Source organism: Erythrolamprus reginae, chromosome 2, assembly GCF_031021105.1.
Source record: "Erythrolamprus reginae isolate rEryReg1 chromosome 2, rEryReg1.hap1, whole genome shotgun sequence".
Taxonomy (NCBI): Eukaryota; Metazoa; Chordata; class Lepidosauria; order Squamata; family Dipsadidae; genus Erythrolamprus; species Erythrolamprus reginae.
In genome coordinates, this window is record NC_091951.1 from 295,126,410 (window position 1) to 295,183,931 (window position 57,522).

The 57,522-nt window shown below is 41.1% G+C and overlaps 2 protein-coding genes across 2 annotated transcripts; one reads left to right on the top strand and one right to left on the bottom strand.

The window, feature by feature from the left end:
* Positions 1-15,722: 15,722 nt before the first annotated feature.
* AP3S1 (adaptor related protein complex 3 subunit sigma 1) lies at positions 15,723-44,794 on the bottom strand. The gene is made up of 6 exons (XM_070742884.1): positions 44,521-44,794; positions 38,432-38,523; positions 37,367-37,478; positions 30,554-30,625; positions 26,882-26,989; positions 15,723-16,259 (listed from the first exon to the last, which is right to left on the bottom strand). Exons 1-6 carry the CDS (start codon positions 44,587-44,589, stop codon positions 16,131-16,133), a joined length of 582 nt encoding a protein of 193 aa, XP_070598985.1. The 5' UTR covers positions 44,590-44,794; the 3' UTR covers positions 15,723-16,130.
* On the top strand, positions 44,744-54,385 carry ATG12 (autophagy related 12). The gene is made up of 4 exons (XM_070742883.1): positions 44,744-45,154; positions 47,273-47,409; positions 51,800-51,862; positions 52,331-54,385. Exons 1-4 carry the CDS (start codon positions 44,944-44,946, stop codon positions 52,388-52,390), a joined length of 471 nt encoding a protein of 156 aa, XP_070598984.1. The 5' UTR covers positions 44,744-44,943; the 3' UTR covers positions 52,391-54,385.
* The last annotated feature ends 3,137 nt before the right edge of the window (positions 54,386-57,522 follow it).

Consider the following 57,522-nt stretch of genomic DNA (forward strand, 5'->3'; position numbering starts at 1 on the left):
CCCTAGATAAAGTTGTTGCCATCACTTTTTGCCCTTTCTGCTATAGCAGGGGTCAGCAACCTTAAACACTCAAAACTCCTTTGGGCCCAAAACAAAACACTGGGGGCCACAAAATTTGGGTAGGTGTGACCAACTTGATGTCACTGCCCACCATGACTACCCAGGCTCCGTGTTTTCTATGAGAAATAGGTAACTCCCTTTCTGTCCCCCTACCCTCTCATCTTTCTCCCTCTCATCTTTCTCTGTCATCTTTCTTTTTCTCTATCTCCATCTACCTCCATTCCTTTCTCTTATCTTTCTCTTTCCCCATTTCTGTCTTTCTCTTGCCCCCATTCTGTATCTGTGTGTGTGTGTGTGTTGCTCTTTCTCACTCCCTGCCTCTGTGCCTCTTCTCACTGTCAGAAAGCCCTGCATCCCCTCTTTGGGGATTTTCGACAGCTTTCCCCCCCCCCCTCCTTTTGGAAAGCCAGGCTGGCGGAGCAATGAGCACAACCTGTGGTAAAGGCTTCTCTCCTCCCGCACCCCTCCTTCTCATGCGCACTCTCCCTACCCCACCATAACCAGTCAGGGGGGCAGGAAATGGGGAGGAAAGCCTGCGCTGCAGGTTGTGCTCATTGCTCCGTCAGCCCAGCTTTCCAAAAGGAAGAGACAGAAAAACAGCTGGCAAAAAGCCCCAAAGAGAGCATGCAGGGCAGCAGGGCTTTCCAACAATGAAAAGAGGCAGAGAGAAAGGGAGAGCGAGACACAGACACAGTCTCTCTCTCTTTCCCCCCATCTCCCTAACTCCTCCTCTGTGTATCATTGTGTATCTCTTCCCTCTCTCTCACCCCATCTGTATATCAGTTTGTCTCTCTCTGTCTCTCTCTGCCCCCTCCCTCTCTCTCTCCGACAACTGAGCCAAGCCAGGAAGCTCTTCACTTCATCTTTTCTTTCTTTTTTGGAAATCTGGGCTGGCAGAGGATTTTGGAAATCCGGGTGGGGAAGGCTTCCCTTCGACTGACCGTTCTCCCCCCTCTTTCTCCTCTCACAACCCTTGCCTGTTTGTTGGTGAGCCAGGCACGTGTGAGCACATGTGGAAAAACCCTCCCTAAGCGAGCACCCGCCCATCCCACATGTATCTTTCCTGCACTTTCGTGCTTACTCGAGGAGGGTCTCCCTGTACATGCTCCTGGCTCAGCCACAACTGGCCAGAGGGTTATGAGGGGAGCAAGGGGGTTACCTGAAGGGAAGCCTCTTCTGCGGGTGGCGATCATACTTCAACCCAGATTTCCAAAAAACCCTAAAAGCAGCGAGGGGCGGGACCAACTAGTGATGGGACAGGGAGCACAGCAGAGGGTCCAAAGATCCGTGTGTGGCTTCGGAGCCACAGGTTGCTGACCCCTGTGCTACACTTTAAAAAAACTGTTTTAAATATCCCTGGCTGCAATTGGTTGAACTTTTTAAAAACATTTTTATTATTTGCCCCAAATCTCTCACGGAACTCCAAATTTCCATGCTATGTGGAGAAAGAACTGCAGTTTAGGCACCCACGATAACTAAACTCACAGAGGGAAAAGAGGCTTGGGAAGTTCTTAGAATTCTCTCATTTTCTGAGAAGTAAAGGGGGTGGGAAATGCTTTCAGAATCACAAGACTGATGGCAGTCCTTTGAGATAGTCCAAAGAAACAGAAGGCACGAAACTAATATTAAGTTTATTCTAAGGATATAGTAAAAGAATCTCACCTGTTGATTGCCATACCCCCTTCCCCAGCCTCTACCTCACAAGCATCTAAGTAGCTCCTTTAGCCTTGCTTTACCTCACCTTTAAAAAGATCAAATTTCAGCCTTCAGTTCCAATGTAGCCAATTGTTGCTCATCCGTCAAGCCGTGCGATCAGCTGATTCGGTACACAGCCAGAGGGAGGTAGGAAAGAAGATAGGGATACAACTCTATTTTCCCTTGCACCACCCAACCCTCAGGTTTTTGGAAGTGTAGACCCACAACTTCCCCAAATTTGTCCCAGCATTCTCGTTAGCCCTTTTAAATGATGTTGCTTCAGATACTGTTTCCCTGTACAGTATCTTTTGCCCAACTGAAAATCACAAACACAGGCTCTGAACTGGCCAACTCCTTCCCCTCTGCTACCCACATTCCCTCACACTAAACAACTTCTTTGAGATTATTTTATTAAAGTAAGACTGGATTCATACCTCTAAAGAATGTCAAGGAAAGTATGTAGCGCCCCAATTTCATCTCTACACCCCTCCCCTGAAAAATAGATTGGAAGGAGCAGAGGGGCCCAAATCCACTTTAGTCAGCCTCTAATTGATTCTGGATTGAAATCTGATTCCGCGACTGACTTAATACTGAAACTTTACATTATGCTAGTTTCACAGAAACAGTTTTTAAATACATAGACTAAATGCGTTCTGAGATTATTTAAAACCTAGTTTGATGGTTTCCTCATTGATGCTTATTCCTGGTGTAGTGATGCAACAGTAAAAATAAAAATATGTCCTTTTATTCTAAAGTGTAACCTTGGGGATGGAAACTCCAGCGGAAAATGCCTCATATTTACACATGCCGCCAAATATTTAATATACATTGCTCAATAACACTGAACTGGACATTTTCTGGTACTGAGAACAATGCCTATATTTCATAAGGATATGAAAAGGAAAATACAAGTTCTGCTGGGGCTGTATTATGCAGAATATTTCAGCAAGGAATCTTGATTTGAAACAGATTTTGGCTATGAAATTTAAGAAATATTTCCTGTTCAGTACATAGGAAGTTTCAGCTGCTATAAAAACTATTCAGTACTTTGTATACTTTTTTCCCTTTTAAGTTTATGATATAGTTTTTTTAATCCAGATTTTTTTCAAGTCCTTAAAAGGCAGTTGAAAATGTTATATGACCCTATTAATTTGCAACTGAGATTGTTGCTAACAGTATTTCACAGGGCAATCAATTACTGAATAGCAGATTTGGAACTATTTTAAAACAATTGTTATGGTTGAAAAGTAGCATATGCCAAATCCAGTATCCTTTTCTATAGTAATGCAGAAGGAATTTGTAAATTACAAAATGTGCATTACTAAGGAATTTTTTTTCTTTTTGTCTCATGAGTTTTATAAGCAATAGACAGAAATCCCTTGGAGGAGGCATGATTAAATCCTTCCAGATGGTTTAAACTCCAACCCCCTTTATTTATTTATTACTTGGATTTGTATGCCGCCCCTCTCCGAAGACTCGGGGCGGCTCACAGCATGTAAAACAAATCATAGTAATCAGACAGATTTAAGATATTTAAATATTTTAAAAAAACCCAGATACTAACAGACACACACACAGACACACCATGCATAAGTTAAACGTGCCCGGGGGAGATGTTTCAGTTCCCCCATGCCTGACGGCAGAGGTGGGTTTTAAGGAGTTTACGGAAGGCAGGAAGAGTAGGGGCAGTTCTAATCTCCGGGGGGAGTTGGTTCCAGAGGGCCGGTGCCGCCACAGAGAAGGCTCTTCCCCTGGGGCCCGCCAACCGACATTGTTTAGTTGACGGGACCCGGAGTAGGCCCACTCTGTGGGACCTAATCGGTCGCTGGGATTCGTGCGGCAGGAGGCGGTCTCGGAGATATTCTGGTCCAATGCCATGAAGGGCTTTAAAGGTCATAACCAACACTTTGAATTGTGACCGGAAACTGATCGGCAGCCAATGCAGACTGCGGAGTGATGGTGAAACATGGGCATACCTAGGTAAGCCCATGACTGCTCTCGCAGCTGCATTTTGCACGATCTGAAGTTTCCGAACACTTTTCAAAGGTAGCCCCATGTAGAGAGCATTACAGTAGTCGAACCTCGAGGTGATGAGGGCATGAGTGACTGTGAGTAGTGAGTCCCGGTCCAAATAGGGCCGCAACTGGTGCACCAGGCGAACCTGGGCAAACGCCCCCCTCGACACAGCTGAGAGATGTTGTTCTAATGTGAGCTGTGGATCGAGGAGGACGCACAAGTTGCGGACCCCCTCTGAGGGGGTCAATAACTCCCCCCCCAGGGTAATGGACGGACAGATGGGATTGTCCTTGGGAGGCAAAACCCACAGCCACTCCGTCTTATCCGGGTTGAGCTTGAGTCTGTTGACACCCATCCAGGCCCCAACAGCGTCCAGGCACCAGCACATCACTTCCACCGCTTCGTTGACTGGGCATGGGGTGGAGATGTAAAGCTGGGTATCATCCGCATATTGATGATACCTCACCCCATGTCCTTGGATGATCTCGCCCAGCGGTTTCATGTAGATATTAAATAGCAGGGGGGAGAGGACCGACCCCTGAGGCACCCCACAAGGGAGAAACCTAGGAGTCGACCTCTGACCCCCCCACCAACACCGACTGCGACCGGCCAGAGAGGTAGGAGGAGAACCACTGAAGGACAGTGCCTCCCACCCCCAACCCCTCCAGCCGGCGCAGAAGGATACCATGGTCGATGGTATCGAAAGCCGCTGAGAGGTCAAGGAGCACCAGGACAGAGGATAAACCCCTGTCCCGGGCCCGCCAGAGATCATCCATCAACGCGACCAAAGCGGTTTCCGTGCTGTAACCGGGCCTGAAACCCGACTGCTGGGGACCTAGATAATCGGCTTCTTCCAAGGACCGCTGGAGCTGGAGTGCCACCACCTTCTCAACAACCTTCCCCATAAAGGGAAGGTTGGAGACTGGACGATAGTTGTTAAGCACAGCTGGGTCCAGGGAGGGCTTCTTGAGGAGGGGGCGCACAAGCGCTTCTTTATAGAGTGATGGAAAAACTCCCCTCCCCAAGGAAGCGTTGGTAATCTCCTGGGCCCAGCTCCGTGTCACCTCCCTGCTGGCCGAAACCAACCAGGAGGGACACGGATCCAGTAAACAGGTGGCGGAACTCACAGCTCCAATGGCCTTGTCCACTTCATCAGGTGTCACCAGATCAAACTCTCCCCAGACAGGTGGACAAGTACGTGCCCCAGCCACCTCGACTGACTCGTTGTCAGTCGACTCTGTTTTACAATTGGAGTCGAGGTCGGCTCGAATCCGAGCGACTTTATCAGCGAAAAACGTGTTAAAGTCCTCGGCACTACTCTGCAAGGGCTCCCCAACTCCCCCCTGATTAAGAAGGGAGCGGGTCACCCTAAACAGAGCGGCCGGGCGGGATTCCGCTGATGCAATCAAGGCGGCATGGTACGCGCATCTTGCCGCCTTGAGCGCCACTTTGTAAGTCTTAATAAAAGCTCTTACAAGTGTTCGGTCGGATTCAGACCTACTCTTCCTCCATCGCTTCTCTAGACGTCTCTTTTGGCGCTTCAACTCCCGGAGCTCCTCGTTGAACCATGGGGCTCTACGGGGTCTAACGCCTCGGAGAGGTCGCAAAGGCGCAATCCGGTCTAGAGCCTCCGCAGCAGCCGTATTCCAGGCCTCCGCGAGAGACTCTGCCGAACTGTGGACGAGTGCCTCTGGAATAACCCCAAGCGCCGTCTGAAAGCCCTCTGGGTCCATCAGGCGTCTGGGGCGGAACATCTTCATTGGTTCCGCCTCCCTGCGGGGGAGGATTGGAGCCAGGAAGTCAAGCCGTAGTAGAAAATGGTCTGACCATGACAAAGGCAATGCTTCTAAGCCCCTTAGTCTCAGACCATTACTCAATTGCTCGGAAAGGAATACCATGTCAGGTGCGTGCCCTCTCTCATGAGTCGGACCCTGTACTACTTGAGTCAGGTTCACGGCTGTCATGGTGGCCATGAACTCCTGTGCCAACCCAGAGGTTTCGCCGAGCGACGGCAGGTTGAAGTCCCTCAGGACTATAAGTCCGGGGAACTCCACCGCCAGCCCGGCTACCTCCTCGAGTAGCACAGCCAGGGCTTTAGACACGCAGCTGGGAGGCAGGTACGTGAGAAATAAGCCCACCTGAACCCCTAAGTCCAATTTCATCAAGAGAGACTCGCAACCCGCAATTTCCGGAGCAATGAGTCTACGCAGGCAAAGGCTCTCCCTGGCTACAATAGCCACTCCTCCCCCCCTTCCCTGGGGTCGAGGTTGTTGCCATATCTGAAACCCGGCTGGGCAAATTTCGGAGAGAGGGACACCTCCCTCCGGGCCCAGCCAGGTTTCAGTAATACATGCCAGGTCGGCCTCCTCATCCAGGATCAAATCCCGGATGAGGAGAGCTTTATTTACCACCGACCTGGCATTAAGCAGCAGCAACCTGAGTCCAGGGCCAGAGTTACACCCATCATCAGTACCCAAGATTGGGCTCACAGAGCCGGAACAGGGGACTGTTAATAAGCAACGGTCCCTCGTTCCCCTGGAACGGCTAGCTCTGTGGCCCCCGCCATATCTGCCTCTCCCCAGCAACACAGGGATATTCCGACCCTCTGCCACCCCAGAGATCGGTGCCCCCTCCTCTCCTGTCTCCCGAGCGTCAGGTGGGCCAAATCTATCATTCACACCACTATCAGCCAACTCATCCATACCATAACCCCCTCCCCCAACCCAGTTATACCAATCATTCCATTCATACCCACAAGCATATTTATCCCAGTCATCCATTACTTAGCCCACCCAATATTTTAAAAAACAATTAAATCAATAACAGTATAAAATAGCAGTAATAAAGATTAAAACACTAAAACATTAAAATTATCCTTATAAATAAGTTAATAAGATAAAAAATTAGAAAGTTAATAAAATAGTATAAAAATATAGAATACGAAATAAGATCTTAATTAATAGCAATCATCAGCCAATCAACCAGTCCAGGTCCGAGTCCTCTATAGATCTTCCATATAGTTAGTCTTAAAGTTTGCTGTTTTTACTATAGTCTATGGTCTTGCCACTAGGGGCGCAGTTCTTCTATGATCTTAATAGTACAGTACTGTAGTTGAGGAAATGGGGAAAAAAGTGAGAAGAAATGGTGGTGGGGGGGTGACAGTTTATGACAATTGATGACAAAAGCAGGGATTAAAACGATACACAATAACCCCGGTCTCATTGGCCATGATGTTTCTGCCAGTAATTCATAGTTCTCGCCCCCTCTCAAGTTCTTCAGGTCTCTGTAAGCACCCATACTGGGCGTCTGTCTCCTTCGTTTCTCTCGTCGTCCCCCCCTCTTGGCACCAGCAGCTCTCACCCACCGGTGCCATACAGGGGGGGGGTTGTTTCTGGATATTCCTCGCCCATTAGATCTTCTCAGGTGCTCTCCACCACCGACTGCAGGTCGCTCCCACCGGCCCGAATCGTCAGCGGCTTCAGTCTCACGAGCAGGCAGGGTCGCCCCAGTTCCAGTGCTGGTCTCTGCTCCATTCAGCTCCGTTCTCTCCGCTCCCCTCCTTTCCGTCGACCCTCGAACCTCGCCTCCACCGCCTCGGCACTGGTCACTCTCACTCACCAGTGCCACGCCAGGAAGCTTGGCTCGGTCCAGCTCTCCACCTTCACAGCTTCTCTCCTCTCTCCCCTCCTTCGGCATTTTCGCTCAGCGTTCAGGCGCGGCTGCTATCTTCCGCGCCTCAGCTGATCGGCACTACAGCCTGCAGCCTCCAACGTTCCCCAGCGTCCCCAGCAGCAGCGAGAACGCTCAGTCTCTGGCTGCTTCAATGGGGGGCAAGACAACAGACCAACCTCGGGACATTTCGAAGCTGGACTGGCCCATCTCCGACGATTTTTGCCGTAGTCTCAGGAGAGCGATAGACCCACCATCTCCATACCGCTCAACCCGGAACCGGAACCCCTTACACTTCTTTTCATGATGTGTCCCTTTATAATTTAATAACCAGTAAAAGGTTGTGGTCTAACTATTGTAGTGCAGCATCCCTACTTCTCATCATCACCTGACCCTATCAGATTACAAAGATCCTTCAGTATGTGACTGCTTCAAAACTCATCAAATTTTGTATTCAGTGGATTTTGATACAAGAATGTTATCCAAGACTCATTGTTTTGGTACTCAACACACTGTGATAGGAAAAGAGGGAAAGCTGCAGAGAATGAATAGGAAGTTGACCATGCTGGGAAGGTCGACAAAGTCCAGTTGTCTTTGGGACAACCATGACCTGGATGATTGAGAATCTCCATAGACAATCAGAGAACCAAGATGTACCCAAGAATGAACACAGATTGCAAAATGAATTGGCATTCACAAGTAGTAACCAGAGCCCAATATCATCAAGGATTTGGTCACTGATACCAGTGGTAAGAATTGATGGCTGGTTATTGAGATCACTATCAAACAGTAATCCCACCATTTTTTGAGAGTGGCCTACCATCTGTTTCCCACTATAGCCATCTCTACCCATTACAACCTGCCTGCTCTCTTTCCTTACCAATCCCCAGTTCCTGCATTCAGGTCGGAACACTGATATGCTTTCTTAATCACCATCTGTCACACAAACACAAAACGTTTAAACTCCCAAACTGCCTCCCCGCCTCTTCCAAGGTTCTAGCCATGCTCAACCTTCCTTTTCTAGGTAGTAAGGCAATTACATACCCAGACAGGAAGATCTCCTACCAGAGAGGCTCCAACAGAGAGACACTCAGTTCCCAGTCCACTGAATAGTAAGTTAGGATTTTTAGAGGCTTCTGAAATACAATACAGTGGCTTCCAACAGAATGGGAACTGGTTTATAATGATACGCCCTATCTCAAGGGATAGAGCTAGCCTCAAGTATGTGTTAAGACTGCCTTATGACCAATGATGACTGAATCTGTAGTTTTTAAAAATTGTTCCATTTCCTGTAATTCCTCTCTTTAGATGAGCGACATGAACAGATTCTGCGTGCAACATTCTCCTGTATATCACCAATGATCCTTCCATCCCTTAGTTACATGCTCCTCAAGCAGACTAGTAGCTTGGGTGGGCCTTGGAGGCTAGCTCCACCCCTTGAGAAAAGATCTATTAGTATAAACCAATGCCCCTTATCCAAACTGGGTGGAGCTAGCCTCCAAGTATGGGACATACCAAAGAAGTCGCCACTCATCTGGGAGGGCTACATAGGTCTGTTTAAGACCCCTTCTGCTTCAACCACCTGTTGCAATACCCTTTGTCTGAACGCTGCTTCCTCAGAAGTGAAGGCATCCATTTTGTAGTGCCGGACGAAGGGGGTTGGGAAGGCAGATTTTGTCAATGGGCACTCTGGTTGACCATGCTGCCATGGTCACTGCACTACAGGTGGAGTGAGCTATAATGCCCATGGGCTGAGGCAGCCCCATGTGCTAATATGCCATGGTGACAACCTTCCTAATCCAACCGCCCACCATGAAGGAGAAGATTTGCATCTCAGGGAGGCAGGCTGAAATGAGAAAAACAGCGCCTCCGATTTGCAGATGGATGCAGTTCTCCGGATATACGGTGTTCCCTCGATTTTCGCGGGGGATGCGTTCTGAGACTGCCTGCGAAAGTCGAATTTCCGCGAAGTAGAGATGCGGAAGTAAATACACTATTTTTGGCTATGAACAGTATCACAAGCCTTCCCTTAACACTTTAAACCCCGAAAGTGCAATTTCCCATTCCCTTAGCAACCATTTAGATCATTACTCACCATGTTTATTTATTAAAGTTTATTAAAAAAAATATTTATTAAAGTTGGATGAAAGTTTGGCGATGACATATGACGTCATCGGGCGGGAAAAACCGTGGTATAGGGAAAAAACCCGCAAAGTATTTTTTAATTAATATTTTTGAAAAACCGTGGTATAGACTTTTCGCGAAGTTCGAACCCGCGAAAATCGAGGGAACACTGTAATTATCCAACGTCCTCCTCACATCTAAGGTGTGCCAAGTGACCTCTTGCTTGGTAGAGGGGTTTTCGTAGAATGTAGGCAAAACTATTTCCTGTGTCCTATGGAAAGGGGAATTTACTTTCAGGACAAAGGATGGGTCTAGGCACAAGAAAACCCTGTCAGCATGGAAGATGTAGAGATCCCCTATAATAGATAATGCCGCAAGTTCAGAAATTCTGCAGGCCGATGTTATCGCCACCAAAAAGGCCACCTTGATTGTTAAGTGTGTAAAGGAAATGGACTCTACTGGTTCAAAGGGTTCCTTTGAGAGGGAGTCTAAGACTAGGCCTAGATCCAAGATTGGGTACCTATGGATTACTGAAGGGCATAACTTTGATGCCCTTTAAAGAATTTCCGGATCAGGTTGTATGCTGCCAGGGAGTCTAGCGACCCGCCGAGAAGCACTGTAGAGAGCGCAGCTACCTGGTGCTGGAAGGTGTTGAGGGACAACTCTAACACTAGACCCTTATGCAAGAACTGGAGTATGTTAACTATGGATAGTTCAGCAGGGAACACCCTGCCTGAGAGCAGCAGTGACAGAATGCCCTCCAGATGGATGAGTATAACTGCTCTGTGGATGGTCTTCTGGAAGTTAACATGGTGTGGACAATGTTCTCTGGTACCTGGCAATGTCACAAGGTAAGCCGCTCAAGCGCCAGTCAGTTATAACCAACTGGGATCTGGATGATGGACTGACCCGTGAGAGCAACCACTGTGTCGTTGGGATTCTTCAGGGTGGAGCTACGGACAGGGACATCAGGTCCGCAAACCACGCTCTCCTGGGCCAGTGGGGTGCTAACAATATTAACTCTGCCTGCTCCTCTACCACCCTCATGATTACCTTGGGTGTGACTGGCAGCAGAGAGAAGGCATAAAGTAAGCCCCCCAGCCACTTGCAATGGAAGGCATCCGTCCCTCCCACATCCTGTGTGTGAAACCTGGTCATAAACCTGGGTAACTGAGCATTATCCAGGCTGGCAAATAAGTCTCACTGAAATACCACCTGCTGAAACATGGTCGGGTGGAGATTCCTTTCCTCTTAGTCAACACTGTGGCGATTGAGCCAGTCCACCTTAACATTTCTCACCCCTGAGATGTGTTCCACTGTGAGGTAGACTACATTTTTCTCTGCCCAGAGGCCCAATGCCATGGCTTCTGACATCAGCTGTCTCGACATGGTTCCCCTTGTCTGTTGACGTGATCTTTGGTAGTCATATTGTCCGTCAAGACCAAGACATGACAACCCCACAGTGGCACTCGAAGTGTTTGAGAGCCAATGTGACTGCCTGGAGCTCCAGCAGGTTGATGTTGCATGCCTCCTCCTTCAGACACCAAGTGTCCTGGGCCATTCTTGTCCCCAGGTGGGGCCCCCAACCCAGGGTACTTGTATCTGTGGTCACCGTTTCTCTTTGAGGTTCCAGGAAGCAACATCGATTTTGGGGGGATCTCCACCACTCAAGTGAAGACCGGATCTTCGCTGGGAGTCAAACCCTGATTAACGATGTGCCACAGCCCACTTGCTGGAATGGGAGAAAAAAACCACTGGGGTTCCCTAGAATGTAAACATGCCCAGGAATAGCATATATCATTTTCCCAGGAGGGAGGATAGTCGATGAAGCTGAACGGAGAGGGTGCTTAGCGATCAGGTTATCCCTTCTCTCTCTGGACAGGTACACTACACTGTGCACTCTAGGGAATCTATAATGGCTTCTAGGTGAGTTAATCTAGTGGTGGGCTGTAAATGGCTCTTGCCCCTATTCCTATTGACTAGGAACTCGTGGCATTCTAGGGTACCCTATGTCACTCTGATGTCCCTCTCTGCCTGGTCCTGAGAGGACTGAATGAGGAAGTCATCCAAATAGCACTGTACCCAGAACGGTAGGGATCTCAGGTGTGTCACCAAAACGGCTATGATCTTGCTAAAGATCCTCAGGGATGACGATAACCGAAAAGAAAGTGCTCTGTATTGATAATGCTTCCCCTCATAGTCAAAGTGCAGGGACTGGCAATGGGATTATTTAATTGGTGTGGAGGTAGGCCTCCAAGAGGTCAATTGAAGTAAGTAGGTCTCCCTGTATGATTCCCCCAGGATAGTGTGCAGAGTGTGCATCTTAAACCTCCTGTAAACTATGTATTTATTGAGGCGCTTCAAATCCAGAATCGCCCTCCACCGTCAGACAGCTTGGGTACTACAAAGAGGATGGAGTAGAATCTCTGTCTGTTAGCCCTTGGGCATGCTCTGATGGATGATCTCTTCCATGAGGGCCCTTTGCGTGGGATTGTGGGATTTGGGACAGCGTATGAAGAATTCTGGAGGGGGTGAAAGGAATTCAAGGATGAAGCTTGATGAGATAGTCTCCCACACCCACTGATCGCTGGTATTTTCCTCCCATCGTCCGGCGAAGAATGTTAGTTGACCCCCAATGGGAGGATTCTGGATCTTAATGGTTGCAGCGAAAGGGGTGTCCGCCAGCTCCTCGAAAGGGCCATTTTATTTGCAATCCTCTGTCCTCTTCCCCCCCGCTATGTCCACGGAATTGTAGTGGCTGAGGGATGGCCCATAGAGGGGATCTGCGACCCTGTATCCCCTTCTAGGAAAAGGACTTGGTCAGAAAGAGGCCTTGCATGTGTGTGGGGGGAGGGCTTTTTTCTTGTCCCTAGACTCAACCACAACGGGACCTAGTACTGCCCCAAAAAGGAACTGACCCGTCATAGGGGCTGCAGCCAGTCTCCACTTATGTCACATCTGCAGACCAGTTGCGCAGCCAGGGCATGTATCTGGCTACCATGGAGCACCCCATTGAACATGCCACAAAATGGGCCGACTGGAGCATTATTTATTGGATTTGTATGCCGCCCCTCTCCAGAGCTGCTATAAACCTTGCTGCCGTCAGGAGCTTGTTTAGATTCTGGTGAGCTCTGGTGCCCGATGTTGGGAGGTAGTCCTGCAGCGTGGACAATCACTTCAAGGATATGTGACAAAAGAACGATGCCGTGGCGGTGGCCTTGATCACCCAAGCCACTGCTTGGTACAACTATTGGAGGGTGATTTCTGTTCGGCGATCCTCAGGGCATAGCAACTCCTCTGCATCACCAGGCATTTCAGCGTTGAAGTAGAGGGCCAGAACCGGGCTGTCGAGAGTTGGAACCTGCAAACACTGAAATAACTGAGAGGCCACATTGAAAAAACTTCTGTCTAGTGAGTTTGGTAGGGGCCCTACAGCCAGGGATTGCCACTGTTTCTCGACGACCTCTATAAATAATTGTGGTGCCAGTATCACTTAGGTCTGTGAGATAGCTTCCTCAAAAAGAGGGTCTACCTATGAGGAGCCTGCCTGTGGTTCCGCGGCCACAGTCAGCAGTTTGGCCATAACTTTTGCCTTATGGAGGAGTGATCGGAACAGAGCCAGTTGAAAAAGGCCCGTTGACGCAGGGGGGTCTGGGCCTAGCCCCTCATCCTCTGATAAGTCCAAGTCCATTTTCTCCTCCTGTGAACTATCTTCCTATATCTGACCCTCCTCTAAATCTGCTAGGGGGTCAAACAACCCTTGGGAGTGCACGGCTGAGTTGCTCCGTTAGTCCTGTCCCAGTGACTGGGAGGGTCTGGGAAAGGCAATGGTCCAAGGCAGAGTGTGCTAGTGCTCAAATACCTCCCACAATGCCCCTCCTTATGGCCTCATTCTTTCCTATGCTTCTAGATCGTCCTCTGGGGAATTGCCCCATGTCCTGGGCTGTGTCGTATCTCCTCCCTGGTGGGGGACCTACCACATCTCTGCGTCCCTCAGACCTAAGTCGAGATGATCCAGGGACAGGTCTGACGTTCTGGTGGAGAGGTTACTTAGTCAGGACCTGATGCTGCCCTGCCCCCTGGCGAGTGGGCTGAGGCTCTAAGGCCACGGCCCGCAACGGGGATCTATCTCTCCTTGGCTGGGATAGTGCCAGGATGGAAGGCCCCGGGTGTCTTGTTCCTCCCCTGGAGTTGATCTGCTACTCTTCACCCTGGCCTTGCCTTGCCTAGTGCCCCTATATGCTATGTCCTCTTTCCTCTTTTTTTTTTAAAATTATTATTTCCTTAGCTTTCCCCTTTTTTAAAATATAGTCCATGGAATGGTTAACTATGGCAGTCGTGCCCCCTTGAGGATGCTAGGCCGGATGCTGGCCCTTTGCCTCACTCCTGGAAGTATAAGTCCACATGAACGTCCTAACAAGCCGGTGGGAAGATCAAAAAGAAATCCAGGGAGTCGCGGCCACGTGGCTGCTTATAAGGAGCTGGGCAGAGATGGAGCGCTTGAGTGTTGTGACAACACAGCTGGCCTTCAGGACCCACAGTTGCACCAAGCCCAGGGGATCACCTCTGAATAGCCACCAGACAAGACCGCCAGGAAACGGTGCCCACGTGGACCCTTTAAAACTGCCAGCAGGAGAATCATTGCCAGAGTTGCGGCCCCATGCTCAATCGGGAAATTGGCCTGTTACAGCAGGAGCCTGAGGGGGTTGTTTACAGGCAACTCGCAGTGTGGCAGTGAGGCTCCCCCTTTGAATTTCTTCCCGTCTGTTGGGAGAGGTCAGCAGAGGTGGGAGAGTGAGGGTGGGTGCGCTCAGGCCGCTCAGTGGGAAAGAGGAAAAATGGTCTGATTTTTTTATGTTCCTTGTCATTGTGTTCCTCTGCTCTCCTCCGGTGCTGGCACGCTCCCCACTGCCCGTGTCAGAGGAGAGCAGAGGAACGAAGCGATGCTCCCCAGAAAGGCCATGTCTCAGAAGAGATTAAAATTAAAGCAATATAAGGCAATTTTCTCCAAATTTATCCAGTCCTGGTTGAGAGGAAGGAAAGCACGTGTCCTTGTAGGTCACGGACTGAATCTAAGGAGGGGGATTACAGGAAGTGGAACAATTTTTAAAAACTACAGATTCAATCTTCATTGGTGAGGGCGGTCTTAACCCATACTTGGAGACTAGCCCCACCCAGCTTGGAGAAGTGGTTGCTTGCCAGATTGAGAAGCAATTTTAAAAATATATTTTGCTGGGAAATTGAGTATTCATTAGAACAGAAAGGTAGAATACAAATCAAATAAGTAATTAAAGTTATATTTTTGATGGGACACGAAGGAAAGAATTGAGTCTCACTATCCCCCGCAGCATCTCCTGGACATTGAGAGAATCCTCAAGATAAAAAAAACAAACCTACCTTGAAGGATGTTCTATCTTGCAGATTTGTAGTTGCAAAATTTTGTTTAAATTACACTATAACTGGCTAAAATTAATCCTGATCTGATCTTTCAGTTTAATTTATTAAAACAGACATAATAATGGCTTCATCACCAAGGATATTCAACTTTTAAAGGCTCTTTAGCAAATATAAAGACTGGTAAACAACATGTTGAGATTCAATCATAAAAGAAGCCAAGAATACAACTGAGATGTCTACCAGCAGGCGAGGTATGAATACAAAGGGCAGCATAACAGTCATCATGTTCAAAAGGAGTATGTTTGTGATGAATCCTGACAAAAACAAAATTGTAGAAACCAGAGGACAGGGAGTGTATGAAAAATCTGAAGAGACAGAGCTAAAGAAGAATCATTTTGGAGAGAATATGAATGTAGAAAAGAAAAACAGATATTTGAAAATTAATCTAGATTTCATCAACTTCTTATTCAGAAAATATATCATGAGCAGGAAGAGAATTAAGGTATATGTTGAAAAAGGAAACAGTGAAGACACAGGCATAATAATAACTACTAAGACCCTCCAGTCATGCATAGTTCTTTGCTGCTTTCCATATCCAAAGCAAAATACCCACATTTATGTTGAAAGAGATGAAATTCTGTCCCCAATGGAGAATGCTGGTTAACCTCATATAAAACTTGCAGTTAGCAAAAAAAATATAATTTCATTTTGTTTAAGACAAAAATCACTTCTATTAATAATTGTTAGAGTTTAAACAAATATTTCCAATATAGTTCATGATAATTTATTCAAAAAGCAAGAGAAAATACAACAGTTGAACGCTGTCATGCAACACATCAGATGAAATATGATTAGGATGGTTGTACTAGTTACACTATAGAGTTTAGTCTATACAAAAAAGGGTTTTACAAAGAAAATAAATATTTTTAATTCTTTTCCAGAAAATTATATATTTTAGATTTGATATGCTTTAAAAGGACATTGAAGTATTATTTAGAATTCACAAAAGAACCACTTCTTTTAAATTTACTAAGCAAAACACAATGTCACAGTTTTACTACAGAAGATTTTTATGGGGTATGCTGATCTTTTATTCCATTAACAAAACATTGGTTTGGTAAACATTTGTGAGCTAGTGATTTTTCATTTTTTTACCTGGAGTGCACAAATTATTTAAAAGAGGGTAAGTTTGGCACTTTTATACTGATGTCACCAATATTAATATTTCTTGGGATCTCGGGAAGATTCATATTCTTTACAGCTGACACTGCCCGGGCTGGGGCTCCTGCTAAACCAGCCTGTATACAGAAGAAAAAAATACCACTAAGATGGCATCCATTACAATTTTCAGTGAAGCATTACAATGAATCATAAAGACACAAATATTAAATATTAGAAAAACCAGGTGATATTTTGGATTGAAATGAAATGGAAAATTCTGAAATATTCATCTGGAAAGGGGAAGGGGAAGCAGTTCACACAAAATCTAAAATATGGTTAATATGTGCAATGGCAACAATGAAAAATTAACATGTTATCTATAAAATAATTAGTTTGAGGTTAATTAATATTAAAGCTCATGCTAGCTTTGATTTTTACTGTTTCTAGGTATTGCACTATATACAGTAAATAACTTAGGCCAGTTTTCCGATCCTTGCAAATGGTAATTACTACAAGGTTGACAATTGGCATTTATTATAGAATAGTAAATTGACAATTACTCAGTTCTTACAGGACCTGTTTCATTTCAAATAGAAAACACTTTTCTTACATTAAATTTTAATCAAATTCTCAACATTATGCAAAAAACTTCTCACATGATTTTAACCTGTTAGGTGTTTGGCTTCAAGGTTCAAAAAAACATTAGTTTGATCTAAATCTGCTCTAATTATATGTTTAGAAATATGATTGCTAAACCATGATCTAATAAATTCCCTTCCCCTCACACATGGTGCTGTCCTTGCCAAACTGCAGATATGTTACAGCAAATCATTCCTGAACAAAAATTTGCTAGGACCACAATCAAAATTCAGGTCATTTTTTCCCATGCAGGAAAAAAAATAAATTTATTTTCTACATAGAGTACAATTAATTTTGAATGTTGTTGTTTCACATCAAATTTAGTTTATCATTTCACCTAATACTTAAGTTTTAAGCCATTGTTTTACTGTAAGTGGCAATAAAAAAATAATAGTGTGGTGGACAACGTAAAAAGCTATCTTATATACAGTATTGCTATCAGAGTTCTTCAAATGTTTTGTACTGTATTTGCAAGAGAACACTTCAAAATTGAATTACCTACTAAAAAAAAGTTGTTTAACAATTTCAAATACCATCTGACTGTACTTGTACATATACTTTTTACAATATTGAGATAATTAGACGGCATTTTACATTACATTTCCGGGACTAATTTATATGAATAGTAAAGTACTCGCAATTCATATCTTCTATGACATTAAGTCTTTCTATATTTGCCTGAAGTTTGACATTCAGAAACAAAAAATCTAGAAGAAAGTACTACTGTTATTTGTCTGGGATTAACACTTGCTAATATATTTCAGTACTTTTTTCTTTTAAATGCTCCCTGAGAAAATTTTTAATATACAATGTTTGTTTATTACTTGCCTGTAACTTTGTTCTATCTATTTATCTGATTGTTTTATTTCATAGCATTCACTTACTTTAAATATAAGTAATATAAATTTATTTTAGACCATATTCATCTTTTCATAAAGAAAAAAATAAAATGGTAACTGATAACAACATTAACCATGTTTGCGTGAACATAACACATACCAGGTTCACATAAATATTCCTAGAATTTGGGCAATTAATTCAGAATTTTTCATTAGCTGCCATTAATTCCCCGCCCAAAAGTTCAATTTGGTCAAGAATATTTAACCATAACAGTATTTGCAAAATTCATAAAATGATTATTGAATAATATATTTAGAGGCTAACACATTCTTGTGTAGAAAACATAATTGCCTTTTTTCCAAGAAAATGCAATCTCTGCTTTTTCAACAGCTGGAACTTCCAAGTCCCAATCTTGTACCTTTGCAAGCAAGAGAAAAGCTCAGCACTGTCAAGTATACAAATAGTTAATATCCATCCCATTTTTTACAGTTTTAGTAGACCTAAAACAATTTGATATTCTTGACAGTGCAAAATAACATTGTTTTATAATGATTCTTTAAACATTTTGTTTCTCTTGGTGGGTTTCCAAATACCAGAGAACAGTTCTGTTTTGTTTTTTTAAGGAAAATGGTTTACACTCATTATGGCACATACTTTAAGCAGGGAAAATAATCTACATGTGCATCTACATCTACTTAAATAAAGCATATTTATAAATATTTTGTATGAACTAGGATTCCTGTCAGTTATTAAAGTTAATGATAAACAATGTTTACCCGCCTTTCTATGGCAAGAATTCAGTAGATGTATTTACAGGTGAAATTTGAAAAGTTAGAATATTATGGAAAAGTTCATTTATTTCAGTATTTGTATTATGTATTTATAGTAATACATACAGGTGAAACTTGGAAAATTAAAATATTATGGAAAAGTTCATTTATTTCAGTAATGCAACTTAAAAAGTGAAACATAATAAAGAGACTCATTACATGCAAGGCAAGATAATTCAAGTCATGATTTGTCATAATTGTGATGACTATGAGGTACAGCTTATAAAAACCCCAAATCCACCATCTTATAAAATTAGAATATTACAAGCAAGCAATAAAATAAGGATTGTATACAGTAGTCCCTCGCTATACCGCGCTTCACCTACTGCGGCTTCACTTCATTGCGGGTTTCTGAGGAAGCCGACTGGCAGATTTAAACAGACCGCCGAACTCGATCGGCAGGTTTTTTTTAAAAAAAAAATATCTAAAATTGTAAATACTGTATTTAAATACTGTATCTAAAATAAATACTGTGTGGGAAGGGTTTATAAACACTTAAAACAATGAAAACTTACCAAACAATTACAATATAAATACTTAAATAAGTACTATCAGTCGATAAATTCCCCATCGCGGATTTCACCTATCGCGGCCAGGTCTGGAACGTAACACCAGCGATAGGTGAGGGACTACTGTATAGAACAATATCGGACCTCTGAAAAGTATTAGCATGTAATATTCTAATTTTCTTGAGATGGTGGATTTGGGGTTTTCATGAGCTGTATCTCATAATCATCACAATTATGACAAATCAGAGCTTGAACTATCTTCCTTGCATGTAATGAGTCTTTCTCATATGTTACGTTTTACCTTTTAAGTTGCATTACTGAAACAAATGAACTTTTCCATAATATTCTAATTTTCCAAGTTTCACCTGTATGTATTACTATAAATGGGGCAAACCACTTCAATTGTAGTTCACTGAACTGACAGCTGCCTTTAATCCACCACCACAATTTAAAGTACGAACTAAAAATCACACTGTACTTCTAAGACATAGTGAACTGTTCTGGAGTTATAAATATGATAAGCAAAAAATCTACCAATGATGCATAGCTATAGGCAATTGTGCCACATATGCGTTTCTTTTCATGGGCCCATCCAATTAACATGGAAAGAAGTAAAAGAGATGAGGACTATAACATTTAAAAAATCCAATCTTCTTCCCTCATCCAGCTGATTACCGACTCCCTTTCTAGCTAACATCTATTTTGAGAGCTGGAAAAAAAGGCAAACAGTTACAACAATTGATAAAGCGATTCAACATTCCTCATCTTATCAGTCGTTCTTGAATGCATCAGTTAGTCATTTTCTTACATGTATTAGAAAAGTTATAAAATATCCCATGGAGTTTCACAAATTATATCATAAACAAGTTGCTGATGAGCACATTTGGGTGATTCTAATTATCCAAAAAGTAAAAACCAATCTGAATCTTAAACCTAAGATATTGCTCAGGATCCCATAATGAGCACAAATGTTCCAGCATGCCCACATGGTATTAGAAATACAGTGTGGATTTATATACAGCTAAAATTACACCTAATCAAACAACATTTGCCCAGCTGCTTTGTAATCTCAATTTAAAGTACCATATAAATTTGATATGTATTTCAAAATTCAATGGTCACTGAAAGACACAGGTTTGATTCCATAACAATATCCCCAGTAAGGACATGGACAAGGGGTGACTGATTTCCTTTCCTGTTCTTTGAAAACATTCACAGATGGTAGCCTCTTAGTTTTGGCAAGATGCTTCCATTTTTTAAGCTAATCAACATGTTCTCTAACCCAATTAAACAGCAAGATTCCCCCAGCTTTCAAAAGTGTGTATTTTCAGAGCTTAAGGTGTTGCTTATGAAAGGATGGCTGAGAAAGTCACTTCTTGTCTCTCAGGCTTTCACTGACATTTGTCTGAATCAAACCTATAATAGGTTGCCTTCAGTGATGCTTGTAATCACAAATTACAGACTGAGCACTCTAACATGTTAAAAAGGCAGAGATGATAATAATGCATATAACCCAGCTAACACAAGTGGGAAAGTCATAGTCTTTTTCATTACAAAAATTGACATTTAGCAATGCAAACCAGATTTTAGATTCTTTTCAGGGCACTATTTAGTAATATGGAAGTTGTATATTGTATTTTTTATATATACAGCACATTACATTGACACAGAAGTGCTTAACTTTATTCTTTGCTTAAATCATAATTATCCTCCAAATGACATTGTAACAACTCTATTCCAAGCTTCTTCTTTTTTTGACAAGTTAAATGGATAGAACTGTTTGTGCTTATTATAAAAGGCAGATCCTTTTATATGCACTGTTTTTTAAATTCATTCTATAGTAGATATTACAACTGTTCATGTTTTTATCTTCTTCCCAGAACAAGTATGATTCAAAGCAGCAAGGTTATGAATAAGATGGAAGGATGCAGTACAGAATATAAAAGTATGATCATGTTCTCTTCTCATGAGGTTAAATAAATGAACAGAATTAGAGGAAAAAACAAAATGAAGTCTGCAGGTATATCAAAATGCCAAACAGATAGAAGACTTACACATACTCTTAGAAATTTCAAGCACTTGGATCACAGCGATAGTAATGGATGGACATGAATTTTTAAAATTTTTTGATTTATCTCCTTTTAAATTGCCAGACCCAAAAATAAAAACAGAATGCATATAAGCAGAAAATAAAAGAGCAATATTACATAAAAATAAAGATAGAACCCTTATCTTGAGGAATATATTTATAGAGGATAAAAAATGGACTGTTTGGAATGCTCTTAACTAGACTTTATTTATCGGGACGATCTAAAACTGTATTTAAATTTTGGCCACTTTTAGTATGAACGTGGGATATTGTGAAGCATACAAACTTTAACTGGAGATAGATACCTAGTTACATTATTTTTTATGATTATAGGAGAAAATTCCACTAAAATGTTTAGCTATTAAATGATATGTAACATTTTCCTACAAAGAATGATACAAACAAATATACTGTTTTAGGATTTTGCATGCTATGATTAAGATTATTTCTGACATATAGCATAGACTGAGCTTTGAATGCTTTCAGTATTCTCTCATTTGCTAGCAAATGTGATAAAACTTCCTCAGGAACATTAACTAGCTATAGTAAATCTTAACCCAATCGCAACTTATTGCCAATAATTTTTCAAAGCCCTAAAGTGTTTTTCTCTTTTAAAGATTATTCTTGTATTTAATTTCTCCATATTGTGATTTTCAAATGGATGTCTAATTTAAAATACTGATTATTAAATAGTATTTATTAGCATAAATTAGTATTTATTAGCATTTGTATGCCACCCCGAGTCTTCGGAGAGGGGTGCCATACAAATCTAATAAACTATAAACTAACTATTTATATTTTTAACTAAAAGTTCTCAGAGAAAAAAAGAGCTTACATAAAAACAGTCTTTAAACCACAATTGCTACTATGGTTGTCTAGTTAGATACATATAATTACTACTGGAGCTATCTAATTGTGTACACTTATAATGCAGCATAGAAGCATTACATAGGAGCAGACAGTGAAAGGGATTGGAGGATACTAATTGCATTTTGTAACACTATTGGTAATGGCTCCCTAGAATTACTGTGTAGTTTTTAAAATTGGGATAAAATATTGCCAACAATCTTAACATAGAACATCTTGTGAAAACTGAGGATTTTCTGCTTTAAAAATTCTGATTCTTTTTTTACTATAATCCAAGGGAAAACCCTACAAACTGCTCCTGCTCGGGGGAGCCCGTTGGTGGTAGCGATAGGGCAAACGGGGAAAAAGATGTTCATTCACAGAATTAATTTAGGTGTCTTTCATTTAAACATGGGATCTATTATATTCAATTCTTCAAAAATATTTATGTCTAACAACTAATCAATCCTACAATATAAAATACACAATATACAATATATTGTATATTTTATATTTTATACAATATAAAACCTAACATGCAGAATATGTACTACTGCCTTCTCAGTAAAAATTAAAAATTATAACTGTTTTTAATAAATATTAAAAGAATCGATGGTGACTAACATTTGATGAACTTCCACAATTCTGACACATGAATTTTCAATGGCTGGCCCTGGTTTTAAGTGTTATACCAAAGGTATTGATTATAGTAAAGGATAACAAAAGCGTCTGTTCATCCAGGATTTGAAATAATCTTAAAATCTTATTTTCACATCTTTATTTTTTTAAAATAGCACATATAGTCTACCAGATATTAATCTAATTGTGGACATAATATATAATTATGGTTAAGACAGATGCTTGGATACTCTAGAAAGAAACAAAAGGCATGGGGAAATAGAGTGAAAATAGTATTCTGATTTCTGACTAGCTGATTATAACCAAACAATTGGAAACACAGTACCTATATCAAATAAATTAGATTTGTTAATGATGTAGGCATACAAATGATAAAATTACATTTAAAGATAGAAATTCCAAAGCTGAATACTAATGAAAGGAGAAAACAAAAGTAAAAATATATGAAGTTAATGACAATCTATTAAATACACTACAGCAATAAAAGATGAAGGAAACCAGCACAAAAAGTGGGCTACGAAGACTAATATGGGTTTATCAACACATAATTTTTGAGTCTGGCCTAATTTATCAATTGCCTTTGACATCATTTTGCTTTCCCTTATTTTAAAGCAGCACATTTTTTTCTGAAAATTAGCAATACCTGTATCTACCTGTCCTGTCTGGGAGACTGAAAGATAAAGGTCTGTAAAGAGAAGAATGGAAAGAACTAGAAAAGATCAGGTGGTTTGAAAAAATGAGGACTGACTTAAAACGACCAAATTCACACCCAGCTGAAGACTACAGAAAAACACAAGAATACCAATTCTTCCAGGGAACACCTTCCATGTCACTGATAGTGCCTGACACTCAACCCAATTTTTCCCTTTTACCAAAGCCTAAAGCTTTATTCATTTGGCTTATTCTTTTGCAGAAAGGGTATCAAATGGACAAGTAAATTTGCTCTTGTCTTGTTAAGAGAAGCAAAAGATACTTCTGCTTTACCACTTCAGTTGATACTGTATATGTTGGGGAAGCAGGACTTTCATCGGTTTGTAAACAGTTGTCTACCCATTTATTTTAAAGCAAGGCTTTATTAGCTACGTTATGAAGAGAAGTCCAGCTGCCTAAAAATGCAGCAAAATTGAGACTGCTATTAAATGAATTTGAAAAAATGGTATTTGAGTATCAACTGGAAATAATAGGGTCATGACTTAGTTTCAAAGACCCACATGCAGTATTTTGTGCATGCATCAGGGCCCAACACAATCCCAAAAAGTCATTCCACTTACACTTCAGGATAGCATACAGTACAGTTGTAGGATGGGGAAGGAATCAGTAATATGCACACATAGTGTGCAAGCAGAAAGGGTATTTTGGATTAAATGGCCAACATTAGAATTAGAAGATGGCATGAAAATAACAATATTTTCTTCAAAGTAATTACCAAGGAGATTTTAAAGGGTTTAGTTGATTCATTAAGAGATTATATTGCCTTTTTTCATTACTGATTTATTTTGCTCTGTAATAAGCACGGATAGAAAGTAAAAGTAGTGAAGTACTACTCCATTAGTACTTTAACTTTAATTTGCATACACAGAAAACAATCATTCAGTGAGGCAATAGAAATTAAGATTAATCTGGCTACTACACTGAAATACTTCTTTATTTAAAATTCAGGAACAGGTTAATCCCTTAAAACATAATTTACTAAATAGGAACATATTTTTAGTTTACTAAAACTGCCCTTCAAAAAAGAATAAAGAGCTCATTTATCTCTTGAAGGAAATTACTGTAACAAGTCTGATTCCAATTTTATTATACCTTTATTAGGTTTTTGTCCCAGTATATAACCTCACAGCATAGGTGTACAAATTTCTGTGCTTCTCAGTCAGTACTGCACAGCTCTTTAGCTAGAAAATAGCTTAAATAAAAGTGATAAAAATGCAACCAAATGTTGAATAGATATTTTATTATTTTTTCAAAGTAATTTACTTAAAATAATTTATCAGTTGGGATACCATTTTATATGTAGCATATATGATATATATTTTAGTTATAAAGAGATAGAAAATACTGTACATACAGTATATCTATTTATATATCACAAATATACATGTACCTGTTTCTATATCACAAATTTACCCAAAAGGAAGACAACCTTTGGTCAATCTAATTGAAATCAATCCTTGAGACTGTCTACTTTTCTTATTGCCCCATTAAATATTTACATATAACACACATATTTGCATGTGCTTCTCTCTCTCTGTCTTTCACCTTCAGTATATAAATTGATAATTACCTTCATATGCACACATATGCATATGCTTTCTCTCTCACACACAATACATGTCCTTTCTTTCTAGCAGATATAGCAAATAAAGTAGCAAAAACACAAATGGAAGAAAGTGCAAGACAAAACAGAATGTAGAGAAGCAATGAAAAGTAGCTAAACCAAGAAAGAAAAACTCAACTAATATTTTGTACTGTGCTCAGAAAGCACAAATCTTGTGCATGCGTATTCTGTAGGGAGTGAAACTCTAACCAATAACATTTATTCTCAAATAGGAAAACTTAAGACTCTTTTTAATCAGTATGAAATCCAGTAACACTCTATTTCTTTTCAGTAGCCTCGAAAGCAAATTATAATGCCACAATCATAATTTATACACAGTGACATCAGATAAATGGTACAATCATCTTTGATGTCAGGGCATGCATCTAAGTTGAAACATTGGCTTAATGATGCCATCATGTTCGTTTGTCATTTATCGCCTAACTCCCCGCCACCTACATTTTTCCACAAGACATGGGAAAGTATTCTAGCTGTCCCATTCTCTTGTTGTCCTCCACTAGAGCTGAGTTGCTGTAGCAAGATAAAAGAAAGGAAGAATTCAAACCATCCATTATGCCTGCCTTACCAAGAGTCAGGAGAGGATAAAAATGTCCCAAGTCCACAATTAGAAAGTAGCTTGCCTAAAGCTGACCTTGACAACATTAAGTAGCTGGCACTGCAGATGGAAAACGTTCATGGATTCTACATTTTTCTGAAGACAGAAAAAATCACTGCATACCAGTTTTTCTCAATCTCCTGTCTCTGTTCTAGCAATTGCCTTGGATTATTTGCAGATCATTGCCTACAGTTTCTTCCTTTTGGGTAAATATGGTATTAAACTAGGTCCAATTAGAAAATAAAGACTTGACCAAAGGTGTTTTTTGTCATTGAAACTAAGGTATCTGTAATCTTGACAGATTTTCTTTTGCAAGCAAATAGCCATGAGAGGGCAAGAAGGGGAACATAGTTCTGGGGCAGGTGGAAAGCTTCTCTCCACAGAGCTGCTAAAGAGTAAATACAGTTATTGAGAGGTAAAAGAATAGAAAATGTATTTAATATTTCATTTAATTTGGTATAAAGAATTTGTGATGTTACTTATAGTTCTTTTGATATCCCCATTTTGTGGAAAGAAAATCAGTAGTTTTGTTGATTATTTAACAAACATTTTACTTAACTCCAGATATATTACACTACTCTTAAAAAAAAATAAAAAGTAATGTTATGGTAACACTACAGTTCTATGTTTTAGGCTTAGCTAAGATTCTTAATTGTGTATTCATTTTTTTTAGGGACACATGCTCATCTTACTAACATTTAAAAAGTTTTATCTGCTACCAATACACTATTTAATGAAACACTCTAAATAGGGATTCCCCAATTTTTTTTGTTCTGAAGGCTTATCTGGAATGCGGGGAACATATTATGGGCACATTCAAAAGTGACCTTTCAAAGCTTTTTCAGACTTGGCTTTTACATAATAGTGTATTCGTGGTAGATTTTTTTGTTGTGTACCATACTTGTGCTGTACACAATTTGATATTAATGTTTTTAGATACATTAAATTTACATTTAATTAAAAGAATAAATGAGAATCCAGCATGTTATAAAACACCAACTATTTTCTTTGTTTGGAAGTTTGGTTGGTGTTTTATAACATGCTAGCTTCTCATTTATTCTTTTAATTAAATGTAAATTTAACGTATCTAAAAACATTAATATCAAATTGTGTACAGCACAAATGTGGTACACAACAAAAATCTACCACGAGTACACTATTATGTAAATTATGGCTATCTCCATTTTAAACAAGGTTTAAGAGTCAGAAGCCTTGACTGAAGGAAGCTCAGAAATATTTCTATAGATAAATGTAAATGGGAATCTGAAAAATGAAATGTTCAGCTATTTAAGCACTCAACAAAGGCTTTATCATGCCATAATCTAAATGCTAATTTGTAGCAATCAAAATAGCCAAGTATTAACAAATAGATAACTACTTTGGATCATGCAACTGTATGATCATGCTCCAACCTGCTTTACCACCTTTTATTCTTACCTCAGATTTTTCCAGTTTATTTTGAGCATCAATTTGGGTGACTATTTCATTCATATTGGTCTCCAAAACCATTCCACCCATCACCATTTCAGCCAAGATATTATGAACCTAAAAAAAACACCCAATAAACAGTGGTTGCACAGATTATATCATTCTATCACTGATGCAGTTGTATCTTATTATGCTTTTCTAAAGTATACTTATCTTAACATAAATCAAATATTCTAATATAACATTTGTAATAAATAAAATATACCGTATTTTTCGCTCCATAAGACGCAGTTTTTTTCCTCCCAAAGTAGGATGAAAAATCAGCCGCGTCTTATGGAGCGAAGATGCAGGCAGGGAGGGGGGGGCGCTGGAGCAGAGGGGGGCGGCGATATACTCATCTGGAGACCGCCGCCTCTGTCGCCGCCTCTCCTCTTCCCAACCCCGAAGAGAGCCGCGCCTTTCGGCCTCCGGAAGTGCTGGGCCGGGGGACGCCTCCACCGCACAGGTTTAGGAGGCGGAGCGGCACCGGAGGAGCGTTGGCGGCTCCGAGCTTTTGGGAAGGCTACGGGAATCGCTTCAGGAGGCGGGGAGGTCTCGAACACCCAAAACCCAGCCAGTCGCTCGCAGCCGGCCGCCACCTGTGCAAAGTTTGGCTGCGAACTCGGAAGCGCCATCCCGCGGCGCTCCCCCCGCCAGCCAGCCAAGCCGGCTCCTCCCTCTCCCCTCGCCGCCCGCCGCGTTTGCAGGAGGTGGGGAGGGTCGGGCGGCCCGCCAAGGCCAGGAGGGACGCCGCTGCCCCCCCTTCCCTCTCTCCGCCCGCTGCTGTGCCTTCTGCTGAGCCCCCTCGGCCCCGCGCGGCGCCTGAGTTTTGAAGCCCCCTCGGCCCCGCGCGGCGCCTGTCAGAGGAAGCTGCCCTGTCCCGGCCAGGATCCGGGGGCGGCGGAGGGACCCGGGGGCGAGGTCGTCGGGGTTTGAGCGGCCACTCAGGAGCCACTCGGGAGTAGGGAGAGAGTAACATCGGAATAAAAAAAAAAAGAAAAACCGAGGAACCGCCCAGCTTCCTCAACCCCGCAGTTGTCTCCTCGGGAGTAAACGTTCTATGGGGCTTCCCCGCCAGAGAAGCGGATGGAGCGCAATTGCAGCCTAAGGGCGCAGAAGTACTCCCGAGGTGCCTTAAAAGCCAAGAGGCGCCTCACGACGGAATTAACAGTGAGGGGAGACGCCTGAACGCGGGAAGCAACCGGCGGGCTGCCGCCCCATTTTGCTTGGTCAAGACCGGGAGACTTGGCTCCTTTGGGAGACCCCCCCCCCACGCGGGCCGCTGCGCAAACCCCTTTCCTTTCCCGTCCGTACCCATTTGGGCCGCCCTTGGTGCTGCTCTCGGCGGTCCTACTTGGGGCAGATGCTGAGGTGGAAAGGGACGGAGGTGAAGGAGGTCGGTTTCTTTAAAGCCTCTGCCTTTGGCCGGACTCCAAGTCCTACCCCCTTTACCTGGCCAAGAAAGTGGGGAAGGAGGTAGGCGTCGGGCAGGCACGAACTGGGTCCACCGCCACTCGGGAGCCACGGAGGCCCCTTTCTGCTCAGGGTCTGGGTCGCACGCTCTCCTCCCACAGCAGAAAAACAGAAAAAATAAGGGAGAGAGAAAGAGAAAGAAAGAGAGAGAAAGGAAGAGGAGAGATAGAAAGGGGGAGAGAGAAAGAGGGAGAGATAGAGAAGGAGAGAGAGAAAGAGAGAGATACAAAGAGAGTGAGTGAGGAGAGATAAGAGAGAGAAAGAAAGGGACAGAGAGAAAGAAAGAGAGGGACAGAGAGAAAGAAAGAGGGACAGAGAGAAATAAAGAGAGGGACAGAGAGAAAGAAAGAGGGACAGAGAGAAAGAGAGGGACAGAGAAAGAAAGAGGGACAGAGAGAAAGAAAGGGACAGAGAGAAAGAAAGAGGGACAGAGAGAAAGAAAGAGAGGGACAGAGAGAAAGAAAGAGGGACAGAGAGAAAGAAAGAGAAGAACAGAGAGAAAGAAAGAGGGACAGAGAAAGGGAGAGAGAGAAAGAGAAAGAAAGGTAGAGAGAAAGAGGGAGAGATAGAAAGAAAGAGAGAGGGGGGCTTGTTTGTATATTTTCCCAATTCCCCTAGGGCAGTGTTATTGTAATAAATATTTTAGCCTACTTTTTGGCTCAAAATATTTTTTTTCTATTTTCCTCCTCTAAAATCTAGGTGCGTCTTATCAGCAGGTGCGTCTTATAGAGCGAAAAATACGGTATGTTCCTTTTGTGTGAAGTACAAGTGCAGTGTATCACCAAGAATATTTAGATTCATGTCCAAACTCTGCTATGAAAAATAATTACGGTAGATGACTTTAGGATAGCCACTTGAAATCAACCTAATCTACCTTGTTGAATGCTGATGTGAATGGTAGACGGAACAGAAGAGTATTATATATACCTCTCTGAATTCCTAGAAGAAAAATGGAATATAAATCTATGAAAAGAATTTTGTTGAAATCTAAGTTTTTGGTTGCTACATCAACTAAAATAGATTTTTTTAAAAATATTCAAATTTATCAAGTTTTCACACCACGTGTCAGACAATTGACCACTACAGGCAAAAGAAAACCAGGGATACTAAAACCAACTTTAAAAAATGATTTATGCAATTCAAGGAACATTTGTATATGATACATAAAAACCATATAATTAGAAACCAGTCTTGGTATATTGTGTGAACAATTTATTTTCACTTGAACTGCTTTTAAAATTTTCTTTCTATGGATAATGTATTGCCTAAGTTATGATTTCAGAGAGTTATTAAGATAATAGTGAAAATATGTTTGCCTTGATAAAAGATATTCATGAAAGAAGGCAGGGATGACCCCCTAGGAGTATAATGATAAATGTGTAATAAATGGCTCTGCCAGCTCCATTGTCACTGCCATGCTGTCACCAAGCAGCTGATAAATATATTAGCAGAGGTGGGTTCCTCCCAGTTTGGACTGGTTTGCACAAATCAGTAGCGACCCACTGGTAACATCACAATGATGTCACTGAACTGGATTGGTCGGTGCCATTCCATGGGTGCCGCCATCTTTTTTTTCCTTTTGGGGGATTTTTTTCTTCTTTTTTTTCTGTGCATGTGTGGAAGCTGAGTTTCCAGTACTGTGCATGCATTGCTATTTTGTTTTTTCCTTTTTTTAAAAAAATGGCATTTTTTACACTGTGCATGTGTGTGCGAACCAAGGTGTGCCCATACGGTGAGGAAGTAAGCAAAACGGCAGCTAGGTAAATTGGAACCCACCCCTGTGCACTAGATCTCACAGCTCAGCTCTATTCTCAAGCGATTCACAAAATTCATGAAAATTTAACAATCAGCTTTCACAAGCAGGTATAAGCTGACACCATAATACAACTATTCAAGAGACTGATTTCAAAAAAAGCATATAAGGATTCCATCCTTAATAATTAGAATGTACTGCAGGTAATTATTTTATGCTATTTTACGAAGAAATTCTTCAGATAAGCTTTAGAATGCCACAAAAGTTATTTAATGTTTTGGTAAACTAAAAATCACCATCATATCTATAATTGAAATTTGAAAAAAGATATATGACAGAAGCAGAAACATCTGACAGAAACAAATGCTTCTTCTCAGAATATCAGGATTTTATGTTACAGCATCTCATCACAGTACCTTATCCACATGGAAAATTAAATCCAGTTCACAGACATTCTCAAAACACTTGTCTAAAGTTTCTACAAATACCTGTAAAGGAAAAAAAACAAAGGTTCAAAGGTGAATAGCAACTCAACCTCGACAAACATAGAAACCAAGTACTGTTTACTATAAAGAATTCAGGAAGTCAAATGTATTTATATGTCTTGTCTCTTGGGAAATCTCAAAAACATTACAGGTAGTCCTTCTTCCAACTACAATGCAGACTGACAGTTTTGTTGCTAAGTGACATAGTTGTAAACTGAACAAAAAATAACCTCATCAACTTATGACGACAATCCTGGTAGTGATTAAACACGACATCACGTGAACATCACTTACAACTCCCTGCTGGCTTCCCCATTGATTTTGTTTGTCAGAAGTCTGTGGTAAAGCTTGTAAACAGAAATCATGTGACTGTAAGACTGTCATAATTGTACACGGGTTGTCTGGATTACGATCACATGACAGCGGATGCCACAACTTCAAGGATTGGTCATAAATTCTCCTGTTCAGTACTGTCTTAACTTCGAACAATTGCTGCATGAATGGTCATTAAGAAAGGACTACAGTAGAACCCCGACTTACGAGACTAATTGGTTCCGGAAGGAGGCTCGTAAGTCAGAACGCTCGTATGATGAAACATTGTTTCCCATAGGAAACAATGTAAAGTCAATTAATCCGTGCAACAACAAAAAAAACCGCTGCCGCCGAACGCGGAAGTTAGCGTTCAGAGACAGCTGCGAAGCGGCGGGCGTGTTTCAAAACGTCAGAGCCGGCCTGGGGGGCTCGGGAGGAAGCCCCCGAGCCCCCCAGGCTGGCTGCCACGTTTTAAAACACGTGCGCCGCTTTGCAGCTGTCTTCTGAAGCCGGAACGCTAACTTCCGCGTTCGGTTTCAGAAGACAGCTGCAAAGCAGTGCGCGTGTTTTAAAATGTCAGAGCCGGCCTGGGGGGCTCGGGGGCTTCCCCCCGAGCCCCCCAGGCCGGCTCTGACGTTTTAAAACACGCGCGCCGCTTTGCAGCTCTCTTCTGAAGCCGGAACGCTAACTTCCGCGTTCGGTTTCAGAAGACAGCTGCAAAGCGGTGCGCGTGTTTTAAAACGTCAGAGCCGGCCTGGGGGGCTCGGGGGCTTCCCCCCGAGCCCCCCAGGCCGGCTCTGACGTTTTAAAACACGCGCGCCACTTCGCAGCTGTCTTCTGAAGCCGGAACGCTAACTTCCGCGTTCGGTTTCAGAAGACAGCTGCAAAGCGGTGCGCGTGTTTTAAAACGTCAGAGCCGGCCTGGGGGGCTCGGGGGCTTCCCCCCGAGCCCGCCAGGCCGGCTCTGACGTTTTAAAACACGCGCGCCACTTCGCAGCTGTCTTCTGAAGCCGGAACGCTAACTTCCGTGTTCGGTTTCAGAAGACAGCTGCAAAGCGGTGCGCGTGTTTTAAAATGTCAGAGCCGGCCTGGGGGCCTCGGGGGGAAGCCCCCGAGCCCCCCAGGCCGGCTCTGACGTTTTAAAACACGCGCGCCACTTCGCAGCTGTCTTCTGAAGCCGGAACGCTAACTTCCGCGTTCGGTTTCAGAAGACAGCTGCAAAGCGGTGCGCGTGTTTTAAAACGTCAGAGCCGGCCTGGGGGGCTCGGGGGCTTCCCCCCGAGCCCCCCAGGCCGGCTCTGACGTTTTAAAACACGCGCGCCACTTCGCAGCTGTCTTCTGAAGCCGGAACGCTAACTTCCGCGTTCGGTTTCAGAAGACAGCTGCAAAGCGGTGCGCGTGTTTTAAAACGTCAGAGCCGGCCTGGGGGGCTCGGGGGCTTCCCCCCGAGCCCCCCAGGCCGGCTCCGACGTTTTAAAACACGCGCGCCACTTCGCAGCTGTCTTCTGAAGCCGGAACGCTAACTTCCGCGTTCGGTTTCAGAAGACAGCTGCAAAGCGGTGCGCGTGTTTTAAAACGTCAGAGCCGGCCTGGGGGGCTCGGGGGCTTCCCCCCGAGCCCCCCAGGCCGGCTCTGACGTTTTAAAACACGCGCGCCACTTCGCAGCTGTCTTCTGAAGCCGGAACGCTAACTTCCGCGTTCGGTTTCAGAAGACAGCTGCAAAGCGGTGCGCGTGTTTTAAAACGTGGCAGCCGGCCTGGGGGGCTCGGGGGCTTCAGGAGACAGCTGCGAAGTGGCACGCGTGTTTTAAAAGGTTGCAGCCGGCCTGGGGGGCTTGCCAGCACCCCCCCCCCCAGCACCCCAGGCCGGCTGCAACCTTTTAAAACACGTGGGATACGAGCGCCAAGGAGCTGTCTCCTGAAGCCGAGACAGCTCCTTGGCGCTCGTATCCCGAATGTGAGCTAGGGAGGCGAACAAAAATGTCGCTCCCCTCCCAGCTCTTATCTCGAGTAGCTCGTAAGTAGAGCTGCTCGTATGTCGAGGTTCCACTGTACTGGTAAAGAGATCAAATTTCATTAACATAATGATCTAGCATTTACACAGAGACATAAGCTCCTATATTTCATGCTTATTTCTATTTTGACAATGCTAAATTATTGTCGAAAATTGTGGCATTATGTTCCTGTTTCCGGTGCCTTTCCTTTGCTCACCTCATGATTGTTCACTTATATCAACATCTCACATTTTTATTTGCTGGACTTGAGCTCCCTTGTGGATTTTTGACTACTTATGTTTTTCATTATTTATGTCAACATGTACAAATTTTGTTTATCAAATTGTACAGTCAGGTTTACACTATTTGCAAAGATACTTGTTTGTTTAAGTACCAGGAAAAAGTATCCTATTTGCAATATGCACAACATATTACAATTTTAATTTTAGTACTGTATATGGTAGCTCTTTTAATTAGAAATCTGAGAAATGTAAATAACATAGTGGCATAAATCTCTAATTTTGCTGTAATATTATCCTGCTTTTTGTTGCTTGTTAAACTCGAATAGCAACAACAAAAATGCTGCTCAGGTCTGTTTTCCAAAAAATTTAGAATAATGAAAATCATTTGAGGAAATAACTTTACTCTGGATCTGCTGCTTGAAGTTATGTGGCAGATATTTAAAGGTTCAATGCAGTTGTTTTGATGTCCTCCTGAGAACTTTTGAGTATCTGTGTGCATTTGCAAAAGACGTTTAACATGTCTTTTGTGACAACCTTACAGCAGCTTTGCATGTCAGGTTTTCCCCAACAGGATTGAATGGAAATGCCATAAAAGTACCATTTATAACTTCTTATAAACATCTTCATTGTAGAAAAGGCTATTAAGTAATATGAAATAGTTCCTTCAGCTGCTGTATATTGAAAACATGTTTTGTATATTGTGGACTCAGTATCATGTTTGTACCTCTTTCTCCTGTTCACCTTATGCAATGAGTTACATGAGATTTTTGAGGCAGGAGGCATAGTTTCCTCTTGTCTCTAGTTATGATAACAACCAAACCTAATTTTAAAAAACCACCTCTGATCAAGTAAGAATTAATTCTCCAGTGTTGCGGATTTGAGCTGTTGCTTTCTGGCGCAAGGAGCAGATCTGGAGTAAAATATATCAAATTATAATGGTCCAAGTACATTACAAACATGCTAAGCCTAATGCCAAAATAGGTGCTTTTAGCTAAAGAGAAAAGTTACACTAAGAGAAATTATGTCACCCTAAAATATTTTTGACTATATATGTGTCTGTACAACTAAGCATTTTCTGGTAGTGATGTTAACAACTCTAATTCTACAAATCACAATGTAGTATATAGGCAGCACTTTAAAAACAGCAACAGTGCACACAAAAAGACTGATGGAAAGCTAAGGAAGCGAGATTAGGGAAAGTAAAGCTACATAACTGCAAACTTATGTTTTTAACTGCAAAGATGAATAGAAGTCACTAAAAACATATGGTACTTTGTTGTTTGTCAGTGAATAAAGGGACATTCATTTTCAAGAATAAAGGGACATTCATTTTCGAATCATGGCAATCAGAAAAGTTAAGTAAAATTAGACTCTAATGGTAAGTTATCACCTAGCTCCCTCTACTGCTTAATTCTGAAACTAACAGTTAACAAGTTTATATATTAGAGTAGTACATGTTTTTTAAAAAGAATGTTAGATCCCATATATAGCTTTTACACTACAGTTTAATGGATTAAAGTAATCTGGCCTTTAGTTTTTTTGTTTACTAAAAGTCTAAAAAATGTACATGCCTTAAGAAAACAGTTTCCAAATTAATAAGATTCTTAAGGGTGTGCATAAGACTTAAAGATATGCATTAAAAAGGCTGGAAAAAAGTTGGGATACTTTAATAAATAAAAAGATGTTTGCCCACACTTCTAAATTATTTCAGAAGTATGCACATCCCTATTATATATATATAAAGCAATTATTTAATTCACAGGAATTAGGAGGTCCAAATATAGTCAAAGTAAAATCTTCTTTATCTAAGTAATACAAAAAAAAATATGTATAAAATTTCAGATTTTATTCATATCTATGGGGTAGCATATGAGCCCACACATATAGAGAATATAATTATAGTATAATTTGAGGCATTATTAACCACAAAATCCTAAGTGGGAGACCCTAGGAGGAAATACCTATTCAATTAATCTAACACACACACTTGATGGACTCTGCTGGATTCTAAATAGTTATTTCTGAAACAGGGTCTTACAACTGGTGGCAATAGAATTCAAGTAGATAGCACCCATGTGGATTTTCCTCTGCTTGTAGATTTCCCAGGAAGTTTCCTGTTGTTCAAATATGCTACAGGATATGAGACAGCAAAAAAGATGCCTAGAGATGCAATTCATTCGATGCAAGTCTTCCCTGGAAAATCACCTGGAAAGTATAACTGGCTAAAAATGAAATGGTATAAATAACTGCTATTCTGCAAGTTGTAAAGGTTCCCTGTAGGTTTCTGAATGTATTCAAGTGTTGCTTTTACGTATAAAACCCTTCAAAGCATGATTTGCAGGACTATTTATCTCTGACTTTCTCTCTCCATTCCTTTAGCTCTGACAGAATGAGCATGCCTTGCTATCCCTAATGAAACAATGTGATCTGATGAGACTCACAAATTATGCTTTCACTACCCTTGCATCTGCCCTTTAGTACAGCATATCCCATTATATTCAAAACGCCTCAATCTTGCTGGGCTTCCATAAAACTTTAAACACTTGGTTTCTTCTTAAAGACCTGCATTAGGATGTGGGGTAATTCCACCTGGAACAATATTCTAGGTTTTTGAAAATGTTTTATGCTCTGCTTATGCTGTTTTATATTGTTCTTTATTTTTTATTGTTTAACTTTTTTATTTTTATGTTAACCAAAAATGCACTTAATGAGCTTAGTGGCCACAAAATAAAGAAAAGAATGGGACTATCTCGATAGGTAGGCAGCCCCAAAGTGGTTTGCCAGTTATGGATGAGCTTGTTCCTAATACCATAACAAAAACCATATCCTACTTATCATATCCCAAAGAAGTCATGATCTAAATTTGATCAAAAATAATTTTAAAAAGCAGTACAATTTCCAAATAAGTCTCAATTGAAACAACAGATTTCAAAAATTTCCGCTTTGTCCTTAATTACCTTCCTCCAGATCAGTGGTGGGTTCCTACCGGTGCGGTAGGCAGCTCTGTACCAGTAGCGGCCACCGCAAACTCTCCAGTGCCAGCCTGTCAGGTGGCGCCATCTTTTTTCTTGAATTTTTCAGTTTTGCTTCCTGTGCATGCGCAGAAGCAAAATCTCACAAGGGAACGCTCGCACGCGGAAGATTTCAGCTATTTTTTGTTTCTGCACATCCAGAATTTTCTCTAAAACCTCCAGTGATGAAGCACCCACAACTTCTGAAGGCAAGCTATTCCACTGAGTAATTGTCCTCACTGTTAAAAGGTTTCTCCTTAATTCTAGGTTGTTACTCTCCTTGATTAGTTTCCATCCATTGTTTCTTATCTTGCCTACTTGTGCTTGGGAAAATAAGTTGATCCCCTCTTCTTTGTGGCAGTCCCTCAAATACTGGAATGCTGCTATAATGTCACCCCTAGTTCTTCTTTCTCTAGACTAGCCATATCAAATCCCTGCAACCATTCTTCATATGTTTTTATCTCAAGCCCTTAATCACCTTAGTTGCTTTTCTTTGCACTTTTCCAAAGTCTCAACATCTTTTTGTAATGGGTGGCCAAAACCGGAGGTATTATTCCAGGTGTGATTTCACGGGTTGCAGTGTCCTAGTCACATGATCACCTTTTCTGACCAGCAAAGTCAACTGGGAAGCCAGATTCACTTAACAACCCATGTTATTAAGTTAACAAATGTAGTAATTCACCTAAGAACTGTGGCAAGAAAGATCATAAAATGGGGCAAAATTCACTTAACTGTCTTGCTTAGCAACAAAAATTTTGGGCTCGGTTGTGGTTGTAAATCAAGGACTACCTGTAATCTTTTACAGACAAAACTATCTACTTTACATTCATATTATCATGTCATTTTACAATCACAATGAAGTATGACCAAGATTTTTTTATAACTTTCCAAAGGATGTTTTAGAGCTTACATCAACTTCTTAATCTATGCATTAGGATGTACTGTAGTTATTTCCTGATACTTGTACTAATATTTAACACTGGGAAAATATTCAAATAAAAATATTGAGAAATTTGAAAATGTAAAAATAATGAATAAGGGATCAGTTTAATTGTTATTCAATTATCGTATTATTTTAGCAAAATAGTACTTCTCGGAATTTCTAATGTTCATTATCATGTAAAAGAAAACAAAGAACAAGCAACGGAATACAATGTTGTATGTAGCTTTCTCGTAGATGACTTACTTGAATTAGATCTAGAATCCCAAGTTCACTTTCCGAAGAATCAACGCAGAAAACAAAGTACAATGTAGCATAATGGCGATATATCAATTTGTTGTCTGAGCCACCTATTAATCTAAAGCAGAATACAGTGTCAAAGAGCAATTAACAACATTCCAATGGTCTTGGTTGATAACTAAAAGAAAATCATGATGCATAGTTGTGGCAAAAAACAAACAAACAAACAAAGGGTGTCAAAGGCAACATATTAACATTCAAAGCATTTAAAAATATCAGTAGATAGATCTTCTAAGGCAGGTTTTACAATGAGACTGATGATCTCATCAATCTTTTTGCAGCCAGGGACTGCAAGTTTTTTTTAGAAATACATTATTTTAAACATGTGGGAGAAACAGTTACTATACCTTTGGTGGTGGTGGTTTAAATGAAACAGAAACAATATGCCTTAGCTTGTTGTACACAAGGTAGCTATTCAATGACAAGCATATTATTTAAAAAGTGATAAAAATTTTCAGTTCAGAAAGATTGCATACATTTTATTTAATTTTTTAAAAACCTGATAATCTCAATACAGTAGATATAGAAACACCATGAGAATAAATTTTACCAAAGTCTCCCTTTCATAAATATATATTGTTCATACCACAAAAAATGAAAAATTAGAAGATTCTTAGACAAGATCTAGAATGACTAAGAGAAAAAAATCTGCAAACTAAGTGCTAATGAGGATTTAAGATCAAACAATAAATAATGGTCTACTTTAACCAAACATTTACATGTTTTTCAATGAAAGTGTTCAACTCTATCGATCCCTATGACTTAAGGTTCACATTCTGCTTCCAGCTAATGGTATCAGAAAAGTGTGAAAGAACCCAAATGTCATGATTCCAGTTATACTGGTTCCATATTTCTTTTTATCTCTATATATCTCCAGAATAGGCTTGGTAAAGTATCAGGCTTGGTAAAGATTAAGAGTTTGCCATTTCACTTTAAGTTTTTACTCTAAACCAACTCTCAACACAATGTATACACTGCATTGAGTCTAGCTTCTAATTTGATCATACTTACAAGCCTCCTTCTAAGAAATTACAAACATTTTCATCACGTTTTGATACTAAATGGAATGTTTCTCTGATAATCTGTTGTTGTATATCTTCACTCTGAAAAGAAAAGAACATGCTGTTTCCAAATGTAAGCATTCCTCTATCTCATATATAGCACAACTTTTATAACAAAACCACATTATTTATTAAAAATGTAAGCCTTCCAATTCCTGGTGACTCTAGGTCAGGGCTTGGCAACCTGCGGCTCTTTGGGCCCTCTGCCATGGCTCCCTGTCATCCTGTTGCTGCAGTGGCATGGTTAGACCCTTTTGTGACAACAACATTCCCTCTGGGACATTTGCTGTTGCACCAACAAAGACTGCTGTGAGATAACAGCGGAGCGGATCTTACAGGGTGGGCACCATCCCCCAAGCTTGGCCTTCCTCCTCCCTTGTCCTCCTCTCAGGACAAAGAAGCCCAGCAACGGGAGGGGGAGATACCTGGATAGAAGTGTTCCCATTGGCAAGTTGGATGGCAGAGAGGCATGGTCCGGCTCTCACAACGGAATGTGCCGCTTTCTGTTTCTTGTGCCCTTACTTTGCTTTAGCTATACAGTATTTGTTTGCTTTCATTTCCCTGGGCAGCGATGACTGGGGTCATGAGGTGGGAGCAAAGGCATCAGGGTTGCTTCACACACGCACACACACACACCCTCAACAAGGCAGGCCAGGAATGCCAGAGGGCTAGAAGACACGCTCTGACATTACCCCAACATGCATTTCTAGCATGCACTTCTCTGCCCTAGATAGGATTGAGCAGAGAGCAAGGGGAAAGGAGAAGAGAAGGAGAAGCCCAGCTAGCTTTCCTATGGCGTGGGGCATTAGGGGCAAGACCCAATACCCCCTCTGTGGTCTGCAGCGAAAACACACTTTACAATGGGAAGGACTGACTTCCCTCCTCCTCCTGGAGCCCATTCCTTGCTGCATTCGCCCCTGGCTACTCTTTCTCTGTCTCTCTGTCTTTCTCTGGGGCGGAGAGCAAACCTAGAAATAGCCACTCACCATTTCCCACCAGTCAGGGAGAGAGGGAGAGAGAAGGGAGGAAGAGACAGATTTAAGCCTCAACAAAGATGCTTACCCATCAGCCAGTCTCCCCGCCCTCTCTCTGTGATGCTCTCTTGCTCCCTGCCTCTGTGTCTCACTCTCAGAAAGCTCTGCAGCTCTATGTGCACTCTGCAGTTTTTCACCAGATGTTTTTCTTTCTTCCTTTTGGAAAGCCAGGCTGGTGAAAGAATGCATGGTAGAGGTTTTCCTCCTCCTCCCTCTCCTCCTCCTCTCATGCGCACTCACAGCTGGCCAGAGGGTCGTAAGGATGGGGGGGGGGAGAAGTCTCTCCCACAGGTTGTCCTCATTGCTCCATCAGCCCAGCTTTCCAAAAGGAAGAAAGAAAATCAGCTGGTGAAAAGCCCCAAAAGAGTACAGGCAGGCTGCAAAGGCCTTCAGAGAGTGGGAAGAGACACAGAGGTAGGGAGTGAGAAAGTCACACACACATACAGAGAGAGAGAGACAGACAGACAGACAGAGAGATGGAGATAGACAGAGATGGATAAAGATGAGACAGAGAGGGAGCTACCTATTTCCCATAGAAAACACGGAGCCAGAAAACCTGGATAGTCTTTGCTAGGGGTCATGTGACTGGTGGGAGTGAGTGACATCGAGTTGACCACACCATCCAGGTAAGTTCAAATGTAGTATTTTATTTTTACATTATATAAAATTATATCTCAGAATCCTAATGAATCAGATTTTTCTTTCGATGTACAAATTTGTTCCAATGTTAGGTAAATCTTTTGGAACAGATCTAAGCTGACATGCTAAGTTCTTGATCGCTCTATTTAATTCTCCCTATCAAATCCCTGTAACAAATCTTTTTCATATCTTTTATTTTCTGGCCACAAAGTCACTTTTGGTAGCATCTCAGCAGTGGGTTGCCCTCAGTTCAGCCCAGTTCTGCAAACCAGTAGCGCCAGTGGTGGGAGGTTCCACCCACCAACCCAGGACACTTCTGTGCAGAAGCATTGCACATGCAAACCAGTAGCAACGGGTTTTAGAACCCACTACTCTAGCATATCTACTTTAACTAGGATAAATAAAGATGTTGTAATAAAAAATGTTTTGTAAACAATCGAGAGTCTCTTGGATAAAATGGACAGTGTATAAGTTTAACATATAAAATAAAGATCTACTATGAAAATCCTTGCTGTTTCCATGCTGGTGCTTAATTCCCCAAAAAACATATTTTCACATATAGCCACTCCTTTAGGAAGCTAGCATACAAACATTCAATGATTTATTGCATAGCCATGCTGCTAATCAGAACTGTCATATTTACATAACAAAACATTAATACATATCTCATACGCAGTTGATTACATGTAGGGAAAAAACATTTTCCATATATCAGCAAAGCTATATCTTAACAGAAAATAAGCAATTCTCAAATTTTGTATTTCTCTTTGGTAAACATATATTTGCTGTTGTTTTCTCTCTCCCATCAGGTACCTAATAGCACCAAGCTGAATACCCAACTTTTTAATTTATAACAGTATACAGGATCAACCTATATTATCCCAATGCTAAGCATCGTATATCATCAACTTGAAAAAAACCTTTAGTTCTCAAGCAACATGAGAAGTTCATTGCATACAATCAGGCTCTCCTGTTTCCTACCTCATCTTTTTTTAAAAAGCTTCAAATTTGTTGCAATCAGATTACAACCTGTATCATTCCCAGCCCATGTGGACAACGGTGGGCAAAGTTGCATAGCAGCACCTGGGAACTACTAGCGATGGTATATGTATTTCATAAAGATCTGGATTTTTTTTTTAACTTTTTTTACTTTGCTCCTGAATTTTCCTTTGTAAAGCAAAGTTATAAATATAAACCATTTTTTTACCCTTCTTGAATCTCTTTCAGATTTTTTTTTCAGATCTTTTTTTAAATAGAGAAAACAATAGAGGTGATATAATCCTACAGATTCTATGGGATACAGCTAAGGCATATTTTAGAGGACTGGCAATCACATATAGACAATGGTGCTTGGCGGGGCCTAGGGGAAGAACCTTCTCTGTGGGGGGCCCAGCCCTCTGGAATCCGCTCCCCCTCCCCAGAGATTCATACTGCACCTACCCTCCTCGCCTTCCACAAGAATTTGAAAACCTATTTATGCCAGCAGGCTTGGGGTTACTAAACCTTAGCCTCTGGCCAACAAGTGTGTTGTATGTTTATTGTCTGAATCTGAATGAATGATTTTTAATGTTTTAAGGTTTATAGAATAGTTTTTATATTAGTTCTTTAAATTACAGTAGAGTCTCAGTTATCCGACATAAACAGGCAGGCTGATAGTTGGATAGCCGAAAATGTCAGATAATCCAGACTCTACTATATATGGCCCACCCACCCGCTTCCGTCCCCAGCTCTCTCTCTCTCTAGTTTGCTTCCTTCTTCGTCTCTCTTTCTCTCTAGCTCACTTCCCTCCTCAGCTCTCTCTCTCTAGCTCACTTCCCTCCTTGGCTCTCTCTCTAACTCACTTCTCTCCTTGGCTCTCTCTCTTTCTAGCTCGCTTCCCTCTTTGGCTGCGTGTCTCTCTCTCTAGCTCACTTCCCTCTTCGGCTCTCACTCGCTCGCTCGCCCGCTTCCGTCCCCGGCTCTCGCTTGCTTCCCTCCTCCCAGCTTGCTTCCCTGTCGTGGCTGTCATGCTTGGGGGGGGGGTGTATGGGGGTATGCGCGGAAATGCCTATAGCCACCTCCCCAAGCAGCCACGACGTTGGATAATCCAGAATGTCGGATTATCAAAGGACAGATAACTGAGACTCTATTGTAATTGGATTTCAGATGTTTCATTGTATATTGTTTTTGAGTGAGCCACTCAAAGTCCTCAGAGAGGGGCAGCATACAAGTCCAATTAATAAAATAAATAAATAAAATAAATATACTGCAAAATGAAATGGACAAAGATGGGAGAACCAAAAAAATTAGAAGAGGAATATAGGAAATTAGAAAAGAAGCTCCAGAGAGATGGACAAAATAAAAAGATTAAAATGATGATGGACTTGAATAAACATAAAATAAATATGCTAGAAAATGAAGACGTAGCAAGAAAACTAAAAAGCTCCAAATAAAACTTTCTTGAACATGCTAATAAACCAGGGAGATGGTTAGTGTATATCATGAAAAAAGAAAAAAAATAGATTAAACATCTGGAAGATGCTAGTATAGTATAAGGGCAGACTAGATGGACCATGAGGTCTTTTTCTGCCGTCAGTCTTCTATGTTTCTATGTTTCTATGCTGAAGAGAATATTGGACATTGTAGAGAGGGAAAAAAGAAGATAGCATGGACATTTTATAAAGATTTATATAAACAGGGGGGGAAACTTAAAAATCAAAAAATACTTGGAGGAAATGGATATACAGTGGTATCTCTACTTAAGAACTTAATTCGTTCCATGACCAGGTTTTTAAGTAGAAAGGTTTGTAAGTAGAAGCAATTTTTCCCATAGGAATCAATGTAAAAGCAAATAATGCATGAAAACCCATTAGGAAAGAAATAAAAGCTCAGAATTTGGGTGGAGGGAGGAGAGGAAGAAGAGGAGGAGGACAGTCGCTGCTGAAGGAAGAAGGTGAGTTGAGGGGAATCAAAAAAATCCAAAACTTTAAGGCTTAAAAAAGGGGGGACGGACTGAGGCGGTGAGGAGGAGCATGTGCCTCCCATACACTGAGCCAGAGAGAGAAACCCAGGTGGGCAAGGGGGGGAACCTCCTACTCCTTTGACCAAAAGGCAGCTGCTGCTGCTACTACCTGTTTCCTCTTCCTTCATATACTGAAGGGCTCCCCTTTCCTCTCGCTTGCTCACTTGCTTTCTAGCCCGTGCCTTTCCTTCACTGTGGTGACCTCAGTTTGGCTGAAGCTGAGTTTATTCAGCTGGGGCGAAGCGCCCCCTTTTGTCTTTCCGCTCCCAGATGCTCCAGGAGGTAACTTCGCGCAGGGTGTATGGGAGGCAGCGCGCGGGAGTCACCACAGCGAAGTGGTTTATTCCCTCTCCAAGTGCCCAGAGAAAGTTAAACCACCAAAAGGCTCCTCTGGCCGCCCAGCAAAGCCCGAGATGGCCGGGATTAAAGGGGGAATGGCAGGAAACTGGCCAGGCCTTCGTGATATTCTCAAATTTCCTGGGAATTTTTTCCGGGCTAAGGTTCTTAAGTAGAAAATGGTTCTTAAGAAGAGGCAAAAAATCTTGAACACCTGGTTCTTATCTAGAAAAGTTCTTAAGTAGAGGCGCTCTTAGGTAGAGGTACCACTGTACCAAAAATCCCAGAAAAATATAAGAATTTATTAGAAGAGAAAGTAACTCCGAGTCCTTGGAGAGGGGCGGCATACAAATCTAATAAATAATAGTAATAACAACAACAACAACAACAACAACAACAACAACTATGATGGAACAGAAGAATCTCCACAACAACAACAACAACAACTATGATGGAACAGAATCTCCTTCAGATTTGTCCCTATTCAGGTGTGTCCTTTATCTTTCGTATGAGAAATAGGGGCACTTGCATGAATCGGAAAACAACCGTGCAACCGGAGAGCGGCCGTTATCTTTCTCCGCCTCTCGGTGCAAAAGAAGAAGCCACTAGGTAAAGAGCCCTGAAGAAAACGACCCGAGGGGAAGAGGCGCTATTGCACACGTAAACATTTAGCCAATAGCCTCTCTTCCGTCCTTTCCTCCTGGAACCGAACCGGGTTCCTTAATCTGACGCTCGCCGCAGAATGAAAGCTTTTGAGGAGAGGCCTTTTTGTCAGTCCCGTCCCGCATTGACTTCCTCGTCAAGGCGTCGAATCATTCCAAGCCCCAACCCGCGCCTTCAGGCGACTTGGGCGGCGCCCATTCAACCCGTTTTCTTGGGCTCGTCACGAATGATAAGCCCACCGACCAGGTAGGCTCGCTCGCCCCGGAGACTAAAAGATGGATGATTTTTCCGGGTGTCGTGCGAACGCAGTAGCCCCCTTCCCCCTCTCAGCCATCCAAGGCCGGCCTCTCCCCTCCCGACACTCACATAGCGCTGGTAGAATTTGGAAAGGCGCGGCTTGCCATGGTTGTTGAAAATGAGGATCGCCTTAATCATGGTGAGGGCGGCGGTTGACGACCCCCCCTCCCCCCAATGAGGCGCGAGGCTCGCGTACCCCGCTCTGCAGAGCGCGACACGGCAGAAGCCCCACCCCTCTCTCCGCCCCGTCCCCCTCCCTTCTCTAAGCCGCGAGCGAGCGAAAGGCGGAGTCAGACACAGAACCGTTCTACGGGCTGGAGGAGGCCGAAGGAGAAACGTCACTTGACTAACTCGGGATAACGGCGGCCGGGAGGGACCAAAAAGATAAAATTAAAAACCCTCGAAGGCTGAACTCGCTATCACGTGGTCCTAATGTCAGGTGTTGAGACAGGGACGGGGGAGGGGTGACGCCGCTTCCGCTTTGCCGTCACTATGTCGGAGACCAGCGAGAAGCCGGAGACGCCGCCGGTGGCTGCGGCTCCCGGCTGTTCTCCCGAGGAGGGCGGCCGAGGGGAAGGTGGGGAAGAAGAAACCTCGGAAAATGGAGGAGGAGGAGCCGCCGCGGCAGGGGCGCTCGACGCGACTCCCCCCTCGGCTCTTTCCCCGGTGGCCGAAGAACCTACGGGAGACACGAAGAAGAAAAGTAAAGCGGCGGGAGGAGGAACGATCACCTGTCGGGCAGGGCAGGGATGCGGGGTTGGGGGAGAAACTGGCCGTCGTAGATATTTTTTCACGTTCCCGGTTTCCTGTTGATTGTTTCCCCTCTCCTTTGTGATTTCCCAGAGTCTGCATTAAAGTGCTCCCCCTCCCCCGATCTAGGCCTCCTTACAATAAATTCACATTTATTTGCTTATTTGTTGGTTTGTCAAACATGCATAGCAGTAGTTTGTATAAACATAATAAGTAAAAAGTAAAGATAAAAGAGAACAGGGACGGTAGGCCCTGTAGTGTGCTTATGCACGCCCCTTATTTTTTATTTTGCTTATTTTTATTTTTATTACTTTTTTAATTTTTACTAAAACAAAACAAGACACCAACATACATATAAAAAAACGACAAACATACAACAAAATAGAGGAGCTATTACCGCTCTGCTCTTATCAGAAGTTTCCGGAGAAAAACCTTTGCAAATCATATCATACAAAGAAACATATACTTATATTTCCCACTATTTACAAATTTATAGCTTTATAATATGTTTAGTTGTTTAGTTATTACTTAATCTTATGTTCAACCAATCATAGATCTTATCCCAAGCTTTATAGTATTCAGTTTCCTCTTGTCCCTTCAACTTGCTTATTTTTATTTTTAAATGTTTTAATTTTTAATTTTCAAACTTTTAATTTTAATTTTGCTTATTTAGGGATAGAGAAAATTAATAGTAGAACTTTACTGGTTTGACTGAAATTATTTCTAGATGCCAGGTTCCCCTTAAATTCTTTTCTAGCTCTTGTTTTAAATCAATTAATTTTTTTAAAAAAGAATATACAGTAGTTAAAAGCACAATATACAAGCTTAGGACCACAAGCAAAGCACCTTTGGCCATCATCGTGGAGTAGTGTCCAAAGCCCTTTGAAATGTTGCCTAATTTGCATATTTCAAAGGAAGAGAAGCTATTAGATGCAAGGCAATATGTTACATTTTTATTAGATTTTTATAATTATTTTTTATCTTGGCACTCTCATTTTAAAATCTTAAAAGAATGCCATGTACTTCATTGTGGTCTTAATCCTGTTTCAGCTCATCTGTATTTTAAATTGGCAAAAGGGACCATCCACATTTACTTGCAGTTGAAGGATAAGCTGGGCAAAAATAAGAAAGGCAGTGATAGGGAGGAGGGTTATTATTATTATTATTATTATTATTATTATTATTATTATTTATTAGATCTGTATGCCGCCCCTCTCCGAAGACTCGGAGCGGCTCACAACAACAATACACAGTACAAATCCAATAATTAAAAACAGTTTAAAACCCTTAATATAAAAACAGTCATACATCCCAGACAAACCATACATAAAACGGAATGGCCTGGGGGAATCAATTTCCGCATGCCTGATGGCAGAGGTGGCTTTTAAGGAGTTTGCAAAAGGCAAGGAGTGTGGGGGCATTCCTGATCTCCGGGGGAGTTGATTCCAGAGGACTGGGGCCACCACAGAGAAGGCCCTTCCCCTGGGTCCCGCCAGACGACACTGTTATTTTATTAAAGGTTGTCACTAAACATTTTAGCCTCTGCAACTATTTTTTATTGTACAGTTTTTAGTAGCATTTCTGTATGTATGGTAGCTGAGCTGGATATTTCTTTTATAACTATTTTATTAATCATTTCCTATTTATTGTGGTCATGAAATTTATCTTGGTATTATCTTCTAAATATATATTTTAAATATATAAATTGGTATAATAAGCCATTGGGAAGCAGTTTGATGTAGTGGTTCAAACAGCAGGCTAGACACCTGGAGGCTAGGATTTCTAAATTCTGTCTTCAGCATAAAGCCAGTCGGGCTAGTCATTGTTTTCTAGGCCCTAGGAAGGAGACAATGGCAAACTACTAAACAACCTTACTGAGAAAACTATAGAGACTTGTCCAGAAAGTCTCTGAGAATCTGATGTGATTGAGTGGGAATTTTTTTTACAAATGAGGGTGTTTGCTTTTATCTCTAAAGCCCATTCTGTATTTTTGAGACTTCATTCAGTATACTTTAGCATACTTCATGTTTGATTTTTCAGTTTTTCATTTGCAACGTGTTCTGTTTTCTAGTTGATGTGTTGCTCAAAGCTGTTGGAGATACTCCTATAATGAAGACCAAGAAATGGACTGTAGAAAGAACTCGAACAATACAAAGCCTAATTGACTTCATAAAAAAATTTCTCAAACTTTTGGCATCTGAACAGTTGGTATGTAATTAGGTTCTCACACTTAAATAAGGAACTGAAGGAAATCATATCTTTTTTTAAAAAAAAAAATGTGAATACAAGTGCCAAAATTGGTTGTGTATAGTGGTGCAGTGATTAGAAGGCAATACTGCAGGCTATTTCTGCTGACCGCCTGCAGTTTGGCAGTTCAGATCTCACTAGGCTCAAGGTTGACTCAGTCTTCCCTCCTTCTAGGGTCGGTAAAATGAGGACCCAGATTGTTGGGGGCAATATGCTGTCTCTGAAAACTGCTTAGAAAGGGCTATAAAGCACTGAAGCTGTATATAAGAAGTGCTATTTCTATTGCTGTACACTGTAGAGTGCCATCCTATTTTAAACTATTATATAGATAAAAAATGCATTGTTAGTTTTCTCATGGCATCAAAATTAATTGTAGTTATAAAAGATTCCCTAAGCTAAGCCCATGTGACTGGCTTGAAGTTCATGTACTCCAGGACAGGGGTCTGCAACTTTAAACATTCAAAGAGCCATTTGGACTTGTTTCCCACAGAAAGGAGAACACTGGGTGCCATAAAACCTGAGTGGGTGTGGCCAACTCATCATCATTCCCATCCAGTCACATGACATCTCCCTAACCATGCCTACTGGGTTTTATGGCTCCGGGTGTTTTCTGTGGGAAGTGTGTATTTGTCTCTCTTTCTTCCTCCCCCTCTCTGGTTTTTCTAGTTTTCCTCTCTCTCGCTCCTTCCCTCTCTTCATTCTTTTCTTTCTTTTCTTCCTCTCCTCTATCGCATTTCCCTCTTTTCCCTCTCATTCTTTTCCCCCATCTCTCTCATTTTTGTGTCCCTCTCCCTGTCTCTCTCCCCTTCTCTCTCTCTCTCTCTCATTTTTTTCTCTTTTTCCTTTCTCATTCTCTCCCTCCACCATTTTCTCATTTCTCTCTCTCTCTTTCCCCTTTTCTCTCTCATCTCTCTATCTCTCTTTCCCCCCACTCTCTCCTTCTCTCCCTCTCTCTCAGACATTCATATTTATGTTTCGTGCATGTGTGTATGTTTCCTCTTGAACCTTTCCAAAATCAGGGAAAGGTTGGAGTTTTTTGGTTTGTTTATTTTTTTGCTCATGTTCTTCTTTAGGTGCTTTTTATCATATGACTTAAATCAAGAGTCATTTCAGGTTTCCAAATAAATGAAGCCCTTTCATCCCCCTGCTATGGCTCCCTGTCGTCTGGATGGTCCCACCTCTCACCCTCCCAGTGACTCTGCATGGCCTGAGAAGGTAAGGGCAACGGTGTGGATGGAGACACTCTCCATATTCCAGAGCAGGAGGGAAGTGCCCCTGTACTTGCCTCTCATCTCATGGCCCTTCTTCTGGGGCTTCTTGGGACTGTGGGACTCCTCGGTCACTTGGGGAGATGCACAACTTTCTCTCCACCTCAAGAGAAATTAAGGTATTGAGCAACACACTTAAATTTATCATGCTTCACAATGAGGGAAATGGCTTCCCCTCCTCTTCCTGGAGCCCATTATGATGTGTACCATCGGTCACAGCCAGACTGAGCCAGTGCCACATGGCAGAGAGAAAGTCATGCATCTCCCTGAGCCGAGGTGTGCGCAGCACCATTGTGTTGGAAATGTAAAAAAGAAAAAGGCACATTCTACCATCAATGGTGGACTTGCCCAGAGGCTAAGAAGTATTGGAACAAGACAACAGATTGGTTAAAAGAAATAACATCGCAAGAATTTGAAAAAAAAACCCAGAACTATATTTATTGGACATCTTTCATACAAAAATTTAAAAAGAAATTAGGTATTTGGCCATCCATATTTCGACAGCTGCTAGGATAGCTTACGCCCAGCAATGGAAAGCCGACAGAATACCGGAAGAAGGTACAATTATTTAAAAGATACTAGAATGTCCAGAGATGGACAGAATGTCCAAAAAATTGGAAGGAAAAGAAGACACAAAATATTATAAGATATGGGGAAACTTCTACAATTGTCTAGAGAAAAGGACAATGATAAAATAAATAAATTAGAAATTAGAAAAGTATAAGCAAAGCAAAGCAATGCGTTAATAAAAGAATACCAATTTATGAGGAAAGATTTCTCTGATCAAACAGTCTGAAAGAGTGGGAAAATTATTTTTCCCAAATGTCTGTATTTATATGTTTTGTTCCATTTACTGTTTTGTTTTTATTTGTCTATTTGTATGTTTGTTTTATTATTTATGTAAAAAAAAAAATTAAAAAGAAGATGTGCCAGAGGAAGCACCCGCGAGATAAGAGGCAATACAGGGGGGCACTTTCCTTCCATTCTGGAATATGGAGCGAGTCTCCATTCCCACCATCGCTCTTCTCAGGAAACAGGAGGAATGACTGGGAAGAGAGGGCAAGGGGCAAGGCCAGCCAGTTGTGCATACAATCCCCCCTGACTCCACCACAGGCTATTTCTGCAGAGCCTAGCAGGCTTCCCTGAAGCCGCTGGAAATGGCCTGTCTTTGGACCTCCAGTGAGCCTGGCTTCAAGTGCCACTGTGGCTCACATGCCATACGTACACCATCACAGGTTGAAGTGCTATTGCTATTTACTCTATTTTTTGTATTATAAGATGCACCAATGTATAAGATGCACCAAGATTTCAAAAAGGTAAGTTTAAAAAAATATTTTTGTCCTCCCTGCTCCCAAGAGCATTTTGCACGCCTTCCAAACCCTCTGCGCGCCCTCTTTTTTTTTTTTTTTTTGCAAAAATGAGCCTGTTTTGCGAAAAATGGAGTTCACAGAGGGTTTGGGAGGCCTGCAGAGTGCTTCTGGTGGTTGGGGGAAGGTAAAACTCCAGTTTTTGAAAAAAAAAAAAAACCCCTCCCGTTTTTCACCCATTTTTTTGCAAAAATTGTCCCATTTTTCACCTGTTTTTGTGAAAAATGGGGTGTGTACAGCGCTCAGGAGGTCTGCAGAGTGCTTCTGGGGATTAGGGGAAGGCAAAAATGCCCGATTTGGGAAAAACAAAATGCCCCTGGTTTTTGCCCGTTTTTCACTAAAACGGGCGTTTTTGCCTTCCGCCAGCCTTCAGGAGCCCTCTGCAGGCCTCCCAAATTCCATTTTTTAAAAAATGGGACAAGGGAGCAGGGCTTTGGGAGGTCAAAACTGGCTGTATTCGGTGTATAAGATGCACCAACATTTCCACCCTCTGTTAGGGGTGGTAACTGACCTGGTTAGAGAGTCATTGGTTGAAACAGGGATATGCTTTTGTCCTGCTTATAGTTAACTTACGCATTAATGTTTCACCTACCTAAGCTTGCTTAATGGTCTGCCCCACGCCTTCCGTATGCTAGTAATGGGGCCATTCTTTGAGGAACGGAAGTGGGATTGAAAAGAGACTTATGTTCATTTGTCCAGTGTTGTGAAGTAGAACGTTTACAAATTAACTTCCAAAAAACAAGGCAATACTATTTGCCAAGAAGGTCAAGGAACTTCCAAGTATTTCCACTACAATCTTACAATTAAATTTCTGCTGTTTTGGAAACTTTGAGGGCAAAAAAGATGAAGTACAGTATAATATTTACTGAATTACCATTTGATTCCTGTTCAATACTATGTGTAATGTAAATAAATTTTATTCAATTCCTACATTGGTAGAATTTGCTGAAGATGTATAACCTATTTTGTGAAAACAATGCTTTTTCTTTTATGTTGTTGTTTATATTGCTATGTATTAGCCAGTGATAATAAATTTAAATGAGCTGAATTCTACACAGTGGTTTGTATAAAGGGCCCAGAAGATTTTTTTTTCTGTATTTTTAAGTATCGTATTAATAAAAATTATAATTGTAGTAATACAGACCAAAAAAACAGGGGTTGAAAGAAAACACTATTCCAAATATTAGAATACATTCAAAATTCCTATTTGTTGGAGGTTACAAATTTTCCACTGAGACCAATTTATTCTTTTCAATCACCTACTGTTTAATGATGGTACTGAATATGATGTGAAGCAGGAAATGCCAATTTAGCAGCCCAATTTCCTGCATTGTTTTTCTCATTTCAATAATTGCAACACTTTGGAGGTGGAGGGAGGATTTCAGTAGCAGTATAGCCTCTGTCTTGTATTTGGCGATATTGTTCTCCCCTTTAACTTGTTAATCACAATACAATATTATCATCATGTGTGTCTATGGTGAGTTACTCTTTCTGAATAATTATAAAATACTTGGGTTGTTATGCAACATTTTGAAGACAAAAAATAGGAGCACTGATGATGTTGGGTAATGAAACAACCGGGCCCAGAGGCCGTAAGGACTCCACAGATAGAAAACATGTTAAACATTACACATAATGGTCATAATATTGTTGAGCAGCATTATTGTGTTTTGAGTTGATAAAAAGTTACCAATGTAGTATTTCTTTCTCATGCAGTTTATTTACGTGAATCAGTCCTTTGCTCCTTCACCAGATCAGGAAGTTGGAACACTATATGAGGTGACTACTGGTTTACAAAATTATTTCTGCTTCTTGTGATAGGAATTAAAAGGTCACTTGGTGCTAGAGAGTTTAGTATTTAGGGGCGGGGGAGTTAGAAATTAACCAACAGACCTACGGTAATTCTAAAATTTGACAATACCTCATTTAAAGGTACTAAGCGTTCAAGAAATTTGGTAAAGATGTTTACAAATTGAGTTTTGTTAACAAACAAAATTGAAACATATTTAAGAATATGTTTAAGAATTCTTGAGCTCTCACATGTTTTTAAGATGTAACACACCAAAACAAATGACAGTTTAATCAAAACTTTTTAAACATGTGTTGTCAATACATGGCAGCATTTCACAAGAAACTCTTTGTATAACTAACTGAACTAACTACAATAAAAGTTGCTAATATAAATTTTAATTATTAACATTTGTTGCATCACTGCTTGTTAAACTTTTTTTTCTTGTTTTCTTACAGTGTTTTGGAAGCGATGGCAAACTTGTATTACATTATTGTAAAACTCAGGCCTGGGGATGAATTAATAGCTACTGTTGCTTAAGACTATTAGATAGTGGATTGGCTAAAATAATCTTCAGAGACATTCCCCATGGACAAATGGAAGAAATGGCTGCACTACTACTTGTTTTCTTCTTCTCTTTTCTGTGTGTCAGCATAGGAGAAAAGTACAAAAACACATACTGAGGAATGTTTACAGTACAATTTATTTGATGGTTTTCTTGCAGAAATTAATCTGCCATCTTTACAGCTGAATTTAGCATTTATTGTTCCAAGATTTGGCATGTCTGTTCCTGAGAAACAGGTTCATGCCTAACATGGAGAATACATTTCACCAATATATGGAGTTTACCTTCTCGCTCTTTGAAGGAGCTTTATTGTACATGGAAAGCTTAAAGCATCTATATCTGAGATAAATGGACACATTTTCTATTTGGTCTTGTCTGTGATTCTTTATTTTCAATTCAATTTAAATCAAACATACTCTGGTCTGCACATCCTCTATTATCATAAAACTTCATTTCAACTTACAATTTCTTTTTTCTTTTGTTTTAAACAGAACTTTGAAAAACATTACCTTCCCAAGCACACAGAAAACAATTTTCCCTGTAATTTTTGCATTCTTTTTGAAGTCTATAAGTGGGAAATAATCACATTCTTCTCATTAAGATTAGATATAATCTTCATTTATTAAATTTCAGAACCAGTTCAAAAGCAAACCATATTCTGTATTCTTTCTTATCCATGCTATAAATATTTTTTCTAATGTGTGATCTTTGTTACTTCTTTCCATTTATATGTTAATCCAAATGTTATGTGCAAAGCCACCTTCCTCATTGAAGTTTGTCGACCTTTATATTTCAAGTTTATATATTTCAACAGATTGCTTCAGGTTGAGCCTACAGAATCATGTTACATTATAGCAATAGCACTTAGATTTCTAAAGAAATAATGATCAAATAATGATATTTAAGAGAAATCAGATTATTTTCTCTGTTTTAGAGTAGTATTCCTTGTGTAGGTAGTGAATAAGAACTATATCAGTAGTATTTTAATATTTAATCATAATATTATTCAGTCAAAAGTGAAATTATTAGTACGGTATCTTGGTTTTTACCTATGGTCTATACTAACTTGTTCCTCTTTTAAACTGTCTAAACTATTCTTTAATCAAAATTGATAAAGCATGGTTTGCCAAATAAGGATTGAATATATGGAGAAGGGTACCATGTTATATAATTTAAAAGCAGGGAAATAGTTTCAAGCATAATTGCTGTGAAGAAGGTCAATTTAGGCCCTTTTTGTTTAGTTTTAGATTTTTGTTTTAGTATTCCTTCAAGCCAAGATTGCAGAAATTATTTATTTATTAAATTTATTTTCCACCTGTCTCGCTGTGGCTACTCCAGATGGCTTCTGAGAATTTTCTATAATATATTGCAGTTATTTCATGGTTTTCCTTATTCCCTCTCTCTTATATTCTCATCTGCCAACATATTTATTATAAACAGTTCTTTGCTGCTTCATTGTTAGGAATCAATTATGAGCAGTTCAAAAGCAGAATAATATAAAATTATAACAATGTGACTCAGCCTCATATCCATCTCATCCTCACCTCAATCTCCTAATACACATTAAAGCATTGTGTTTTTAAATGTTTCATGCTAGGCAAGGATATGGTTCTTCTTTTATTTGGTAGAAGGTTATCCCGCAGAAAGAGCTTTGCTTCTTTAATCTAGGTTCAACATGGATGATCTATGATCCTCCATTTCAAATAGCTCTTAATAGCTCTTAATTCTAACGTGCAGACTTGCTTGTTGGAATTGGACAGTATCTGATAGGCTAGTACAATGCCTACCACCTGGAATAGAATCATGACCTCATTACAGGCCAAAATGTCAAAATGTGCAACCATACATGCGTCAGCTTTTCCTGATTGTGTCCACAAAGGAACCTGTACAAATTGCTTCATTTAATGGCTCGTATGCAAAGAATGCTATTAAAAATAAGTAAAACAAACATTCATGTTTATGTTTAATTCAGACAAAAATTCAAATCGATGTACTGGTCCATTACAAAATAAATTCCAAAGAAGTTAATACTGCTTTTGAATCACAACATTTTTACAAGCTGAATTTTAAGCTTGAGTAGGACCAACCAGCATCTTTAATATTTTGTTGATCTTCTTAGCATTTCCCATATAAAATATGTCCTGACATTCTGTAAATAAACAACATGGAGTTGATTTGTGCAACCTTTTTGAAAGTCACATCTCTGTTCCCACCAAAAATTCATATCATTTCTAGATAGTTCACATAAAATTGGATTTGCCCTATATGTCTTAGGCTCAGATTATCTACAGCAGTGTTTCCCAACCTTGGCAACTTGAAGATATCTGGACTTCAACTCCCAGAATTCCCCAGCCAGCATTCGCTGGCTGGGGAATTCTGGGAGTTGAAGTCCCAGTATCTTCAAGTTGCCAAGGTTGGGAAACACTGATCTACAGGACCGTCTCTTAACACATACCTCCCAGAGACCAATTACAGCACACAGAGTTGGCCTCCTCCAGGTCCTGTCAGCTAAGTAATGCAGATTGACGAGACCGTGGGGGGAGGGCCTTCTCTGGAATCAACTCCCCCCACCCCGATGTCCATATTGCCTCCACCCTGCTGGCTTTTTGTAAGGCCACAAAGACCTGGCTATGCCGGCAGGCCTGGGGCCCCTAAAACAACAACTAGCTTGAGCACGTGCATGAATCTGTATGAATGGTATGTTTGCGTGTTGTTGTGTTGTTATTATGAGTTTTAATTAGGGTTTCAGTACTTAGATTGTTTTCTTTCTTGACTTCATTGTACTGTATTGCTGTTGTAATGTTATATTGTTGTAAGCCGCCCTGACTCCTTTGGGACTGGGTGGCATAGAGGTCAAATTAAATAAACAAATAAATCATTTTAGTGATAGAAGCAATATAAAATTTAAAATATATAAAATGTGTAAAATATTCAAAATGTTAATTCAAATGTTAGCTAGCAATTTGATTTTTGAAATAAGTTCAGTTGGGAAAGGGCTTTGATTGGTAAAATAACCATTCCTGTTCCGAATCCCATCTCTTTTAGAGTGCAACCTTTTCTCTTTATGCCTTCTATTCTGCATCAAATAACATAGAAACATAGAAGTCTGAAAAAGACCTCATGGTCCATCTAGTCTGCCCTTATACTATTTTCTGTATTTTATCTTAGGATGGATCTATTTTAATCCCAGGCATGTTTAAATTCAGTTACTGTGGATTTATCTACCACGTCTGCTGGAAGTTTGTTCCAAGAATCTACTACTCTTTCAGTAAAATAATATTTTCTCATGTTGCTTTTGATCTTTCCCCCAACTAACTTCAGACTGTGTCCCCTTGTTCTTGTGTTCACTTTCCTATTAAAAACACTTCCCTCCTGGACCTTATTTAACCCTTTCATATATTTAAATGTTTCGATCATGTCCCCCCTTTTCCGTCTGTCCTCCAGACTATACAGATTGAGTTCATTAAGTCTTTCCTGATACGTTTTATGCTTCCACCATTCTTGTAGCCCGTCTTTGGACCTGTTCAATTTTGTCAATATCTTTTTGTAGGTGAGGTCTCCAGAACTGAACACAGTATTTCAAATGTGGTCTCACCAGCATTCTATATAGCGGGATCATAATCTCCCTCTTCCTGCTTGTTATACCTCTAGCTATGCAGCCAAGCATCCTATAACAGAATGTTTTATTTTATACAGGCAGAAGGATGCATTATGATAAAAATCAGCATGGTCAGCTTTTAAATAGGAGCATTAAAAAGTTATGAAAAAACTAAATACATAAACTCAGCATGTTTAAATTTTTAAAAAAGCATTAAACAAGAAGGTGAATAGGACTGTCGGATTTCACTGAAATAAATTATGTGTATATTTAAGAAGTTCTAAAGCAGTGATTCTCAAGCTTTCTAAGGCTGCAACCCCTTAATACAGTTACTCATGTTGTGGTGACCCCCAACCATAAGTCTAGCGCCAATTCTCCCAACAGAGCTTTAAACTGATTGGGAGAGGGATACCTCTACAAGCCTGATTGGTCGGATTGTAAAAATATATTCCAAGGTGCCAGAATAGAAGCCTTAGTTCCTAACACCATGGGAAATTTGCCTTTTCCCATGGTCTTAGGCAACCCCTATGAAACTGTTGTTTGACCCCCAAAGAGGTCCTTGACCCCCAGGTTGAGAACCGCTGTTCTAAAGAATTATAGGCTTTCAATATCCCATCTGCAAATAATAACTGCAAAATGTTAGTTTTTCAGATGGGTTCCTAGTATAGCTTAACTAAATGAATTTAACATTACCTTATAAATGTAAAGTTTATAATAATAATAATAATATTAGATTTGTATGCTGCCCCTCTCTGAGGTTTAGCAGTATTGTTTACATAAGTCGCCATGGAGGGATTTAATAGTTGTGCAAAGAATATGTGTGTGCATGTGGGCACGTATGTGTGTTGATATAGTCCATTGTACCAATGGGTCAGAATTTGTTCATTCCAGTTCAGAATGGATGATACTCAACTTTTCCTGCACGGACCTTATGCTGAATTTTCAGCTGATGCTGCTACTGCCCTCTCTTGGTTGCCATGTCAGAAGAGAATGATGTAAGTGGCAGCTTATCTTTCGAGCTAATGATTGACTCTGCTGCGTTTTGACAGAAGAACTTCAAACAGTCTTTGTGTTTGCTTTGGGATTCTGCACCTGTTGTCCCCCCCGGCTGCAATAATATTTTTTAGCCAAGTTTAGACATCTCTGGATGCATCTGACCCTTTACTGCATCATTTCACCTTGGACCACACACACCCGATGCTTGCACAAAACCTTGCTGAATCTTAATCCAAAACGATGTTGCTGCACCTACTGTGATAGGACAATCTGTCCCACCCACCACCCACCCCCAATTATTACTTTTGGCACTTTTAAGCAAAGCCAGTTGAAGGCTATGGAAGAAAACTAGTAAGCCACCTGCAGCATGGAGCGGGTTTCTATCATTCGAGCATAATCGTATTGGGTTCCCCCACGAAAAGTGGAAACGTAAAGCTCCACCATCACATAAAACGGAGTGGGGGCTGGTGTGTGTGTGTGTGTGTTTGTGT

What these genes read in the sequence shown, in the direction of transcription:
- AP3S1 (XM_070742884.1), bottom strand. Translation starts at nt 44,589, where the DNA reads ATGATTAAGGCGATCCTCATTTTCAACAACCATGGCAAGCCGCGCCTT. An exon ending in CCAAATTCTACCAGCGCTAT is followed by an intron (nt 38,524 to 44,520) that starts GTGAGTGTCGGG and finishes TTTTCTTTTCAG; the next exon opens with AGTGAAGATATACAACAACA. An exon ending in GGATTCTAGATCTAATTCAA is followed by an intron (nt 30,626 to 37,366) that starts GTAAGTCATCTA and finishes TTTCCTTTACAG; the next exon opens with GTATTTGTAGAAACTTTAGA.
- ATG12 (XM_070742883.1), top strand. Translation starts at nt 44,944, where the DNA reads ATGTCGGAGACCAGCGAGAAGCCGGAGACGCCGCCGGTGGCTGCGGCT. An exon ending in GGGAGACACGAAGAAGAAAA is followed by an intron (nt 45,155 to 47,272) that starts GTAAAGCGGCGG and finishes TCTGTTTTCTAG; the next exon opens with TTGATGTGTTGCTCAAAGCT. An exon ending in TTTTGGCATCTGAACAGTTG is followed by an intron (nt 47,410 to 51,799) that starts GTATGTAATTAG and finishes TTTCTCATGCAG; the next exon opens with TTTATTTACGTGAATCAGTC.